Consider the following 72,089-nt stretch of genomic DNA (forward strand, 5'->3'; position numbering starts at 1 on the left):
AAATAAACAAATTAAATTATATAGAGCTTTGTGTAAGCCCGTCTGGTTAGGTACCAACCACCCCTAGTATTGTTATGTTTGAAAGGTGAGTGAGCCAGCGTAACTACAGGCACAAGGAACATAACATCATAGTTACCAAGGTTGGTGGCATATAGGCGATGTAAGGAATAGTTTTTTTTTTTTTGTCTATGGATTGTCTATCGATTGTCTATGGGCGCTGTGACCTAGAGAATAAAAATAATATATATTTATGTTACTTGAATAATAAGTAAAAACTTTTCGATAAAAATGATGATGTTCTCTTGACTTGGATTCCAGCCACGACAGCCAAATCAGGGAGATCAGACAAGTAAGCTGGACATATTATTACTAATATAACACATAACTCTAAGCTCAAACAGAAGTGTACATTCTATTCTCTCGCGAATCCAATAGGACGCCAAAAGTAAACTGTCGCAAAAGAAAAACAAATGAGTTTACATCCTTTCCGAAAAAAAGGAATGTAAGAATTACCAATTTACAGACTCCGAGCTGTTTCTGGAAAATTTATAAAGAAAACGCTAATAACTTTTTACTGCTTCAAATAACTAAAATATAATTATCATTGTACATAATAATGGTTAAAAAAAAAAAATATATATATCCCGCTGAATTTCTTTCGCCGGTTCTTCTCAGGTCCGAGGTGCTAAATTCCGAACCGGTGGTAAATTTTTGACAATCAATAAGCAAGTGTAAACACTTCTATATTGAATAAAGATTTTTGACTTTGACTTTGACTGATCCGAGTGGGGGCTCAAAAGGTCGTAAAATAATAATAAATCTAAGTTAAATTTTCCATTCCGCTTACGCCTGTATCTTATGGACGAAATAACTTACCCCGGCACTTTTATCGCAGCGCAATGGCGAAAAATACAGCCACAGTGCAAGCAATGTTTACGTTAATAAAAATCATTTACTTCGTCTTTGATGTTTTATTTACAGAGCGGAGTAATGTTGCATGTGTGAAGAACAACTTATCGTTACATAAATTCATTAATTGTTATTAGTATTCTATGAAATATTTTGATATATTGCAATAGATTTTATTGATCTCTCTGCTGCATTCTGCTTCAATTATTTATTGAAGTGATAACTCCTTATGGGAGGTTACACCGCTTCGTTACAGACAGTCAGTCTGGCTGATACTAATAATGTACAGTCAGAATAAGAAAACCTTCGTCAGTACCTTTTGAAACTAAAGCACTAAACAGACAATTGCATATAAAATTACACTAACATAGTATGATGACTTGGTTCAAAATAGTGTAACATCTTTGGACTACGTCTAGTGTCATATCGACATGAAACCTTTTTAATGGCCTAATTAGTCATTACAAGATTTAAATTAGATATGATATCTTCTACTGAATTGTCAAAATCTGTCAGTGTCATATATTTTCTTGCAATATCTTGCAATTTTACAACAGTTAGAATAAAAACTTTATGTTATTTTGAGTGACGGTTAATGTAATCATGTGACGTGTGATGAGTGGTTCCATCGGCACCGGGAAGTGGTTCCTTGGGCTGCAAAAGCGGCGGATAAAAACCCTATCGAAAATCTATGGGGTTTGATGGTGCAGCGGTGGATAAATAATAACGATAGAATCAAAGCAGCTGTCTTAGAACATTGCCGAAGTGTTTGGGAGAGCTTCAGAGGAACCGACATATGCTCTCGCCTTGTTGGATCAATGCGACAGCGACTGCAAGCTGTGATTGATACGAATGGCGGATATACTCGTTTTTAATAAAATAAATAAGATTTGTTTAAATTCATAAATTTTATATAAGATTTTAAATTAACATGGTTATTTTTATTACGAGACTCAGTCTCGTGAACAAGACATTCGTAGATAATGTCAAAATATCGAGCTCCACCAAATAAAAATAAAAAACATGGTAAATATCCCGTTTTAAATACTGTTAGTTCATAAATTTTACCATAATTACTATTTATTTTTACTATTTTATTTACTACTTCCGTCCTGCGGTTACACCCGCGTTCCCGATAGATTTTATGTTTTCCCGGGATAAAAGGTATCCATTATGTTATTTCAGTACATATTCTATCTGTGTGCAAAATTTTATCCAAATCCGTTCAGTATTTTTTACGTGAAAGAGTAACAAACATCCATCCATACCTCAGAGAAATCAGCCAGATCCATATACACAAACTTTCGCGTTTATAATATTAGGATTAGAAAGGAGGATTACTACTATGCACTCTCTTTTATAAGAGACAAGGCAATTTTCTAATTTCCGATGATACACGAGCATTCACGACGGGCTATGAGGTTTCGTGAAAAGTTGGTAATTGTCATCCCGATTGACGGCTTCTTCTTATTATTATTATAGCTTTTAAACGCTATTATACTCTTTGCTAGATACGACTTATAATGATAATGATACTAGATATATGTCATACTCAATCGGTAAAGCAGGTTATCACTCATACCGAGCACACGAAAATAGATCTTAAGGTGACGAACCTTTTCTTACCGCGATTGTACATACATAAAATTGTAATGTATTAAAGAATTGTAACAAAGAATATTTAATTTTTTTTTTATGTTAGAGGTGGCAAACGAGTAGGAGGCTCACCTGATGGAAAGTGACTACCACCGCCCATGGACATCTGCAACACCAGCTGGCCTTTCAGGAAAGAGTACGCTCTTTTCTTGAAGGTTCCCAAGTCGTATCGGTTCGGAAAACCGCCGGCGAAAGCTGATTCCATAGAGTGGTTGTGCGAAGCAGAAAATGTCTTAAAAATCGCGCTGTTGTGGATTTAATATTTACGAAATTTAAGATTTCTTCAAGTTAAACAATTTCAATATTAAATAGATTAACTTAGATTATTTTAAGTTATCACTTCCGTCAAGCGTCCCGAGACGCTCATGTAGTTTTTATATTTTATTTAAATTGCCATTTATACATATCAGTTAATTACATTTTTTAAATAAATGACAATTCCAACATTCTATTGACTTCGAAAAGGTAGATTGACTAAAATACAGAGATTAAGTTAATAATAATGAATACATTAGAATTATGAATGTCAAATACTACATCATATAATTTTAAATCAGTGTAAGGGTATCCAACACTGACCCTACTCAAAGCCTTCTAGCGTACTGTCAAATAATACAGAACGAATTAAAACACTAAACAATGTGTAGCTTATTCCGACCACAAGAAGTCTTGACCGCGTTTAATTTACGCGATACTATTGGCCTTGAATCAGCTCTGATATTGATCATAGACTAGTCGGTCTTCGCGCGAAACATCGTGTTTATTCAAAAGATTTTTTAGGAATTTCCAAACTTATAACAGGTTTTGTTTTAATTTCATTTCATTGTATACTGCAAGTTGCTCACATTTGGCGCCAAAATGACTAGTAATAATATTAGTATACATTAGTTCAGTTAGATTTTGAGTTTGTCGAAAACAATATTCTTTAATTTGGTTTACGTTTTTTTTTTTTTCTTAGTCAGCTGTAGGACCGCTCCGCAATACCGCAAGTCAGTAACATTTACCGGTCTCTAAAATTACTTCTCTGATAAATCGTAACAATTTAGTAAATTTCAATCAACAAACCTCTATAATTTTTTGCACATCTACGGCTGTAGCTCTTCAAAATGAGACCATAACCGATTTTTTATGTACAACGATCGTCCCGTAATCACCGGGACAACAATCGGCTTACGCTATTAATAAATACAATTTGTTAAAAAATGGCGATTTGAATCGGCGAAGTTGCAGTCGAAAATTTGGAAGTAAAATTAAAGATGGATATATAAAGTAGTTAAGTATAATACATTAGCAGCCTGTAAATCTCCCACTGCTGGGCTAAAGGCCTCCTCTCCCTTTGAGGAGAAGGTTTGGAGCATATTCCACCACGCTGCTCCAATGCGGGTTGGTGGAATACACATGTAGCAGAATTTCGTTGAAATTAGACACATGCAGGTTTCCTCACGATGTTTTCCTTCACCGCCGAGCATGAGATGAATTATAAACCCAAATTAAGCACATGAAAATTCAGTGGTGCTTGCCTGGGTTTGAACCTGAAATCATCGGTTAAGATGCACGGGTTCTAACCACTGGGCCATCTCGGCTAAACTAAGTATAATAGTGTTATGTTATTAATAAAGTTATACTAATCAAGAGCTGTTTGTACTGCATATTAGCAAACTATTAGAAAATCGCATGCAATATGAAAATCTTAGGTTTAATTATATCTGCTTCTTTGATGTTCCAACAGTAATATGCATAAAAAAATATATCGGACAATAACTGCTATTTATTAATATCTATTTAAACATATTTTAAGAAATCTAACTAACAATAACTGATATTGTTTGAAGTTTTGTTTCATTCATATTCATATTAATATTATTTGTAGTAAATCAGTATATTAAGATATAAGTTTAAGAGGATTTATATATTTTTCAAATTTTTTATATCGTCTGAAAAAAAAATTGTACGAAGATTCCGTCCGCGATAGGACAAAAGAGTTTACGATAGCACTTAAAACCTTTTTTTCAAAATTAAATAATTATGATTTTGATTGATTATGATTGAATAACTCTTGTGCCAACATACCAAGTTTTCGCCCTGACCAAGAACAGCTAACATTTTGGCAAAAAGGCAATCGTTTCGTACTTCAATCCCAATCAAAAACCTTGTGAGTGCGTAAAGAAAAATATATGAATCTTAATAAATAGCACAGCTCTATTTTAAGTTATTTATTTATTGGTTTTATTAAGTACGTTTTAAATATCAAATAAACAAATCAAGAGATTTTGTGAGATGTAATCACATTAACCATTAACAATGGAAATTTAAACTATCACTGACTGTAACGTAACAAGCCCCAATGGCAATTGCCTGATTCCCAATAAGAAGGCTTATTCCAGTACGTCCTTTAAATCCAGGCCAGTTTCACTGTGGGATAACGTTCACATGCGTCATAGAATATCCGCTTTCAGGGATTGTCATTCACTGCTCTGCACGAGATTAATTATGAAACAATACGAATTTATTCTATTTTTTAATGTTTTGTTTTATGATATAGTTGGACGGGCTAATAGGGCACCTGATGGTAAGTGGTCACCACCACCCTAGTAGAAATATTAAACATTCCTCACGCGAATGCGCCACCAACCTTGGTAACTAAGATGTTAGTCCCTTTTACCTGTAGTTACACTGGCTCACTCGTCCTTCAAACCGGAACCCAACATTTATTGCTGTTTGGCGGTAGAATATCTGATGGATGGGTGATACCTACCCAGACGGTGGTTGCAAATAGCCCTACCACCTGTGTATATGGTAGAATACCTGATGTTCTACCCACGAACCCAACTGGAGGAATAAACAACGAACTGTATTTTTTAATTCTTTAAATTTATTTCTATTTGCATATTAAAGCTACCACAACTTGCGTTCTAAATTCACAAACAAACACATAAATTTCAGTAGATATCTTAAAAGATTTTGCATATAAATACCGCTATCCACTAAAGCATAACCGAATTAGTAATCTTTTAATGAAAAACATATTATGTAAGTGACACTGTTTTAAGATTTTAAATTAACATTGTTATTTTTATTACTGTAAGTATTTGAAACGGGATATTTACCGTGTAATATGGTAAGTATCCCGTTTCAAATACTTATAGTAAACTGTTTTAAGGCTGAGAATAATACTTCAAGGTCAATTTTGTATCCAACGCTGCTGAATGTTACCTTTCAATTTTGTAACACGTACTACGTTGCGCACTTTTTTTATTTTCCAATTAGGTAAGTAAGAAATAGTTATGGCTCATGAAGTTTTTAGTTAAATTCGAAGCTTCATATATAGATACTGGCGTGCCTAAGCCTTTGGTTCTGATCTTTTCTTCTGATTGAATACGAGAAAGCAGATAGGAAAATAAGCCCTCTGATCTGAGCTGCAAGTCCTTAACAATTGCTAGAATTTTAATAGTGTTATCATACCATATGTCTAAGAACCCGCTGTGGAACATTTGTAGGTCATTTCTTTATAGATACCATCGAAACAAACAGAGCTATATGATTTCAATGACTAAGATATATTTTGCTCCCAGAAGGGGGAAAATACACTGTCTTTAATTATAAAAGGGGCAATTCGTTTTCAAGATGAAACTAACATATAAACACCACTATATAATAGTACTTTGACCTCACTGGATTGAGTATCTTATGTTATAATATTATATAAACTAAATTCGGCTTACTCCAACGCGAACTTCGCTCAAATTGATGGATTCGTTCTATTTCCTCAAATGCTTATAGAAATCTAAATCAATGCTATAAGGAAGGAGTAGTTTGTAATGTTCGTACAGAATCTTAACTAAATATTTAGATAGCTCCGATATCATTTTAGTATTGATTCATAAATTCATTCTTAATGTATTATTTGTATAAAGTTCGAGAAAGTCAATTATAATTTCGCTTTGAATTAAAATTTTGTTTCTTACAATTTACTTTATTTTAAGTTATAACACTGATGAACTCGAGGTTTTTATAAGACAAATTAAATTAAATTCATTGCAATTTCTTCTTATTTTCTTTTACAAGCAGTTATTCGTTATGACATGATATCGCATTCTACGAGTCTAAGAGTATATTGACCAAACTTCCTACGCAAGTGCCGAAAAGTACCGCTTAAAATACGGATAAAAAACGCGTTTTTTTTTTAAACAGTTATCAAATGTAATTGTCTTCGTAATCAATTATAACATGTTTCTTGTTCCATTTCTTTGCATGCATAGTTGAATGTATCCAAGTACTGACGTCGACAGCTGATACCAGGGTCACAAAGGACGGCCCACCTTCCACATCACAGTCTTCTGATTTCCACGAAGATATGATTCCCCATAGTATACCGTTTAAGACAACTGGCGCGCCAATTTCCCTCTGAAATTTCAAAATTATTTCTGCATAAGTTATAGAATCATCAAAGTTTTTTGGTGTAAATTACTGTAATTTTTTCACAATTAATTTCCAAAATCGACGAAGCGTTGGCTATGTTATGTGTGTTCTTATTTCTTAGAGTGCCAATGTCTATTGACATCTTACCATTAGGTGCTCCATTTGCAAGTCTGCCTTCCTAATTAAGCAAAAAAAAAAGATTACCATACTATTGTTCCTTTCTCCTGTACCTGACAAGGATCACTTCCAATAAATGGGTCCAAGCACATTATGGCTCTCGTGTTATTATGGTCGGGTACCAACATATCTAGTTCCTCCATACACTGCTCAGGGTCCGTCGGATGTAAGTGAGACACTGTTAGAATCCGATGCTTGTTTAGATGTATTGGATCTCGGTGTATGGTAGTTTGATTCCGGTTCTGAAAAAAATAGCCTAAGGTTCTGAATAGGATAAAGATGAAAGAAATTTATTCTTGTTCTTATACTAAAAGTGTGATTTGTATAGAACTAGGGATTGGTTTACCATAAGATTTATTTCTAAGTACAAAAATCTAAATTTCTATTTGGGTGATGCAATATCAACATAGTCTTTAAATAAGAGAAATTTACTAAATACCAAATTTATTTCTAGAATATTCTTAGTTTTAGCTTCAGAAGAAACTGGAAACGAGATATAATCTTTTAGAGTTGTATTCGTGTTTATCACAGAATAATTTTCTTTCCATAATATAGAATTAGCAGGATTAGTTTGTTTTTATTTTGACGTTCAATAGAAATGAATGTTTTTCTTCGAAAATACTTCCAAGCTTTCGGCTATACAATTGACGAATCTTAAATATGGGATACATTTTGTCAATAGCAGACTATTTGGATGTCCATAAGTCCTAAGAAATATTTTGTTATAAATTCCAACTCGGATAAATCTGAAGTCAAATATAAATATTGTAAGGTAGAATAATAATAAACGTCAATAATATAAAAACTAAAACTTAAAGAAATAGAAACATTATGTCAAAATCGGTCCAGCCGTTTAGTAGTAGTTGACATATATACACACGTACGCATTTATTAGGTATAAAAGATTTTCAATTTTAGTCAATTTAATTAAAGTACTGGAAATTTAAAGTCCGCCTGCATCGGAGCTTAATTAGATTTTTTATAGTAAAAATAACATATGCAAATTAAATATAATTATTTTACATTTTTACATACATTAACAGCCTCTAAATTTCCCACAGCTGGGCTAAGGCCTCCTCTCCCTTTGAGGAGAAGGTTTGGAGCATATTCCACCACGCTGCTCCAATGCGGGTTGGTGGAATACACATGTGGCAGAATTTCGTTGAAATTAAACACATACAGGTTTCCTTACGATGTTTTCCTTCGCCGCCGAGCACGAGATGAATTATAAACACAGATTGAACGATTGAAAATTCAGTGGTGCTTGCCTGGATTTGAACCTGAAATCATCGGTTAAGATGTACGCGTTCTAGCCACTGGGCCATCTCGGCTTTTAAGTTATTTTACTTTTCTCTTATTTTACAGGAAGTCATTCTTAATTTGAAGTTACCATCATAATTGGCCATGACGTAACAATGAAGTGCGTTGCAGCCACATTTCTTGGCTTCTTCTGCAGTCTGATAGGATTAATGTTGGGAGTCAATTTTACTGGATTCGGTAGTTTTATGAGAGCTACGTCGAACAATGGCTTGCTGTCATCAAAATGTGGATGAATTACGAAGAATTTAATAGCAGTCACAAATCCTCCTTTTCTGTAATTAACGCTGCCAAGTCGCACCCGAATCATTCTAGAAGATTCTCTTATTCTACAAAAAAATATATTTAGTATTATATGTCAGTACCTTTATGATTAAAGTGATATTTTTGTAAGTACAGCAAGGCGGTGTATTTACAAAAATATCACTTTAATCATAAAAACATATTACACTTCACAGCAAAATACTCGTAGCGACAAGCTCAATAAGAATTATTACAGTTTGTCTTTGAATCAATTTCCATTGACATTTGTGAAATTTCAATAGTTTTGGTTTTACGAGATGCGATCAGACATGATCCTGAGAAATATCACGATGGCACCTGTATTCTATATTAGAATTGCAAGAAAAAATGTATCTAACTTTTAATTCAAGGAATTTTATCAAACCAGTCATATATACAATAATTGCCAGCAATAAAAACAAATGTATTGTAGTGTATGTCATTTGCGAATCTAATTCAACGTAAAGTTACCAGATTGGAATGTAAATTGATCAAAGATGAACCGGCAAGTCATGAGTACACTTTTTTGTTCGGGTTATAACAGATACATGTGCACTAATTATTATAAAAATTGAATTATACCAGTCGATAATCTGAGTAGTACACTTTATCTCAATCTGTGTATACCCGTATATATATATAATGTCTAAAAATGTCCATTAATTCGATGCCATGGAATCATACCTCACCTTCAATCGATTTTTTTAAAACAAACTTCATAATATTCAGTCTATATCATTAATAAAACACTTATTCTATAAAAGATTAATTGACTTACAGGAATAGTGAGTCAGCACCCGTCAGAACCCAGCTTTCATCGATCAAAGCACCGGCACTGATGAATTTAGATTTTTTCAATATAGCAGCCATGAATGGAAATATTTTAGCATCATTAACTGTTGTGTGCTCACTCAAACCATTATTAATATTGTTATTGTTTTGAGTTGATTTAAGTACATTTTTCGAACAAATTACGACGATGGATATTAAGAGTATGAATATTTGGCTGATCATTCTTAATATATCCGTGCCAAGGCCTGAAAGTAAAGATATTTTATCTAACATACGATTTAAAATTATGTTAAAAAAAAAATGAAGAGCGAACTTTAATAATTGTACATTTATAAAACTAATAGGAAAAAAATATCTACTAATAAAATTAAATTGTCACTTCCACCAAAAGTGTCTGCAAAACTTCAGCTCAATCGGTTAAGTTGAACTTGTTTAAATTAAAACTAAAAGGAGTCACCAACACATACTAACAAACGTGTTAATTCACGCTTTTATACGCTTATAAAATGTTGGTGTACTTCAAACAGATTTTCTTGTTTTCTTTTCTAAGTATAATTAGTTTACAACACTAGATATCTTTCCCGACTTTGTACGGGTAAAATTCAACAAAGTTACACCAAGCCCCTTCCACTCTTGAAAGTGAAATTACCAAACAACCTTAGAGAGCGTATACGTGTCAAAAGAAGTAACTACGCAAAATTTCAAGTGTTATGTATAGATTTTATCATTTCTAGCTAAATAAAAAATTGATATTTTTTACGCAATACGCTCTTAAGCTAATAAACAATAATTATTTTCAATGTGTTACCATTATTATTCTTGATAAAGAGTCTTTATCCTTTTAAATCCATTAAAAGTAGTAATCCTACTCTGGGGTAATGCAGCTGACATTAATACTATTTTTGTACTGCAGAAGAGGGCTATTCGTGCAATTTATAACCTGGGCCCAAAAGATTCGTTAAGAGATAAATTTAAAGAAATTAAAATAATGACTGTCGCTTCTCAATTTGTTTTTGATAATGTTATGTATGTACGCAAAAACATAAACGATTTTCCCAGAAATTGTGACGTACATTCTATTAACACTAGGAACAAGAATAAACTTGTTACTCCAAGTACCCGATTACACAGGGTTAGTAACTCTTTTTTGGGGCAATGTATACGTTTTTACAACAGGATCCCAGAAAACGTTCAAAATTATTCAATTATAAAATTCAAAAGAATCGTTAAAGAGCGTTTGTGTGCTAAAGGATATTACAACACTAATGACTTTTTAGTTGACTGCACACCTTGGGAATGAAATGATCGCCTCCAGGCTGTTTCAAATAACTAAAATATAATAATTATTGTACATGCAAAATGAAAAAAAAAAAAAAAAAATATCCCGCTGAGTTTCTTTCGCCGGTTCTTCTCAGGTCCGAGGTGCTAAATTCCGAACCGGTGGTAGATTTTTGACAATCAATAAGCAAGTGTAAACACTTCTATATTGAATAAAGATTTTTGATTTGATTTGATTTGATTTGATTTGAATGAGAAGATTCAAAGATTTATTTAGACTACAATTTAAAACACCACCGTATAATTACTAATAAGTACTAAAAACGTACGAAAATTAAATTTGAAATATTCTCGTTAACAACATAATTATATAGAAATATTTTAAAATTAAATCTCAACGAATTTCCGTATTTCCAACGTCGCTGTCTACTGCGGTGCGGATTGAGAAATGAATTGTTCTCAGACAGACACTATCGTGGCGTAAACTTTCACAGAAACACCGTAAAATATTGCAGATTTTAAAATAAACAAAGCGGTTTTTTTTTTTCGCTTGAAAAAATTTATAATAAACTTTATCTGAACGTACTCGTAATGTTTTGGACTTACTTTGAGAAACTAGTATTTTTTTTTCTTTGGACAGTTTTTTTTTTACAGAAATATTCTGAATTCATGTAATTTCATGAATATAGAATCAGTGTTTATGCATTTACGCGTCGGATGATATTGTCGAAGTTCAACATCATAATTTTTACTCAATATATCAGAGACTGCAGAAAAGTTGAAATGTATAGTACTTGTATAATTTTACTTGGTGGTTTTGTGCAAGTCCGTCTGAGTAGGTAGCACCCACTCATCAGATATTCTACCACCAAACAACAGTACTCAGTATTGTTGTGTGCTGGTTTGAAAGGTGAATAACATCTTAGTTCCAAGGTTGGTGGCGCATTGGCGATGTAAGGAATGGTTAATATTTCTACACAAACAGCGCCATTCCGCCTTCTATGGGCGCTGGTGACCACTGACTATCAGGTGGCCTATATGCAGCAAAGACTTACCACAAAAAAACAGACACACAAACCTATTTAACCCCTTCAAATAAATTTAAACAACGTGCAACATCATCATTTATAGTCACAATATCTGAGATAAAATAAATATTCACAAACATAACACATACAACCAAAACAAACTGAAGTAAACTAAATTCTGTCCATTTAATATGTAAGATATATTATTTTCCCAATATTATAAGTTCGCATGTTTTTTGATCAATCAGGAAAAGAGAGCTGCACCGGTTTTGGATTAAACTCAGCACTGATATAGATGACCCGACTAACTGAACACATAAGTTACCTAATACTTATAACCACTGCCTCCCTCCATAAACGAGCAAAGCTGTGGGTGGAAGCTATATAATTACCAATAATACCCCATCAACTGCAGCCAATCTCACCGATATGTTTCCAATAAATCGCTAGCAACTTTGATTAGTATTGAACATTTCGTAATACATAGTTTGTAAACATGTGATACGTTAAGCACTTGATTAGAACTGCTAGCTAGGAAGTAGTGTTATTGCATATAGTAATATGCATAGTATGAATCAATGCAAACCGATTAGACTGAAGCCAGCTATGAGCTAATGACTCAGTGTTTATAGACGATTTACTTGGCGGTAGGGCTTTGTGCTAGCCCGTCTGGGTACGCATTGTATATTCTCTACCATCAGCAATATTTAATATTGTTCTGTTCCTGTCTGAAGAGTGAGTGAGCCAGGGTAACTACAGGTACAAAGAACATGACTTCTTCCCGAGATTCAGTTCAGTAGCTAAGTTACAATTAAGATATTTTGTAATTTAGCCTAGTTCTTGCTCGAAGTGACTTCCCCTATTGCGAACGCAAAGTCGCATTCTTTTTCTAATTTGTGACTTAACTACCGAACTAGTCAAATTATTCCGCATTCTATTTGAAGAGTTCATAATTGTTATTTTGATTTCTTCCGCGGATGGCACAGGCGAGACGTCATAAACTAGGGATTTCATGTGTCCCCTTCGGCCTATCCAACGATTAGGAAAATGGCTATCAAGCCATCGCCTAGTATTGATACCAAAATGTGCAGGACATCCGTCTTGCTGGTATATCATATTTTGCCTAGTAGCCAAAGGTACGTCTTTGAGGAGGCCAAACATTTTTTTTGCCAAAAAATCTTCGTAAGCTGCAGTATTTAGATTGCTTGGTAAAAAATATGGTCCGATTAAATCGTCGTCAATTATTGCCATCCAGACATTGACCGAAAAACGGCGTTGTGACCCTTTTGGCCTCTTTTTATTAGGATTTTTGTCCACTTTTTCACTCCAATAATGTTTATTGTGGTAGCTAGTAATACCATCTTGATCAAATTTGAATTCGTCGGTCCAGAGGATTTTTTTCAAAAAAGATGCATCTTCTAAATCCTCATTAAGCATGAATCTACAGAAAGCAACTCTTCTCTCAGCATCCTCTTCCTAAATAACGTGCATAGGATTAAAATGATAATACAAAATATTTTAATTGCAACTTAGCTACTGAACTGTTTATGTATCTAAATTTTAATTTTAATTTGTATTAAGTAAGTAAGTTAAGTAAATAAGTAAGTTTTTTTACATTCGTTATTATTTTAAATCAATTTTGTGAGAATTTTAAAGAGCGACCTTTAGTACGAATTCGGTCATGTTCGAATACGAATTTCCACCAGCGTCCTTTCTGATCATTTTATTTCGGTTGCTTTGAAATAAATTCCTAGTTTTTATACATTTTCGGAAAGCTAAATAAACGATTATGTTTTTTAAAATAATCTGCAGAACAAGTTTCATAATGTTTTTTTTTTGTTTTTCAGACATATTTGATGGAAAAAAATAAAAAATATATTGAAATAATATCGTTTTCCGTCTCGCATTTTTAAATTTGGACCGATAATTATTGTTTAAATATTGAAAAATATCCAGTGTTTAATCGTTTTTATAAATCAGAAGATAAAAGTAGATTTTAATTGATACTTTTTTTTAAATAAATTTTTGAAGTTGCATTTTTGACTTATTTTGAAAAAATCTAAAAAACGCGATAACTTAAAAATGGTTCACTTTTGCATCATGCATATGGGGGTTAAAATTATCGCAAATAGTCACCCCTATCACCTCCTAACGGGAATACGTCGAATTACCAATAACCCTGTATATGTGCCTCTTCGTATTATTAGAATAGATACAACTACCATCGGTTCGAAAGGTAAATTTGACCTCTCCAAAAAGTCCGTACTCTTTTTCATCGCTTTAATAAAAAATATTTCGTTAAATTAATAAAATTCGAAATATGTACTTAACTTTAAGATTTCATTGAAATATAACGAATAGAAGTGATAATTCTTTTACATCTTAAGGGTTGGCTGAACGAGATCCCGTAAAAATTAAAATCAAATTAAAATATACTTTATTCAAGTAGGCTCTTAAAAGCACTTTTTAATCGCCACGTTACAGTGTTGAATTTAATTTAAAGCTACCAGTTCGGAAAGTAGATTCTACCGAGAAGAACCGGCAAGAAACTCAGTAGTTATTCTTTTCTACGACTTTGATTAGGTACAGAATTTTTAAACTACAAAACACTTATACTAGACGTAATGACACACTCAACCAATGTAAGATGTTCAATATTAATACCATCACGGTTTTTTACCCCACTTCGTATGTCTTATACTAGTTTTCGCCCGTGGTTCGGACTGCGTTTTAGGGGGCGTATTTTTCAGGTAAAAACGCGTATGTCCTTCCTTCGCTTTCAACCAGGATACATTATATATAATCGAATTCAACTACCATAATTCAAATGTTCCAAAAGAGTAACTACAGAGTTTCTTGCCTGGTCTTCTCGGAGTAATCTAATTTCTGAACCGGCGGTAGATTGATTTTTAATATAGTTTTGTAAAATAACGATATGAAGTGCTCCTAAAAGCCTACTTGAATAAAGTATATTTTGATTTTGATATAATTATGTACTAAAATAAAAAACAATACATTCAATGATATATACAATATTATATATATTTTGACTTCGTCTTTTGCCATGGAACATATTTTTCCAATGTTCCAACCGTAGAGTATTTTTACGTAGCGGTATCTGTGGATTTTCTTAGATACAAAAAAGTTGTGGTTACAGTGAGAGCAAAAAAGTGTTCGATTTGTATTTATATATGATTTACAAAGACCAAATGATGCCTAATAGTTAGAACGCGAGCATCTTAAGGGATGATTTTGGGTTCCAACTCAGGCAAGCACTGCTGAATTTCCTTGTGATTGAATCGCCAATACTCCACCGTCATTGGGTTCTAAGATATTATGTTCCTTGTGCCTGTAGTGTACACTAGCTGACTTAACCATTACTGTTTGTTGGTAGAGTCGGTCAATGTGATAAATGGGTATTGGAGTCCTACCACAGACGTGCTTGCACAAGGCAGTACCACCAAGTGATGAAAAGATGGAAAAATTGTTTGTATTGTTTTAACTATATTGGTGTGCAACTTTATGCTAGGAGGGTTTGGCTGCTACGGTTGCGTTATATATGATACCTCTTCGATCCATGTCGAAGACGGCCTTCGTAGTGGTTTTTTTGAGTAGGAATCCCACATAACCCTGTCATCCCCTTGGGGCGGGTACTTTTCTGAAAGGAATCTGGCTATAAAAGTGTCAAAGTCTGGCTATATTCTGAAACAATATACTTAACGCAATAATTAGGACTGAGACTGTTTTCAATGTCTATTTTGAAATCTTATGTTTCACGTTTAATATATCGAGCAGGCGCCGACTCTCATGTAAAGGAAAACATCGTGAGGAAACCTACATATGTCGAAGAGCATAATGAAATAAGCTATGAGCTTCACCTTAAAATCTTGCTCCAAAAATAATTGTTGCAGCAAAATCGAGAAGGCTTTAAAAATAATGAAAAAATATGAAATTTTTGTAGGTTATATTAAATGTAAATCTGTCACCGTTTCGGAATTTAGATTGCCCTGAGAGGAACAGTCAAGATACTCAGCTCCTAGTTACGCTTTTCTATTATTTTAATTAGTAAGTTATTCAAACAAATACTGTTTAATATCCTGTCTGAAAATCAACGATTACTAACAGCACGTTTTCGTCCTTATTTATTAAATTTATGTTTAATTTATAAAAACATTTAAATTGCCAATAAATTGAATAATTAAAACAAGTAGCGAGGGTGACCCAATTAATATAACTTTTTTTTAATTTCAAAGAACGTTATTTAAAGATAATTTAAATTGAAAGGTGTACCACAAGCTTAGCTTATCTGTGGAGCAATATTTTTAAAAGCTAATGGTAAGCATAGCCCGATGTCCCCAGAGAAGTCGTGCACCAATGGGATGATTGGTGTCCACTGATCTGTGAAGTCTATATGTACACGTTTAGTATATTTATTATATGGCGTCGTATTATAACGAAATATATACGTAATTATAATTTAACTTAAAACATGTGACGTCACTGGAACCCCGGCAGATTTGAATAACTTAAAATTGGAAAATCAATTAATTTCGCGTCATCCGAATAAGTTCGTATATAACACCGTCAGCGTAGATGCATTGGGGAGACTCGTGAAGATGCTACAAATGGCAGACTCTAAGGAGGTTTTGGATTACACTATTATAATAAAGATGACCAGATTGTGGACGAACTGGCCAACTACCATCCAAACCAGATGAGGAGTCCAGAATCCTACGAAGACTAATACAACAGCACTACCCAACAAACACAAACTCCGAGTCAATGGAGAAGAAGAACCTATGTTCTTCTTCTCTATAGTTTCATTATTTAAAATCAATATATATTTTTAGTTATAATAATAATATGTAGCAACGAAGTATAATATACGTCCCACGCAATACAAGGAAGTAAAGAAGAAAAAGAGGGGACGGACGGCCTTAAGAGAGCGTCATGCTGTTTAGCACGGTTTAGTCAGTCTTGTCAGTCATCATGTCAGTCCCAAGGCGCGCAAATAGATGTTTCACGTCAATAATGGCACAATGTAGAACCTACCGTTCCATTTCATATATATTCCATTTGACGACCTCAGTGGTCGAGTAGTGTGTACACCGGTTTTCATGGGTACGCTACTCTCCCGGATTCGATTCCCGGCCGAGTCGATGTAGAAAATGTTCATTAATTTTCTATGTTGCCTTGGGTCTGGTATTTGTGGTACACAATTGCTTTAGCTACTTACATTGGGATCAGAGTAATGTATGTGATGTTGTCCAATAAATAAAAATAATATATATTTAATTCATAAGTTATTCTTCATATACACATAAATATTATCATGCTTAATATAAGTATTATTTATTTAACTTCGAGGTATTATCGTACGGTATTCTCGAAATAGAATAATAGGGAGTCGGACTGTAATTGTAATATCTGTTTTAATAATTTACATTAAATTGTAACTTTGAATACTAACGAAATTCATTAATCACCATACATATCCATATTCTATATTACAGTGGGTATCTACGAGACGACGTAAATTATTTTATCATTATTGCAGCCGCCGTAATTTGCCGCCTATTTTTTCTCAAAAATAATATACGAATATACATTTTTTTTTTTTTAATCAAAACATTCTACAGTAGGCAATCTGCTCGGTTTTGTAGTGTGTACAGAAATAATATACAACTCATTTGTATGAGTACAAACAGCGTTCAAATCGGAACGAATTATTAGATATTTGAAAACATGCATTTTTTAACAAATAACAGTATTTTATTTAGGATTTTTTCAATAGATTCTGTGAATAAGAGACTTAACTTTTGTACAGTACTTTTGGTTTAAGTTACTGATAAACATTTGGTTCAGAGCCCCTTTGAGTAAACTCGTGAAAACGACTAATTCGACATAAACGCTCTTAATACAAGTGAAGAGATATCTATGAATTACATCATAATCTGGATCAGTAGGTACTCCAATCTCTTGAAGGTAAACTCAATTAAGTATTCCCCGTGTAGCTGTCAACTATAAAAATACTATCAAAGTATGTAATGAGGTAAATTAAACTATTTGTATTTGTAATTACGTAAAAATAAAACAGATTTGGTATTTTACCATAATTATATATGTATAAGTATTAACATTGTTTTCGGTAAGTTTAAGTCGTATTTACGTCAACGATTTTTCGCTTTATTAACTCTTTAATATAATATGAATGTATGAATAATTTAACCATAAAATGGTTATGATCTGACGAGCAGTAATATTCTAATAAAACAAAATAATATTCGTAAGTTAGCAGTGTGGGTTCTTTCTGACTGACGCATAGACAGTCCGGTTGAGAGCATAGAGGGCCTCTTTTGATTAATTATATACCCAGATAGACTGTCAAAGCAGAGAACGTGTCGAAAAAAATAGTAGCCAACTTATGTCCCAAGTACATGCGCACTAGTAAAGCATGACTTTCGACCATCATGCCCAGCTGTCACTTAGACCAAAATAGTTAATTTGATTCGTTTAATTTAGTTATATTGTAGCGCGACAGTCTATCTACATGTATAAATAAGATGACAATCTTTACCCGGGCTCATCCTCCTCAACAAATTACCTTATCAAAGTGACATCGGCCTGAACTTCAAACCAACCGCTATTACGACCCAAGTCTAGTCTAGTCTGGAAACTGCGATACCCTAAATTGTGGTTAAGGTCATTATTTACATAACTCACACTCAACGCTACGCTCGGACGGGTATTTCTCAAACCTATACAAACGGTCCACATCCGCTAGTGATAATCATTGAAAATACCCACAGATGTCGCCTAGTGTATCAAATACTCAGCGCCCTCTGAAGAAAATATGAAGTATTAATAAAATAATTACGGAAAACGAGTTTCCTTCGGTGCCATTTCCTTTTGCTTGATACAAACATTTAGTACAATAACTTACCGACAGATGGCACTATACATAAGTAAAACTTTGAGTATTGTCATAATATTGTAACAATAACAAATTTAACAGATTTTTTGTTTATTTTACTAGGCTCTACATTCAGTCGTATGCAAGCGAAACAAATCTAAGGATTTGATTTTAAACTGCTTTTAACTAATTTGAAACTGCATGTATAACGATGACACCAATATGATATACTCATTTGGTTCCCATCGAGTCGATCTGGTGATTCAGGCGCCACCATGGCTATAAAACCAATTATTATAAATTAATAAAATAAAAAATGCATCTTAATTTTTTAAACTTGAACTTATATTAAATGGACAATTGAAAATTATTGGAACCAAAGGCTGATACACCAAAAAAACAAAGTTATATTTCTAAATGTTATTATAATTTATGTTATACAAAAAGACATTTATATATACAAGATTACCATAATGTAAAACTAAATATACTAAATAAAAAAAACAATCAGTTTACATACATTATTCTAACAGTAAAAAACATACTTCATATAATTCGACTAGATAGTTTTAATACTCAATATTAAATAACTTTTATAAAATACAATTATATTCTGAGACAAGTATACAGTAGAGATCAAAGTATAATTAAATTTTCAATCTTCAGTTGTAATTATACATAAAATATATTATCACCAAACTTTTATCTATAGTAATATTATAAAGAGATTTCGTTTGTTCGTTTATGCGTAGGGGGGTAACCTGGGCAAATGACCCATTTATAAAAATGTTTTCACTGGTAGAAAGCTACGCTGTTCCTGAGTGCATATATACATTGTATTTTCGACTATATCATATAATTTTCGTTTTTCGCGAATTGCACCCGTGCGAAGGCGGGACGGGCCTCTATATATATTGTACTAGTTTCGGGGTTAGCGGTTGTTTTGTATAAAATAGTAACCTATGTCTCGGGACTTAAGCTTGATCTATACCAATTCCATCAAAATCGGCTCAGTAGTTTGGCCGTGAAAGCTTAACAGAGAGTAACTTTTGCATATATATTAGTATAGATAAACACACACACAGTACAAATTGTTTTTGTTTTTTTTTTTTCTTAAGTATCCACAAATATTTTCACTCCTCAACTTTTACCGAGAACTTTATCAGATATATAAAAATTTTTGTTGCAATCTATCTGTATCATATTAATACACTTCGACGCTGTTTCACCGACAACCATGGAAGTTGGCAACGACTCGTCTTACAATCTACCGTCGAACAGTAATACTTAGTAGTGTTAACCGGTTTGTAGGGTAAGTGAGCTAGTGTAACTACAGCCACAAGAGTGGCATCTTAGATCCCAAGGTTGGTGGCGTATTGTTGATTTGAGAAATTTTATTGGTTTCTTATAGTTCAAATTTATATATGCAGTGATGACCACTTAATTTCACGATCAGATTCTATATAAAAACAGGGTATAATTCGTGAGTGGTACCTACCCAGATGGGTTTACATAAAGCCCTTCCACCAAATAAACAATAATGCTACACTAAAGAAGTAATTTTACTAGTAATATTTAAAAATAAATATTCTTTATTGTACACAGTACTCAAACATTAAGTCATTCACATCAAATCACTGCTTCCGGTCAGTATAATTACGACGGCTTTTTTTAAATTATATTTAACGTAATAATCGTAACGAACATTTTATTGGAATTTTAATTGTTTTTAATCATATTTATTTTAATTTATTTATACCAATAATGTAACTGTTAACATATTCTATTCGGACAGATTCTTACTATATTATGTTCTAGAACAATTATTATTATAAGTACAAACATTCTTGTATCGTCTTTGACCGTTGTTCATTAAATTGCATTTATTGTTGTGAAACATGTGATCACAGTTCTGACATTTTAAGTTTATGTGGTCAAATTTGTGACAGTTTGAGAACATGTGGTCACAAGTTTTATCTATTTTTGTGTCGCATTTAAGGCATTGTAGCGACATGTGACCACAATGACCACTAAATTTATTATGGTCATATCCTTGTTCTTTTAACGATGTGTGGTTATAGTTATGTCTCGATATGGGAAGGTGACTTGGTATTTGATGTTTTAATGACATGTGGTCGCAACGTTGAAGTTTTTCTGGTGCTTGGTCGTATTTCTTCTTGGATGTTGTTAAGCGAGTCATCGTTGTCAGCGTATCGTGTGTAAGTCTCGTCGAACAGCAGAATGCTCGGTGAAATTCTCTTCGATATTTACCTGTAAAATTTTATAATCCATTTATTAAATATTAACGATCTTATTTCTTTTCCTATAATTTTTTTTAAATATTTACATAAGAATCGAAAGCAGATTGTATATTTCTTGGTTGAATTAATTTCTGGTAAGTTTGATTTGGAATGTTTGAATCCACTCATTCGAATCGGATTTAAAGTCAGACCATAAAAATATGTTTTATGTCAAGAACTTTCAATAGTCTGGAATCTGGAAATTGTCAATGCTTACTCGTCCTGAAAAGCGAGTAAAACAGAACTCCTGCGCCTGAACATTTATTAAACTCAAATCCCAAACTCAATCAAAACTCAAATTAAGGTCCCCCACCTTAATTTGAGTTTTGATTGAGTTTGCATGTGGGGCGTATTTTTTATTATTATTGTTTTTATATCTTCATTACGTAATTTATTTCTGTGCATGGGTATTTTTATTACCAGGCAGCATCACAATTTAAGTTTGCGGATTGATTATTATGATTTTTAATGGTTGTATGGTATTCATGAGCAATATAAACATCTGGGTGTATTATAAATGGCTGTCAAGGCTAAAACTGATAATGATAATTATTTAAATTAGTTATATAGTGAAACTTACCGCTCATAAAGTTGTAAATCAATGGATTGATAGCTGAATTTGCGTAGCAGAGAACATGAGATATCAGAGCGAGGAACGTGATGAGATCGTTTTGTTTCATATCAAGCACATATCTGAAATGAGAAAAGTAACATTTTATCATCTTACCCAGAAACACACGATGAACATATGAAATAATTTTCCAACTAGAAAAAATACCCGGTTTCACTCAGGTATTTTTTTATGATATAGGATGACGGAAGCCAATGGGCCTCCTGATTGTAAGTGATCACCGCCACCTATAGACAATGATGATGTAAGAAATATTAACCATTCCTTACATCGCCAACGCGCTACCAACTTGGGAACCAAGATGATATGTCCCTTGTGCCTGTAGTCACACTGGCTCAGTCACCTTTCAAATCGGAACACAACAATACTGAGTACTGATGTTTGGCGGTAGAATACCTGATGAGTGGGTGGTACCTAGGTAGGTAGACGGACTTGCACAAAGCCCTACCACCATGTGGTAAAATAAATAAAACTAAACAAACGGTTCTTCATTTACTTTTTATATAACACTTAACTTTTTCATAAACCTTGTGATTATCATTACGTAATCAAACATCTATATTTCATATTTAGGTTTTGGCATTCCAATTAACATAACGCCGCACCTGTGTGCAAATTCAATGACATGACAGTTATGTCATGTCATTGAATTTCATGGATTTAATATTGAAATATCTCGATTATACTAATTTTGCTACGAATTATGCTATCGATATATGTTATCGAATAATAATATTTAATTTAATTATAATTGTATTAGGATTCGATCGAATCTATCGTAGATTTGCACGAAACTATTAATATACTTAGATTTAGAATCACATAAAAAATATTCCCATGGACTCTAACAAATAATTCAAAATCTTCGCTAAAATTTCTTAACAAACAATAAATAAAGTAAAATAACAGCAGTAAATATACCACTGTTGGGCTAACGCCTCCTTTCCTAAGACCCTATAAGTCCTAGTGCACAGTCAGAACACGTGAACTTTAACTAATTCAAAAATTGTCACGTAGGTTACAAGAAAAAACAGCCTAGGAATGGAAACTCATGACGGTAGGAAGAGTAGATACTATTTTAAATTACAAAACATATTATGTCCAGCGGTGGGGCTATTACAATACGACACAATTTATATGCGGCATCAACAAATTAAAAAAAAATCAATCATTCGACAATTTGACGAATTTATTTAGATTTATAAAGTAAATAACATTTGTGTAAAGATTAGTTTCATTTGCGCACTTAATACGGGTGTCATTTTAATAATTAATGATCGGTCATTCGATTCGGTTCGGAATATTAACGATCGGTTTAACGAATTTTGCCGATGCTGCATATAAATTGTGTGATACTATACCATATTTTTAAATAACGTAATTAACGCAAATTATTTATTATAAAATAACAACAAAGGATTACTTTTAAACACATTTAATATTATCTTGTATAAAATAATATCTTTTCTCTATCTATGAAATTTAACATAATGTTTTAATGAATCTCCAATTTCATAAACGCTCATTAAAGTTTACGAAACAATCTCGATAAGTTAAGATTATAAAAATAACTTCAGAATTGAACATTAATATCGTGTTATATATATTACAATGTGTTAAATTTAAGAAGTATAAAACGACTACTATCGTATGCAATACAGTGGAATCCGTTTATAATGATATCGAAGGGAATTGACAAACACGTCACAATAACCGCACGACATAAAATGCTTGTGTTTTTTCTACTATTGCGTTTTTTACTTGATGGTAGGGCTTTGTGCAAGCCCGTCTGGGTAGGTACCACCCACTCATCAGATATTCTACCGCCAAACAGCAGTACTCAGTACTGTTGTGTTCCGGTTTGAAGGGTGAGTGAGCCAGTGTAACTACAGGGACATAACATCTTTGTTCCCAAGGTTGATGGCGCATTGGTGATGTATGGAATGGTTAATATTTTTTACAACACTATAAATTGTTATCGACAAACTTCAATTCTAACTGAATTAATGTATACTATTTGACATTAAAAATTTAAATAAGGTTTCAGCATTTTGTCGCCAAATGTAGATGAGTGACTTCCAGTATACAATGAAATGAAACCAAAACAAAACCTGTCATAAGTTTCGAGATTCCTAAAAGATGTTTTGAATAAACGCGAAGTTTCGCGGGCACACTAGTTCTAACAATAACTAAATAACAATCCGATAAAGTTGAAACACTTAAAACTTGAAGTAGCAGTGCAAAAACTTCAATTAAGACATCTCGCTTTATTGCCTCCACTCAAAATCAAAATATACTTTATTCGAGTAGGTTTTTACAAGCACTTTTGAATCGTCATTTAACAAACTATTTAAAGTAAAGCTACCACCGGTTCGGAATGTAGATTCTACCGAGAAGAACCGGGAAGAAACTCAGTAGTTACTCTTTTTCAACATCTAAAAATACAGTCATGTTAGTTAAATACAAATATATATGTATATTATGTCACCTGCCTGGAAGTCAACGAGCATTAATTCCACGCTTTTTATCATCAATACAATCTTGTATCGAATAATATAAGGCATATTATTTTTACCAATGTCTTTTTTACAATTTACTTGAAACTATGAAACGGCAAAGTCAAAAATGTCTGCGGAATTATATTATAGAAGTGGATACCTTGCCCCAAGAATGATTTATTGACTTTGCGGAGTCATGTCGGACTGGTGAGATGGCTGGTTAATTTTTTGCCCAGAGGTTAGGAATTGCGATTCACATTGCATTACACGCTGTCATGTTTTGTGCAGCAACTATTTTTAATTCTTATTTGTACATAGTTAAGGCTTTAATATTAATAATTATTATGTAAATATACTTAGCTTTATATAAATTAAATTACGAACCTGAGCACGGACAGTAGATGAACGGGAAAATAGCAAACGGCGAACATTATGACGACCGCTACCAACATCTTCGCGGCCTTCCGACGTGAGCTTAGTTGCGCTGAAATAATATCATTTTATTTATAAAAAGATACATTTTTTTATTATATAGGTAGGCCGGAAGAGCAAATGTGCCACCTGATTTGATATAAATATTAATAACTAGCGACCCGCCCAGGCTTCGCACGGGTGCAATGCTGATACTAAATATACTACAGAAAGTCTTACAAGGTTTAAAGCTTTTTTGTCATTAGACAATACAAACCGCTATGTCCCTGCATTTTAAATCTGTAATATCATCGAAAATATTCATTTAAATTACATGCTGTAAAAGGCCATATTGATCTATATTAAATGCACAAAGTATTTAAGGTACTTAATTAGCTAAGGATTTATGGCGTATTGCTTAAAATCGCTTCGAAAATAGCCATTATTTATCGTAAAAAAAGGATAACAATTTGTTGTTGTGGGTTACTCTGAGAGATAGACTATATAGAGATGTGTAGAGATATATTGCCGAGTTTTTTTAAGACCTTTTTGAGGTGTACAATACTGTAGTACATTATTTTGATCTATCTTGTAGGGTTCAGCCAGCGTTTGCAATGTAAACGCAAAAATGTGTTTATTTACGACATCACTTTAGAAACCTCTAAAACAATCAGTTTTTCTCTACTATATTGTGCATGTATTATACATATAAACCTTCATCTTAAATCAATATATCTATTGGAAAAAACCGCATTAAAATATGTTGTATAATTTTAGAGATCTAAGTATACACAGGGACAGACACATATGTAATGATTCCTTACATCGCCAATTCGCCTCCAATCTTGGGAACTAAGATGTTACGTCCCTTGTGTCTGTAGTTACACTGGTTCACTCACCCTTCAAGCCGGAACACAACAATACTGAGTACTACTATTTGGTGGTAGAATATCTGATAAGGTACCGTAACCCAATAGTACAGTGGCTGTTACCTATCCGGACGTGATTGTCCAAAGCCCTACCACCAAGCAACATACATACACACATTATATACCCCTAATATTGGTCCAGTAGCTGGGCTTTACTGCGGTTCCCAAAACGCCAAACCCAAAACTCATAACCCCTTGTCCGGTTCGCGATTATCGACTAACACACATTTTATAAACAACTCTTACATCAATACTTGTAAAGTAATTTTAAAATATTGTTACTTTAAAGCAATCAGATAGATACTGAGGCGATAGAGACCTGGAAGGTAAAATGCCCTAATGATGATATTCCTAAGGAAGTTACAAAACGAAAACTTTGGGATTCCCCATAGGTCCATATGTCCATGTAGGTCACACCTATGGTCCATAGGGCCATAGGTGTGCTCAGAGCACAGATGCCCGTGTGGAAAGGAGGTGGACTCGGTTTACATGGTCTCTCTAGCCCAAGGAGTTTGTGGCTTTTCCGCCACGGTTCTCTTAATGACACAATAAAAAGGCTCTTGCCAACATCGACGTTCCTGCTCTTACTGAGCCTCGTGGAATTAGTCGTGATGATGGTAAGAGACCTGATGGATTAACATTGGTTCCCTGGGAACGAGGACGGGCCCTTTTGTGAGACGCTACTTACGTTGACACGTTGGCCCCGTCTCATATCCGAGAAACAATGTTAAGAGCCGGTGCCGCTGCGGAAAATGCTGAAGCAAAAAAAAGATCTAAATATTCTATGTCAAATTACTTTTTTGTCCCATTTGCTGTCGAAACACTTGGCCCTTGAAGTAGTGGTGCAAAAAGCTTTATCAAAAGTATAACACCTCGCCTTATTGCCTCCACTGGTGACAGGAGGGCTGGTTCGTTTTTAGCACCAGAGGATCGGAATTGCGATTCAACGGGAAAATGCTGCTAGCATTCTTGCCACCATTCCACGCAGTCAAGATTTATTCAGTAACTATTTCTATATATTTAAGCACTTGTATGTTTTTATTAAGCAAATGTATAATTTGATACTATTTCATAGTTCTACTGATTTTGGTCACGACAGCCATTGTAATTATCAGATACGAATCATGTTATTTATTACATAACCTTTGAGTTACTTTTGTTATATAATAAGCATAGATACTATATAGTGATTGGCACGTAAATATTTTTTTATATTTATTCACGCGAAATTATATTTTCTCTTACAAAATCAAATATTTAACCTAATTCAACGTCAATTATGTAGTTTATTAAAGAAAAAGATAAATATCTGCCTCATTACTCTCTATTATAAATGAAATGAATAAAATGTTGTTAAGTAGGTAGCACTTTCCATCTCTTGTTTATGATCATAATAATGAAATACAATACATCGAAATATTTCGGATACCGGCGCGCCGTATATCAATCGCAATTTTATCGTTCGCTCAATTCTTTCATTCGTTAACTTTATTGTAATGTAGTTTTTTGGTACAAGACTAGAACTTTCCGGGTTATAAATTAAAAGTTACGCTATTCATTTTTTTTTTTATTTAAAGAGGCAAAGGTATGCTAATAATAATATTAAGTCAGTATGTTTCCAAATATGAAATCTAGGCTCTTGTGCCTGTAATTATATTGAACAGTCACCAAAACTGGAAGACAACAATAAGGTATGCCATTAGAGTAAAAGGTGAATGGTACCTAAAGAGCCCAACGTTCAACCACCGATGGTTGAAAAGCTAAATAATAAATCATAATTAAAACTAGATACTGTTTATGATGTTTTGTCACGGCAAATGTGCTGTCTGATAGTAAAATATTACTCACCACCGCTTCCAGACGAGTATGGCAAGGTCTACAACTCTAACAGATTCTATGAAATATATGTAATAACTCTATATGTGTCCCACGGATTAGCTCGCGTTTTAGGGCTTGATTGCCAGATGTTAAGCATACAAAGTAGCATATGTCCATCTTTAGAGTTCAAGCTTCCTTTATACCCAATTTCATCAAATTTGGTTCAGTGGTTGTCTTTAAAAGAGCAGACGGACAGAGATATTTTCGCGTTTATAATATTAGTATAGAAGTTCAGATTATACTTAATCTAATTATGAAATAACACATAGTAAATATAGATCAGCCTATCATAACAGTCACGCTTCAGCTTGTGTCTTAAGCCGAACGAAAACACGCTATAATATGCTCAGTAAAACAATCAATAACCATAAAATTTTATTTGTGATCAAAAGCTCTATATTTATTGAGAGCGCTGTACGTGCTACGTTGACTTAAAATACGCGGAAACGATTTTTACTGTGTTTTGGTGAAAGGAGCTTTGTGGTATACAATACGTGGATCTTATTCAACTATAATAACTAATTAAAATCAATAACTAAATGCAACCGTTCAAAGTTGGACTTCGAAATAAAATATTGTGAGAACAGTTCGGAAAGCTTCATAACTTTTCGCTTATATCATAAGGGAAAAATATTATATTGCCCTTGATTTTCTATTGGTTTACTAAGTATGTTATAATCTCCCTGGGGAGGTTGACAGCTAGAATGGGCACACGCCGCTGTAAGCACTAATGAGTCCCTGAGGAAAACTCTAGCGAGCTACGAGCGTTGCAAAGGAGTGGCATCTACAATCCGTGCCATAAACAGCCATCGTAGCGTTTTCAGGTAGAAATAATTCCACAGACTTGGTGGTAGGCTTTGTTCAATCCCAGGATCCACCCACTTCTCATATATTCTACTGCTTGGCAGTAGAATAAATAACTAATAAATTGTGTTCCGGTTTAAAGGGTGAGTGAGCCAGCGCAACTACAGGCACATGGGACATGATATTTTAGTTGCCAAGGTTAGTGACAAATTGACAATGTAAGGAATGGTTGAACTTTCTTATTGGTTGTGGTGTGTATTAGGCCATTTGTCCGTCCACCTACCTATAGTAAAAAAACACCCAGGACCCGGATATATTTCTGAAATCTATTCCAGCGTAAAACAATGATATCATAATTTCTTTTATGGACAATTTTGCAATCGATATAGAAAACATTTTTCTCATATTGTTGAATTGCAAGGTGGATTGACTTTCGTTGATTATCTTAACAAAATAGATGACATTGGCCCAACAATTGGAGCAGCATGGTAGAGTAGGCCAAACTTTTTCCTCACAAACAAAAGAAGAACTAAGCCCAGCTGTGGGAATTTTCCTGGATGTTACTGTTACTATACCGTATTATAATTTATGAATTAATATTTAAAGAGAAGTGGTAGGCACTACCATTTTAAAGTTGTATAATTATATTAAATTGAATTCACAAAACACTAATGTCATTACGATGTAATGTATTGGAGTTTTAAATAAAATAATATGTACAAATTAATAAGTACACAGCCATACTAACTTTGTTCAGCTGGAGCCAGCTTCGTAGTTTCCGCGTGTCCTGGGATCTTCTCAGAACTCCAAAGAATCCTAACGATCTGGTGATACGCCATCGTCATCAAAATTAGAGGTATTCTGAAAGAGAACATTCACATACATAAATAAAATGAATTATTGAATATAGATTGTTATAAAAAGATTTTAAAATAATTTATAATCAATGATACCGCTTAAGAAAATTAAAAATTTTATATTGTTTTATTTTTAGTGCAAATAGTGAGAATTAAAATAAATTATATATTTAAATTATGTTATGATAGAACCTTTTAAAACTGCGATAAGTGAAATAAATTAAGTAATGTCGGAAAAACAGTCAGGGAAATTTAATAAGTGAATTTATTTTACTAATTATGTTTAAAAAAATATTCGTTTAAAATAAGCTTCCAAGTTAAAACAAGGTTAAAATTAATACTGAATGTGACGTCCAACTTATTTACTAAAACGGTAAATTGGAATAATTTACCGATTTAACCTTGAACATTTTTTATATCTCGTTTTATATTTCTACAAAATTTAATAAAAGATGGAACTGTAGTAATTCGTAGCGAAATTATAAACAGGTTTAATTCATCTTTTTAGTAAATAACATTGAAGACTACGATTATACTACTAAGATAAATATATTAACATACTTTGCTCTATTTTAAAAGGTTCTATAGTAACATAATTTGTAACATATTCTCAATACAGAAAATAATTTGAATACTATGAATTAATTATAACAAACCGTCTCGATTTTTCAGTAAATTCTAAATTTGAAATTTTGTCTTGTGATTTTTATTTGTCAATTGGTTGTTGAAATCCCACCAATAATGTTGTATGTAAACTTACGTGTATATAAAAACAACTTTAATGATATGCCACACAAGGTCGCTAGTTGATGACCATATCGCTGTGCATTGGACGAGATATTCCAACTCAAAGCGGAGAGGGACTGTCTTCACTGTTGTCAGTACTACCAATTCAGGAGTATCTAAAAAGTAAATAACATTCACAGATCATTCTCTTTTATATAAATTCCGTATAGGCAAATGACTCCACTCCATCTGATGGTAATAGTGGTCCAAACTCAAAGACGGCCAGTACAGTCAGAAAAATGAGCTGCACTAACCGCCTCGCCATGTGGCCCTTAAGAGGCTTCTTCAAGTCTCTTTTAAAGGTGCCCAAATTATATGAGGAGAACACGTGTATTGGTAGAGAATTTCATTTGGGCGGTGCGACAAAGAAAAGATTACCCAAATTTCTTCGTGGAATTGATGATTCGTTTATAGAGTTAGTTTAATGTACGTTTGTTTTGTCGGCGTAATAAATTAAAATTCCTTATAGAAGATAATGTTGCAGCCAAATCCATAGATTATTTATAGACAGATAGTAAGACGGGCTAACAAAAGGAAAGAATGGTAAGCATGACATCGCCAATAGACCATTGCGCCAAATATCAAATATTGGCTATCCAATAGACTTTTGGAACAATTCTGGGTGGTATCTACCCAGGAGTGAAGTTATTTAATTCGTTTCACGTGACACATACATTTATCAAATTTAACAATGACACTTACTGAACAATAAAGATACAGCCCATATGACAAAAATGGCAGTCTTCGCGCGGTTGATCGTCGATTTGAACTTGAGTGGATAGCAAATGGCATACCAGCGGTCGACTGAGATGAACGCCAGAGTCAACACTGATACCGTCACCGATACTGACTGCAATAAAAAAATAGTATTTTATTATGTTAGTATGTTATTCAATGTATGTTATTCAAATACCAAGATTAACTTCGTTCTTTTTTTTTCATGATTGATGAAGAAAATTATTGTACAATATTGAAAATATACAGCCACGAAATATTACAATAAATTAATATGAATAAGCTAGTTTGGCATTGGAAGGAAATAAAAATATAAATACAGAACAATGTTAGCTACAAAGTATCCACGACATTAGAATACTGTTTAGGTGTACGGGTGTGTGCGTGTCTGTACTAAATAGAGGTCTCGTGTGTGTATGTGTGTGTGTGAACGTAGACTGGCTTAGTTGGTTTTTGCTTTTGTTAAAATCATTAAATTCAGTGAGATATTAAAAATAAAATTTAAGATATATATATTACAATAATTTAAAAATCTAAATATTCTTTATCCAAGTATATAAGCTCATAAAAGCACTTCAAAGTCTTCTTATCGCTTGGAATGAAACATAAACATACCACTGGCTTAAAATGTAGAATATTTATACAATTAAATAAAATTTAACTTGTTATTTATCCTGCATGAAATTCAACGAATACGTCGCATAAAACGCACTTGGAATCGCAAGTCGAGCAAATCTAATAAATTAAAGGCGACTCGGATCGGAACGGTAACGAAACTTATACTTATACTTGTATTTGGTTTATGTTGCACTTGATTATATACTCACTAATTACATTTCAATAGATAGATACATATTATTTTACACGACACGTTAAAAAAACTAAAGCACGTGTCATAATGAACGCGGTTGTACAATAAGACGGCTTTATCGCTTAGCGCTTTAAGCGTTAATTTGTAGAGTTATCTTTCAGTAAACCACACGATTAGAACTTCGTATATTTTTTTGTATTAAAAATCAAGATATATTTCTGGTGGGAGGGCTTTGTGCAAGCCCGTCTGGGAGGTATCACCCACCCATATTGTTGTGTTTTAGTTTGAAGGGTGAGTGAGCCAGCCAGGCACAAGGGACATAACACCTTAGATCCTAAGGTCGATGGCGCATTGGTGATGTAAGGAATGCCTAATATTTCTTACAGCGCCATTGTCTATGGGCGGTGGTGACCAGTTACCATCAGGTGGCCCATTTGCTCGACTGCCTACCTGTATCATAAAAAGTCAATAAAACTGCTTAACAAAATGTTTTATAATAAAACATCCTAATATTATCATTATACGAGTCATATTATTATATTTATTAAAATTATATTATCATAACCGTGTAATAATGAAATTATTTATGTATAAATAATATTAACGAAATCCTCTCTTACATACTGATTTCTAGCATACTAATATAAGGTATGATCAAAGATATTTGAAAACGGGTTTCCATACCGGAAGTAATTTAGGACTTGGGTTGTCTGGAAGAGATGGCTAATTTGCCATAAGGCCGCCCATTGTACAACACATTAAATTTATACTATTTTAAGATTTTGTAATTTGTGTTTATGGTGTACAATAAAGAATTAATAAAATAAAATAAATAATTTAAATTATACGTCACGATATAACTTACGTTATACGGTAGTACTTATTGAAGGAAGGAGGAAATTGAATAGTATTTTATATGTAAAACTAAAAATTAATATATACTGTAAAGCTACCCGTTATGTCTCAATACAAAAGCCTCTTATGGAAATATCTAAATCTTCGGTCAATATCGAACACGAAGAACTACAAACGCAAATTAAGTACAGGAATACTCAAAGGTAATGCTTTGTGATTGGACCCGCGTTAAGGTCCACGTTTCTATTGACTACCGTACGCTACTCCTTTAATGTCAAAATCAAAATATACTTTATTCAAGTTGATTTTGCAAGCACTTTTGAATCGCCATTTTACAAACTATATTAAGTGAAGCTACCATGCGTTCGGAATGTAGATGCTACCGAGAAGAATTACCAAGGAAACTCAGTAGTTACTCATTTCCAACATTTAAGATACAAAGTTATGATTTATATAGGAAGTCAACCCTGAGTATTAGCTCCACACTTTTTTATCATCTTTATAATCTTGTATTGAATAATATGCATTATTTACTCCTTTTTTTTAACAAACAATTTGAATTTATGAATCGGCAAAGTTAAAAATAGAAACGAATACTTTGTCCCAAAAAGGTTTAATATCCTCCTTCACTTTCACGTGTTCATACAATGATAATAATCACTGTATCACTGTTTATGTCAAAGTGATCAAGATTGTTGTAAAAATATTGTAAATATATTATCAAATAAATAGATACCAATCATATCAAAATCTAAACATATTTTATTCAAGTAGGCTCTTAAAAGGAATCATTTAAAAACAACAAACTTGAAACTAAGTACTTTAAAATAAGATAACCAAGACAGAATATTATTCAAATACCAATACTTTTTAGGGTTCCGTAGCCTAATGGCAAAAAACGGAACCATTATAGATTCGTCATGTCTGTCTGTCTGTCCGACCGTATGTCGCAGCCACTTTTTTCCGAAACTATAAGAGCTATACTGTTAAAACTTGGTAAGTTAACATAATAATAAATAATAATAGATGTATTCTATGTACCGCATTAAGATTTTCACACAAAAATAGAAAAAAAAAACAAGTATGTATCTATGGATTGGTCTTCAAAAATGATATTGAGATTTCTCATATAATTTTTTTCGAAAATGAATAGTTTGCGCTAGAGACACTCACGAAATTTACCAAAATGGTAAAATGTAAGTTACAGGGGGGGGGGGGGCTGTAACTTCTAAAGTAAGAGAATGATAAAACTAAAAAAAATATGCAATGTATATCACCATGCAAACTTCCACCCAAAATTGGTTTAAACGCGATCTAGTAAGTAGTTTTTTTTTAATACGTCATAAATCAAAAATGGCAATTTACCTTCCCTTTAATCAACTCAAATATAAAAACATATTATTTCATAAACATAAACCGTGCACCATGAACCATTATTTTCTAATAATAAATCTGTAATAGGTGTCTAATTAATTAATAATTAAAATTCGCGCGGGGCGCGGGGCGCGGGTCGTAGCGGGTGTGGAGCGCGGGGGGCAGCCTCAAACCAACTTGATTTAATAAAACTAAAAATATATCATTTAATTAAATGAAGTTGATTTGAAACGTGAACTCCAAGGAAGGACATGGGCTACTTTTCTTACCTGACAGATGACAACCAACCCCTAAAACGCGAGCGAAGCCGCGGACGACAACTAGTATCATATAATATTAACTGATTAATGAATCGATTGATTAAATAAATTTATAACAATTTACCTAAACAAGTAAAAACTAACAATTTTTTCTATGTTTAAATCTCGACTTTATAACTATATTCTGTGTAACGATTCTCTGTTAAAATAATTAATTGAAACTGTTATCTCATCTGCTTTGCTGATCCGAACGAATTGTTATATTTATAAGTTAGATATAAGTTCTCATGTAAATGACGTTGTCGTAATGAGAATAAAGTTCTTAAACTGAAATATTGGTATCATATAGTTTTAATATCAACGATCAGATATATTAATATTACGCAATAATATACCTTTATTTATATGAGAACTTTAAAAATTGTTACTGTACAAAAATTCATGACCGCGTGGGAGCAAGAATGCTAGCAGCATTTCACCATTGAATCGCAATTCCGTGGTGGTGTTCAATCGCTCGCGTGCGTGGTGTTCAATCAATGATTTTTAAGAATAGTTTATTAAACAAAAATAATACCTAGTAATCAAAAGTGAATCATTACGAATAACACAACATACCTGCCCTATATTTTCTATTACATAATTCGTATTAACTATCGGAGTTATGGAACACATATAATGATTTAATGTTATCGAATATTATTCAATAATATCGTAGGCGCGGAATTTCAGATAATAAAATAACTTGAGTGTTTGTAAATATTATTTCAACTATCGCAAATATTCTTACCCGATGGATCACGTGGATACAAATCGAAGGTCACGCATCAAGAGCAGACATCACTAATCATTTCTAATTCCAAACTTAATATATTACAAATACATTCTACGCCTTTGAAAATTATAATTAATTTATGTAGAATGCCAACCTGGGGTTTAGAAATCTTTATATAAACAAAAGTGTGTTACAAGGGAAGGGTACTCTCGTGATCAAGTAACCGCGATAATCCACTACGAGGTAATTGCAGTAGAACAAAAAGTTCTAAAAATTTCAATATTATATATTTACAGTCAAGACCCTATATGTATTGGAACGAACCAAACGTTAGCGCGATTCAGAAATCAGACCCTTTCATACAAACTTTCAGTAGAAACATTTTTTTTTACGGTTTAAAAAATGTGAATAAGCAAACGGTACATGTATCGGTATGTCACTTTTTTGATTCAAAATAATCAAACAAATAGATTATTTGACTGGTTTTACACCACCGCACAAATACATCAGCACTGAAGATTTTTTGATTTCGCTTTTGTTTTAAATGGGTACGCTGACTGGTAAATTCGCCACCTACCTGTAATGTATGTTATTATTGCCGACACTCGTGAGTTATTGCTCATAGTTTTTTAGTGTATTGACGTACAAATGTAATATTTTTGGTAATAAATTGGTAGTTGCGAATATAATTATATTATTCTGAATGTTGCTATCTTGCGATTGTTTCGATGTTATGTGCCTTGTCTGTAGTTACGCTGGCTTACTCACCCTTCAAGCTGGAATACAATGATATTAAATAGTTCTGCTTAGCGGTAGAATTAATGATGTGACGGTGGTATTTACCCAGATCTCATATTCGTTAAATTCATCCATTTTGATCAACAAATACGAGACCGATATTTAAAAGAAAAGGCGGTTATAAACAACAAAATCGAATTCAAATTCCGAGCAGTGCGAGCCACGAGTCTTTTTTCTAATGCGTTTTTAATGATATATGTAGGCAAACGGGCAAACGGACCACGTGAGGGTAAGTGGTCACCATCACCACCATAAACATTGGCGCCAAAAGAAATTTAAATTTTAACATCTCCAATTCGCCAACAAACTTGGGAACTAAGTTATTATGTCCCTTGTGCCTGTAGTTACTGGGTCACCCTTAAAACCCGACCACAACAATACAAAGTATTGCTGTTTGGCGGTAAAATAGATGATATCCACCCAGACGGGCTTACACGAAGCCCTACCATCAATTAAATGCGTCAACAGTGTTGTTACTTCAGTATTGTTAGTTAGCATTCGCTTTTGACCCGCACAATTTGAGAGATGTGCAAATGTTCCTGCCCAACATGTTCGCGAACGTTCGAAGGGAACCAAAGACAACCCTATACCACCGCTTCACAACAGCCATAGGCACGCATAACATAGAGGTTGTGTTCAATTCAGTCAAAGACAATTCTTAATCGCAATCTGAAATCTCTAATGTTGCAGTGACGTGGTAGACACTAAGAACATTTTGAATTGTGATAAATTATAAAAAAAATACTGAATTCCTTTGTCCGACTCCCCTAAATGTTTTTAACGTTCTGCTTTTGTGGCTTCACTACAAAGTGCTCTGCGCGCTCCATCTACCTCTTTCTTATAAACTGAGCTCTCAATGCTGAATCCTTGCAAATTAGAAGCCTTTTAGTAAAATTGCTTTTGAGTAAATGTGCTTTTATAAACTTTCCAATTTACAGTGGATATGGTTCATTTGTTAATTCTCATCACTTCAGACTCAAAACAACCTCGAAATAAATAAAATGATAAAGTATTCGAACCTTTTAAAAAACTTGGCTCGTGATTTATATTCTTGCGATACGATTCTCAATTCGTTGGAAAAGGTATTATAATACACATAGCAAAGAAAATATATTTTTTTGTATACAATGTGGAATTTGGGCCATTCATACAGGTAAGTTCGCTAACCCCTTCTAAAATGTCAGTTAAACCACAAAAAAAATGTATTATTAATATTAAGGTCACATTTTCACATCGTATAAAATCGTAAAATCGTATCGCTTAACAGTATAAATATATTACCTCTAAATTTATTTATAATAACAGTATTAGTGTATGTTCTATTCTTAAATTGCAATATTTAGTATTTTTATGTTCTGGTTTGAAGGAAGTGTCGGCTAATCTAACTACAGGCACAAAAGATGTAGCATCTTAGGTTCCACTGTTAGCAGAACATTGACATTGTAATCATTAATATTTCCTACAGTCAATGGCTATGGGAGGTGATGACCACTTTCCATTAGGTAGCCTATTTACAGGGCTAATTGATATAAAAAAAAATCACTATCTCATAAAAATATATTAAAGAAAATATACAGCTGAGTTTAAGCCTCCTCATTTAGGCTTACGTCTTGTAATCAAAAATTAATAAAAAACATGCAATACTTTGAACATACCTGAAAATAAAGCAATATCTTGCACAGAACGTCTCCTAAGAACCATGTCTCCGTGACATCCCATAAAACAGTCGCCGGTAAACAGAATAGCAACACCATAAAATCGGCAACCGCTAAATTCACAAGGAAATAATTCGTCACAGTTCGCATTGAATGATTTCTATAAACAGCTACACAGACAAGCGTATTTCCAACAAGACCGATGACGAAGACAGCTGTGTGAGTGCCTATAAGTATCCATTCATAAGTCTGTGGATATATGTAATCATTTAACATCGCTACGTAGTCCTCTTTAGTCATGTTACAGTATTCAGCGTCACCAACGCATTTTTCTGTTACGTTTTCTTTATCGACAACTTTGCCTGTATTCTTAATTTCATCGAGATTTTCAATTTTTTCATCTGCATTTCTGAGACTTCTTTTAGATCTAATACTTAGATTATCTTTTATAAAACTATTAATAATGAGATCATTTTTGTTTGTGATAAATTTGTGTTCAATTATATTTATACCATTTGCGTCTCTTGCGTTATTATACTTAACGTTCACAATAATTATTACAACGAAGAATATTATTCTGAACATTTTTGCTGTAGACGATTCTTCTCGACGGTGTTTCTTCTTGTTTAAATCATTTTTATCTGTAACGAAAGAAAGATAACGTTATTTCTTGTTGAATTATTAACAAGTGATAATTTTAAAATTATTTTTATTTTATATAAATTATCTCATAACTTCAATGGTATTGCAAATTAAAATTGAAACAACAGACGTGGAGTCTGATTTATTTATACAACGTTTACACATTAGGGTCTAATAATCCTCCTATTGTGGATAAATTACAACTTAATTCGGTATTTAAATTAATAAAAATTGTAATGCGACTTCATTATTTATTTAAATAAAAAATATTCTAATACTATGATTAAAGTCAGTTACTAACTATTCTAAATATATTAGGAATGATGGAAGATTTTAAGTACAAATAAGTACAGTTCAAATCTTCTTTTCTCGTTGTGTTTTTTTTATTCATAGTTCAATTTGAATTAAAATCGTTACATCTAAACCAATGTATATCAGCATTTCAAGAAACTTAAGCAATGAGAACTAAGATGCTGAATAGTTTGTGCTTTTAAAATTGGTTTACGCGTCTTTAAAACTCTTATTTCAATTTTTCTCAACGTATTTTATATATTACTACATGTTGCCATTCCTTGCACTTTATCTTAAACTATTTATAAAGTTTCGTGTTTGTTCTTTTATATACTATACCTATGGTTGTAAATATACCATGGAAAATGACCATTTATATTTAATTATAAAAAAAATATAATATATTTTTCTGCTATGAAATTTTGCCTATTTGAAAAAATATGTCTTTTTTATGATATCGATAGGCAGACGAGCAAATTCCTGCACAATGCCAAATGCACAAAGCCCTACCACCAAGTAAAAGCTTCATCCATTTTATGCAAAATTTGAAACTAGGGCGATAGTTTGTATAGTGACCAGGGGCGGCACTAATAATCCCGTGGGCACGTTAATATACACCTCTTACTTTCCAGTGCCTCTTTATAAATAGCATCTCCGCTATCGATCTCCCCCCCCCCCCCCTCCTAAACCAAACACCTAAGAGTAAAACAAACCGTAATCACTGCAATAACAGGTTAACATGTACATGAAACACGATTCTTTTCTAATTCAGTTCATGAAAGAGACAGAAATACGACCTATAGTGTAATAGAAAGAGACGGATAATGTTTACAGCGAACGCATTGGATACGAAAAATATTATTTATGGGGTTGTGGAAATGACGATTTGTTTTCACGCGAACGGTTGTTTACAATTCAACAGGCGTTAATAGATGTGTGACATTTGTTTGGATTGAGCCGTAATGTGGTGGCTTGATTTACGATAATACAACGCAAAGAAAGGTTATCGATGTGTTTACTGAAAACCGTAATTGATATTGTATACATTATTAACAGTCAAGGAATTCTTTGTATGGAAACAATGGGCACGTACGTCATAATTTCACTGGAGACAGGACTCGAGAAACAGACTACCTATTTTGTACAGACACGCCGATCGGCTTTTCTATCTTGATAGAACGCGAGTCAACGAACCACCTACTTACTTACTTACTTACTTACTTACACAAGGGTCATAACATCTTAGTTCTGAAGGGTGGTGACGTATTGGGATTTGTTTTTTTCGGGAAACACATCATAATAATAATAATAGTAAATCATTTATTTCAGACTATATGTCCATGTTGTTAGTAACAATTAACTTATCTTAGTGTGTGTACAATAAATAAGACTAAAGAAGAAAAAAGAAACTGTTAATAATCACTGCTACGCCATGCCGTTAGAGATTGCACAACTGTTGACATACAAGCATTCGAGTCTGCTGGCGATCATGCTAAGAATCCTGTTGGTGCTGCCACTGATTTGCGCACTAGAGATGCACATCTTTTACGCATCATGGCATAAAAACAATCGACCCAATATTCCGAACATTCCCGATACACTACAGAATCGCGGAAGCCCCATTAACACTCTGAACAGCATAGTATATATACACAAACATTTGATACCAAAATAAATATCACATAAGCCAACAAAGTTTCCACTGCTACATTAAAACATGCACAATCTAATAAGAACAAGTATTTAACAGATAATCAAAGTACATAGAATTAAAAAAGTAATGTAAAGTGTAATAAAACAAAAAAACAAACGAAAACAATAAGGTTATTAATGACAAATAGATTTATTTAAGACTACTGAGAACTTAAACAGATTAACGTTAAAGATCTGATACTGTAACGTGTATTACGATTGTCATATGCCCTTACCAAAAGGCGATTTTTGGCATAGTTCGAAACTACTAATGTATTTTTACAGTACTCATGTCTATGAAAAGTGGTCAACTCACCATCAGGTACACGATATGACAAAGTAAACATACTCCCATTCTTGGGTTCTAACATGTTGTGACTGTTATTATTTTTATTTTTTATTTGAGCCCAGATGGCCCAGTGGTTAGAACGCGTGCATCTTAACCGATGATTTCGGGTTCAAACCCAGGCAGGCACCACTGAATTTTCATGTGCTTAATTTGTGTTTATAATTCATCTCGTGCTCGGCGGTGAAGGAAAACATCGTGAGGAAACCTGCATGTGCCTAATTTCAACGAAATTCTGCCACATGTGTATTCCACCAACCCGCATTGGAGCAGCGTGGTGGAATATGCTCCATACCTTCTCCTCAACGGGAGAGGAGGCCTTAGCCCAGCAGTGGGAAATTTACAGGCTGATTATGTATGCTATGTTTATGTCAATTTATAAAAACGGAAGTATACATCGATTAATTTAAAAAACAAACCAGTGCAAACTGCGCCAGTGATAAGTCTAATATTGTCAAGAAAAATATTTGAGTTGACTCCAACTCGCTGTTCTACTGCGGGAAGGCGAAAATAAATAATGTCTCCGAATTCGACGAGCAAGAAAAATATTGTTCGTGATATACGAATTTATTGATATCAATGACAATCACACTTTTTAACTAATATGTCGGTTTGGAGAGGAAACCAAATAACTATAGCCATAGTTCCACATAACATAACAAAGAAAAAACATCATCAAAAAAAACTATCTGTTTAATTAAATATTGATCTTCTCAAAGTGGAGTTCACTGTTAAAGGAAATTATATCACATAAAATAAACTTCTAAGACTTATAATTTGAAATATTATTAACGACGTTTGATGTTATAAAATTAATTACTTTATTAATAAATATAAGTCTATCAATATAGACTAAGGAAAAAACATACGATATGAATTTTTTGTGGCGGTTTTGTGGCGTCTAGGGTACCACCAACTCATCAGATATTCTACCGGCAACAGCAATAGTATTGTTGTGTGCATGGTGAGTGAGCTAGTGTAACTGCAAGCCCAAAGGACATAACATCTTAGCTCCCCAGGTTGGTGGCGAATTTGTTATGTAAAGAATGGTTAATATTTCTTACAGCGTCAATCATATCAGGTGGCCCATATCCTCGTCCGCCAATCGAATACATTAAAAAAATATCTTATTTCATTTGTAATTACTTCGTGAATCTGAGACGTAGAAAACAAAATGAAATGAGAAGAAATTTGTTTTTTATACTTCACAAAAAAGGGCAACATACCTAATAGGTACTTGAGCGTTGACTCAATAAATAACCTTGAACCGTAAAGGCGTTAAAAAGCCATACAAATACGTAGCTAAGAAATCATTTATAAATGTGAATTTATATGTGTAAACAGGAAGGTTCAAAGTCCTTGATGAACTGTAATACATAACCTTATCTATTCAAACAATCAGTGCGATATAAAATGTGCCCTAATATACCCTACCGCACCTACCCTACCCTATTATAACTTTAATAGGATTATTTTGTGGTAGAGCTTTGTGCAAACCCATCTGGGTAGGTACCACCCACTCATCAAACAGCAGTACTCAGTATTGTTGTGTTCCAGTTTGAAGGAGCCAGTGTTACTACAGACATATAGGACATAACATCTGGTGATGTCAAGAATGGTAAATAGTTCTTACAGCGCCATTGTCTATGGGCGGTGGTGACCACTTACCATCAGGTGGCCCATTTGCTCGTCCGCCTACTAAAATAATTAAAAAGAAGTAAGGCGATAGGATAAAGTAACGGCCGGTAAATGATTTAGCACTGGACTAAGGTCATATCATATCATCTCTTGAAAACAAGGTTTTTGGAGCTTATTTTATAACAATGATACAACGCTTGTTTGATTTGACGTGTTTGAATTAATATTTTCAAATACTTGCAAACTCAGCAATGTATGCCTGGGTTTTCATTCGCACCGTTCGGTTAAAATTCATGCGTTAACATTTAGACGATCACGATTCGGCAAAGATATGCTTACCATAATATGAACTATTTGGTGATAGGAATTTGTTCAAGCCCATCTGAGTGTTTACCCAAACGACTAGACTAGTTAGTAGCCAACACTAAGTAATCAAAGATTTAAAGTTTTAACTCTGCTTGTATAACTTGTAATCCTATGGGCTTAATTGTAAATTATTATTTTTCAATAAATATAGTTAGTCTTATAAATAAATAAATTATATTCACATTTTGTATTTATATACTAATAAAAATCTTTCGATTTTTTTTTACATAATTTTTTTGTAAATACGTATATATGTTTCATTTAACGAATGGAAACGAATTCATGCGATATAATACGAATGAAAGACCGATAAAGTGAACGACCGATTACGAATTATGAGCGTTCACTCGCTATATATAAAGTGTTTAACACACCATTTATACATAATAAATCTTACCTATATTTACAAAAGGCAATGCCCGTCTTTACATTGAGCATGTAAATGAACGGAATGTGATCTGATTTTTATCATTCTTGTAATATATATAAGCACATATAATAAAATTGGAGTGTCTGTTTGTAATATTAAAATAACCCATGTATGTATGTATACACGGTACATATACCAAAATATATTTTTTTTACAATTTTTGTCTCTGTTTGTTCCGGCTAATCTCTGGAACGGCTGAACCGATTTCGACGGGACTTTCACTGGCAGATAGCGGATGTAATAAGGAGTAACTTAGGCTTTTATTTTAGAACTATATATAGAATAAAAATAAAATCACGCTACAATATCCAAATACCTTAAATTCAAACAGCGCGCACGAAGTCGCGGGCACAGCTAGTGTATTATATGAACGTATATAAAGGCGGACTTAATATCTGGTACTAGCTGTGCCCGCGACTTCGTTCGCGTAGTTGTCGGAAACACTATCATGATTATCGTTTGATTGCTCACGTTGGTTTTGTTATTATAATCGTCAATAAGATTTAATAATATGTTTTACAGTACTTCAGCGTAGATTATATTTTTAGTTTTATTTTCTTGTGGTAGAAGAACATACTGATTTTGCCCGCAACCCGATCTTGACAACGCGACATATAGTTGGCCGTGTGAAAAGCAGTCTTGACTTAAATCGATTCCTACGTGTTTAAATATTTGGCCCTGTGTTTTATTAATGGTTACGGCAAAAGATAACCTAATGGGAAATTGAATTCTTTTAAAATTAAAAGGTAAATCATTTGGAATCATTGGGATGCGAGGTATAAGCACTGTTTGACCAACTGCCGGACCAGTCAAAACTGTTGCAACGATCACGTTATTGCGAAGGAATTTTACTTGAAGGCGGGTCCCGTTACATAAATTTGGTGGTTTAAGATTTCTGAGTAAAATTATCGCAGCACCTATTTTTAACTTCAGGGAATGTGGTGGAAGGCCGCTCGGGTTTAAAGAATTGAGAAACTCTTGTGGTTAATGGACAGCATCTTCTTGATCCATTACATTATCAATAGATGGGTAGGTAGTTATATCGCCTGGAAGTTTGGTTAAAATTAGGTCGTTAATTTCGTCAACGCTACTATTTCTCGCCGCCAATATTGCCCTTTGACACATCCATTGGTAATCTTTATTTTCTATTTCGACGATATTAGGGTAAACTTTTGATATTAAATCCTCTATGCTAGTCACTTTTTCTCCTAAATCACGATCAATTTCAATTTTATTTTCAGAATGAGGTACTTTTCCATCTCCTATTAAAAGTAACTTTGAAGGAAAATTTGTACTTCCTCCCCCCAAATGTGCTCTCATATTCGTAGATAATTTTAAGGTATGGACAAATTTCCATAACGGTGAACTTTTAAGGCAAGACATTACAATGTCTGCTCTAGTTCCTCTTAAAATTACCGGTAAAGTTTGTCTAAATAAATTACCAACATCTGTGTTTTTATTGATTATTGTTATACGGTCAATTATGACAACCCTTTTCTTAAACATAAAAGAAATATTGTACAATAGTGTACGATTGCGAATATTTTTTTTGTTAACAATTCGATGCAGGTGTATCGACATCTGGATGTAAGACAAAAGAAAAAGTCAATTGTAAATAAATAAATCACAAACAAAATTCATACTCTGCCTAAACAAACAAAACGTTCAACAGGAAATGTAATAGTAAATCTGAATGACTTTTCTTTGTCTTGGATTAGGAGAAAAGTTCATGAATTGTAATACCTGACGGTAGACATGTTTGCTTAAACACTCAATTTTGATTCCAATTTTCTGTCATTATATAGGACCACTATGTACGTATAGGGTTTAAAAAACATCAAGAAGAAGTGTATTTATCGATAGACCAGATTTACAAATTTGGAGTATATCATATATTTACAAACCTACCTTGGCTGACACCGCCTCCGAAAATAACAATAATTTTAACTATAATATATTATCGTAATAACTTTGCTGACTTTTAAATAGTCTAAATATTTTTAATTTCATTTTACATAGTATAAATCTAAAAAATATTGTGATCATTGTTTGTTATTCATAGGTTTGTGTTAAGTTAGATTTAAAGTGGGTAGGTACATACTTATCTCCTTGCGTGGAAACACAGAACGTACCTACATATTGGTAAGTAGAATAAGTTACTTGATTATTAAGTTGTAGAATAATAAGCAATTATTTTTTACTTTTTAGAGCATATTACTTTTTTTCTCTTTTGAAGTCGGTTTTTTTTTTTGTCAAAATTTTTGTTTCTAAAAGATTCGGCCGAGTATCGCTAACGTGCTCCTTAGAATTGTTCCGTTCCCTTCCGTACCGTTACTTTGTCAAGGATCCTATGCTCAGAACCTTACCAAACTTTCACCATAGTACCCTTGAAGTATATCCTTTATAATAAAAAAAGAATCATTAAAATTGGTTGGCACAATTTTGAGTTATTCACCTATTTATCGTGCACATACATAATGCACATTTAGGACTTATATCGTTTTCATAGGGATACCATCATCGTAACAGGATAAAATTAAAATGTGGCCCCACGGGAAGCACTACCTTTCAAACAAAAAAAAATTATCAAAATCCAGTGAAAAGTTATGAGGTAACAAACATATAAAAAAAAAAAATACAGACGAATTGATAACCTCCTCCTTTTTGAAGTCGGTTGAAAACAAATAATATTAACTTAAACGTAATAAGATAAACAAACCGAACAATAAGAAGTTTAGATTGTTTCTCCTTTGGTGTTATTATTTCATAAGGTGATTATAGTACAACCGTGTTGAATATGCTTGAACGTAATAGAAATTACTTGAAATATTGAACTACTAATTTATTTGTGTAGTCATTTTAAACGATATTCACCTATTTGCTTATTTGCATAATTTATTTTCTCAGTGATGATTAATCTGCATCGGTGAAAGTATCGCTCGCCATTTTGAACTTTTTTACGTGTGTAATGTTATTTTTATACCTTATTTATACCGTGAAACGTTTGAATTGTTTACTTGCAAAGTACGAAGGAATGTTCATTGAAATTTTATCTTATATCGTAAGTTAAAACTACAGCAGATTATGATTTAAATGTAATCGATTTTAAACGATAAAAAATAATGAGCATATAAGCTGATAACAAAACCTAATTTTGATAAATAATTTAACTATTAAGAATGTTAATTTTTTTAAGTCGTTATGTGCATTGCTACTTCGCAGAACTACACCGCGGGTGAGAGTGGCGAGCGCGGCGGCGGGGCTGACCCGCCTCCCCCTCAGCCGCCGCCGCGCCCCGCCTGCTAGCACACTCTTAACAAATAGACATATAGTGTCACGGACTTTTTTTTTATTATTGAAAGAGGAATATATCTTTCATACACATTTTTTGAGTAACTTAAAACGTTTATGCTGCGCACGCATCGAAAGTCCATAAATGTGAATAATTTTAATCGTTTTTGCAACATTTCTCACTGTCGCTGCGCTCCTATTGGTCGCAGCGTAATGTTATATAGCCTAAAGCCTTTCTCTATAAATGGACTATTCAACAAAAAAAGAATTTTTCAAATCGGACCAGTAGTTCCTGAGATTAGCGCGTTTAAACAAACAAACAAACAAACTCTTCCGCTTTATATATTAGTATAGATGACTGTTATGTACATTATACTGACGACGTGTTTGCCCGTTATATGTAACATATTTTGACTTTGCGAACAAAAAAAATCGAAATTTGAATTTTTTAATTCTTTGTTATAATATATTTTAGAGATTTGGCTCATTGCGGGTTCAAACCCAGACAAACACCACTGACAATTTCATGTGACTAATTTGTGTTTATAATTCTTCTCGAGCTGAGCAATGAAGGAAAACATTATAAGGAAACCTGCATGCGCCTAATTTCAACGAATTTCTGCCACATGTGTATCAACCAATCCACATTGGAGCAGCGTGATGGAGGCCTTAGCCCAACAGTGGGACAATTATAGGCTGTTACTTTAATATATTTTTAAGAGTTTTTTACTAACCCGTACAATATATATATGTCACCGCGAATATTATTTAGCTGATAAGGTTAATTATATTTATAATTATACTCTTAAAAATTATTGTAAATGTTAAAATGATTGCGTGGGTAAAATATGCCCGGTATTGATTTTATAAAAATTTATTAATCGTGTAATTACTATTAATTAGATAATGCTACTGCAATTCGGTTTAAATTACTTTTAATTATTTTCATTTAAAATTATTAATTGTTTTCTAAAAAGAATTGTCAAAACCATTTTCTAATACAGTGATTTTACAACATCTGTTTATTTAATAATGAAGTGTTTTTGTGGTTGATGTCCGCCTCGGTGGGGCGGGCGATTTAATAAAAAAGGGTTGATTTAAGTACGGGGGACACTTTATTACCGACTTTGGAAGAGAAAACATTGTAAGTAAAATCTATGTTGATTAAATAAGAAAAAGATCTGTTGATTAAATAAAACTAACTATTTTGAACTATTGCTTGTTTTTGTCAATACTCACCTTTTTATTTTTAAATCATATAAATGCCGTCGATATCTTAAAGTTGCTTTTCAGTATAAACATAAAATTATTATAACTATAGCAGAGCCGATGACCAGAACAAGGCCAGCGGTTCTGAGTATTTTTTTTTAAATAACTGTCTATCATAAATTCGATATATATTAATTCATAAATTATTATTGTATAATAATTTTTTAATTAACTTAGCTATTCGTCCTGACTTCGTACAGGTGAAATAAGTTTTTTTTATTACATATTATTTTATTAAAATATCCTTGCACCCGAATGCAATGCCACCTACCGGGTCCAATCTTAAACACCCAGGAACTCAAACACACTAAAAAATCAGCAAAATCAGTCTAGCAGTTTAGCAAGAGTTCTGTGAGATTCACTTGGTGGTAGGGCTTTGTGCGAGCCCGTCTAGGTAGGTACCATCCACACATCAGATATTCTACCACCAAACAGCAATGCTTAGTATGGTTGTTTGAAGGGTTTGAAAGTTGAGTGAGCCAGTGTAACTACAGGCACAAGGAATATAACATCTTAGCTCCCAAGGTTGATGGCGCTTTGGTGTAATGTAGAAAATGGCTATTATTTCTTACAGCATCAATGTCTATTGGCTGTGGTGACCACTTACCATCAGGTGGCCCATTTGCCTTGTAAAAAATGAATTCAAATTAGTAATATCGAATACTATTAAATAATTTAACGTTCAAATATTTACAAAGCAGTTTCAATAACGATGTTCAGTAATTCGTTAGTTTGTTTGCATAAGCCCACGTTTCTTTAAAAGTATGTTTAAAAATTCCTGTATACTTTTCAGCCTTGTGTGGGTTGAATATTGAGATTTAATTTTAATGGCGCGAATGAGTGATGTTTAAAATGAAACTGTTAATTAATATATATCGAATTTGTTAATATTAACTTTCAATTAGACATGGCATATTTTTCTTAGGTTGGATTTTTTTTTTTATTTATTTGGGAAGCCAACGTGATATACAAAGTGTCTAATTCTACATATATATCCAGTCTTAAAAAATATTACCATGTACATCTTACAGGCTAACTCATCATGTGAACAAATAATTTACAAAAACAATAATAAAAAAAGTAATTAATATTATAAAGTAAACATCTAAATAAAAAATAATACATTATAGGAAAAAACAAAGAAAAAATATTAATAACTCTTATAGCAAATACAACAGTGACATGAAAACAGTGTTATGGTAAAAAATATTTCCTTGATTTATTTTTAAAATTAAATTCAGTGTTACCAAATACATATATCGATAACGACTTGATTTAAAAGTGGAATTATAGGTTTGTGTAGCCCTGTACAAAGGAGCAGATTTACCTAAATTAGTTTTAGTATTATCCATCTAATATAATACCTCACAATATCTCACAAATCTTAATAAACCTCAAAAATACTTCTATTTCGATCGGATTTACAACATATTGACTTCCATAAATACACATTTGAACACAAATAAAGGGCACAGAACTTCAAAAATCGTGGAAAGGCTATTTTAAGGTGAACCCTTACTGTGAATATTTATCTATATTGTAACAGTTCAGATACAAGTATTACACGAATGAGTTAGAAGAACTGAGAATTATAGTACGCAAATTGTAATGATACAATTAATATTATATTAATGAGAGAGAATAATTAAGTATTACTGCCCAAATCTTAGATTTATATACCTGTTTGTAGTGTAAATATGTAAAACCTTAATCGTAAGGGCGGTCCCCCACTGGCACACATTGGCAATGCAGGACCGACCTTAAGTAACGTAGCAAAGTAGGAACGTCATCATCCCATTACTGCCAATTAAGTATATGAAAACTCTGATAACGATGATGCTTACACGTAGAACCATTTTTACCATACGGACAAGCGGAACCCGTGCCCAGGACCTCCATTCTCAAGGGGGTCTTGTAATTTAGATTAATAGAACAAACATTTTTAGAGATAACTTATTCGTACATTATATTAAAAACTAACGGGATATCAGCACCAAGAAAACACGCCACCGAACACTGAACATGGCTCATGAATGATTTTGCATGAATTTGAAAACGTGTGCTTCCATTTTTGTAGGACCGTAGAGTAATTTGCGTGGGGTCCTTGTGTCAAAATACAAGCAAATAATAAAAAATATTAATTTTAATGTCAAATATTATCAAACCATCATCGGGGCCGACCAAGCAAAATACAAGTATGACATCAGAAAACCTCTTCCATAACACAGCGAAATAAACATTTCATAAATGGTCTTAGTAATATTATAGTACATAATAACTTTTAGGCCTTTCTGTAGCTAATAAACTTCTTCAATAAACGAAGTGATACCATCAACTGCCTGATAGCTTTTAAGATTGATTAAAAATTTAATGATTTATAAAATATGGCAACACATTTCAGAATTAATTCAAACAAGATCAAATCGTAATAATTACATGTTTATTTGAATCACGTAGATAAATAAATGTATTTTGTATATAATTTGTATGTAAAATCGTTTTACTCGATCGTAAAATCTTCAATGATGATTTTCTTCACGCGTCGTTGAACGACCCCAAAGTGAACTGTAAAATTTGATGGCTGAATTTACTCCGTAAAGCATCGGTTACATCCGTAATAATATTTAATTTAATTATATTTATTTTTTTCATTTATGTATTCATGGCTTAGGCTGTTACCTATTTGCGCGTTCACTTGCAAGCTTATAATATGTAATTTGTAATTGGGACAAATGCAAAATATTATTGAGTTTTTCTGTAAATAAATCCTCAATAGAAGACTTAAGTCTAAATGTTACTGTAACGTTACATTATTTGAATTTGGATTTTGTGTCCCATCTGATTATGAAAGTAAGGAGTTCTCTATGAGTGTACTAGTGTTTGTGAAAACAATTGAGCACGATTTTATTTCCTGCGCAGTTTATTTATCTTCCCTGAGAAGTAAAGCTGTGGTCGGTCAGGAGGACAACTTTGATCCTTGCGGAGTTTGTATATAGTTCTATCCACGGCCTAATACGAGTATATTACAACAATAATCTGAGTAAAAACGAATCATAGTCGTAAAATGTAATGGCCTAATGAAATAATGTCGCAGCGAGGTCAAAGCTTAATGTTTTTATTAAGGAATTTTCCAGGTGCTTTATTATGGAAAATTTGAGATACGCCCGAAGCATATTACTTATGAAAATAAAACAAAGGATGTCGGAAGTACTATTTCGGGCAAAAGGACAAATCTTATAGATTTCCGGGAGTTTTATCGTCATCGGTAATTTGAGATGGTCCGTAGCATTATTTTAGTATCACATTTGGTTTATTTTTGAACGACGTTGACAAGGATCGAGTGGTGGTGGTTCGTTTATTTTGCCTGCTATGTTTCTAGTGTATACATAAATTGTTTCATACTTAGTAAGTCTTAACATTTTAACAACGAAAATTTTAACAGTCGAAAGTAATGAAAAAGCTAAGAAAATTAATAATTTTCATACAACTCCGTATACACAATAGAAATATAATCTTATTACATCAGAAAATACGTCTTAAACGTAACGTAACGTAATGCCACCGAGAAATGTTGTCTCATGGCATTTAAACAATTTTCACTTGCGAAATTTCAAGTGACTTTGAACAGGTCTGTGACGCATGAATACCGATAATAAGAAACCGTAAATACTCAATGATTAAGCCCACAAATTGCGGAGCACCCACATTTCAACCCATTCCGTTCGAAAATAACTAATCTATTTACAATCCCATCGCTTGACTCATGGTGTTTTAAATCTGTCAGGTTTGACATAAATATGCGATACTTTGGCTTTTCTTTGCATTGTTACTAATGGCTTTGCGCTGGTATTTTATTAGGCGAAAACTAACAAATAAATAACATGTAATAAATCAAGAGAGCCGAAATGGCTCAGAGGTTGGATTACGTGCATCTTAACCGATGATAGCGGGTTCAATCCCAGGCAAATACCAAATAATATTTTTTTTAGGTTGTAGGTAAATAAAAAATCTTCAAAATTAAAGACCTCGATATCCCAATCATGTCTTTTCCATCGCACGTGATATTGGTGAAATATTGGTACAACTAAAAGCCATAAAAACAAAATAACAGACCAGTACATGTGCCTTATTAGTAAACATAAATTCATTCACCTCAACATCTTGATTAAATTTGTGTCGGTAGAATAAACAGCTACCGGTATATCCATCAACCCGCATTCAAACTTTTGAATTGACTGGTGGAACAAGCTCCAAACTTCCTAAAAAGGAGATTCTTATAGTAGGGAAGCCCAATCGGGGATTTCGCGAGTTACTCAAGCGCGTCAAAAAATCATATGTGGTAAAACCTTGCAGTCCGTAATGTTAATCTACTATTTACCCTTAATATACTGGCGTGAGGCCCGTCAGAGTAGTAAAAATAAATCATTCCTCAGAAAAACTTGAGCACGTCAGATTAAGACAAGGTAAGTTAAGGACAGCCAGAAAAGTGTCTATTTCAATAATCTGTCTGTAAATTTGAGTTTGACGTAAGGAAATGGGCGAGTCACAAAGTTGTAAAAAAAACGTCACCTCGAGATACTCGAGCGCGTTTGACTTTTTTTTTAATTTGAACGAAATCCTGTAATAAAAAGAAATCCAGAAGTAAAAAGAAAAACGAGTTTCTTTTTTTTCTTTAAAATATGTTAGATTATACTCACTTAGATATCAAGGTTATCCCTCTTTATAGAAATCTGACGCGCTCGAGTATCTCGAGGTCACTTTTTTTACAATTTCGTTTTAGAACCTAATCTTAACAATCCATTAGGTCCCCATGACGCTTTAGTTCCTGCAAATTTCAAGCTCCCCCTACTATTTTTGACTTTATAACTTGTTACTTAAATGTTTGTTAAACTCAAGAAAATAGTTACTTGACTATTAATTAATTTATAGATATTTTTATTTTATTTGAAGATAGCTACTACCAAACAGCAATATATAGTGCTGTTAACGGTCTGAAAGGTGAGTGAGCCGAGCTACACAGGCACAAGGGACAACATCTTAGTTCCCAAGTGAAGGGAGTGAAAAACAAGGGGAGAGGTGAAGGTTCTATTAGTAATGTCAGGAATGATTAATATTACTGAATGTACCGATGTCTATTGGCAAACATATAAAGTCACCACTAACAATACAGTTTTTCAAATTTATATATTTATATATATAATGGGGCGATATTACTTTGATTGTTGATTTGGATAATTAATGAATAGTTGGCAATACTGTTTGATGGCTGATTTACTTTTAAGAGCGGGTCACCCCAAATGGAGTTGTAAGTGTCATGGCAACGCCAGTCGTTATGTTTTGACAAACGACTCGAGAACGACGGTTGCTTGCAAACCCATTTGCTCTTAATCGTGATGAATTATTGTAATCCTTTGATATTAATGTGGTGTACGATTATTGAATCAATTAATACAGTGATTAGACGATATTAAATACGTTGTATTTTATGAACATCTCCATTGCACGCCCATATAGTCTTCCAAATGTCGGATCAATCCCCGAACCCAACTGTTCGGCATCCTGCTCCTCCGACATATATATATATATATATATCAGAAACGTACATATATATATATATATATATTCTTTTACTTGATATGATTCTTGTAATGGAATTAGCTTTACTTATAATACAACTACCACTATGAAAGCTTCAGTGTTCAATGAAATCTTAATGAAACTAAACGTGTACTATTTATGTCTTATCCAAGAAAATACACTTGATAGCAAAAATATCGTTTCAATTGTGACTGTATTTTTCCGTTTAAATTGTACTTTCCACATTCAGTCTGAGTTCATATTAAAATACCAATAAACGACACTACCAGTAGAATTTTTACAATGTATGTACACTACGGGATGTTCACAGTTTATTTCCTTTAACAGCCTTTGTTTTTTCCTACAATGCTCATATATGAACGTGTTATGCTCTTATATACTACAATAAAGTAAAATCAAAGGGTCTATCTGTCTATCTCCCACCCACTTATCATATGTTCTACCGCAAATCAGCAATACTTGGGTTCCGGTTTGAGGAGTGAGTGAGCCGGTGTAACTACAGGCACAAGAGACATAATAAATTTTATTCCCAATCGCGATGGTGATCAATATCACCAGGTAGTATATTTGCCAGCCTGCATTTCTTAAATAAAAATACACAAATGTTTTATGTGCCTATATATTTGTGTTTTCTAAACACGTTTTGATATGATTTTATTTATATCTACCAGGATGTAAATTTTAATTCAACTGTAGATTGTGTGACAGATCATCTTGTAGAATTTGGCTGGATTAAGGCTTAGCTTAACGTCTTCTGTTTTTTTACACGAACGTTATGTCCCAAAAGTTCAGCTAGGTTTTTTCATCACGATTTTTTAATTTTATAAAAATACCTCTTACCCTCCTTGATCCAGCACTTTGCTTGAAAGCGCTTTGGGGTAATTTGTAATTATGGCAAACATCCTGCTATCGGGTGATTGACACTGGTTTCCTAGAAACGGGTCGGGTCCTATTACAAGTACATTACATTTCCGGCCCAGGCGTTAGAAATTGGGAATCAATGTGATTATACTTCTAGATATAATAGATAATATATATAATATATTAGATATATATATCTAAATGCACAGTTTCGTTTGATTTTGCTTAAACAACGTAGAGATATCCCTTTGTATAACACATCTAGATAGCACACCGGAAGTTAATATTCAAAATTGTATAACTAATTTCGTAAACAATGAAGTCGAATAAACAGCAATGTATCCTTTGTGAAATTACGTGACGTTGTCATATAAACACAATGTTCTAAATGACAAACTCGCTTGAATTGAAATTGGATTTGTACCATTAAACATGATCGCGTGGAATAATAACAATAGAGGAGCATTTTCTTGTTAAAGTGTTTATTTCCTTGTATCTTATAATACACAAAGAATCTTGCCAGTTTTTTTTAGTGAAATTTATGTCAAAAACCACCGGTACTTAACGTTTAGTTTATGTTTAAAAGTATCGTTCAAAGGGACCTATTTTGATAGAGTATATTTTTGATTACAACTTGGATATCTAATAATTGATACGATCGATGCTTAAATTTAAAACATTACTTATTAATTAAAGCTAAATTCTGATAGGAATCTTCATATTAACAAGATATTAGTTTCTATTATAAAAATCGGCAGATATTTTTAACTTTACCAAGGCAATATTGTTTGTTAAAAAACATTGATAAATAAGTTACATTACTCAACGCAAGATTATATAGACGATAAAAAGCGTGTAGCTTACATTTGTTGACTTTCAAATTGGATATCTCCTACGTGATATAAAACAAAGTCGCTTCCCACCTTACGTACACTTGGATCTTTTAAAAATCACGGTTTTCATCAATAAACAAAGTGGATCAAGAAGGAGTAGTTGATAGGTAATTCATGCATATTTTAGTAGATAAAAGCCGGGAATTTAACATGTTTAACCGGAAAAGAAACAAGCATTTTCTTTTTATGTTTGTTCATCAATCTAAAAGATTTGTTTTTATGTGATAGGCGGCAAACGAGCGGGAGGCTCACCTGATGGAAAGTGACTACCACCGTCCATGGACATCTGCAACACTGGGGGGCTTGCAGATACATTGCCGGCTTTTAAGGAAGGAGTACGCTCTCTTCTTGAAGGTTCCCAAGTCGTATCGGTTCGGAAAAATCTACGAAAGCTGGTTCCACAGAGTGGTTGTGCGAGGCAGAAAATGTCTTAAAAACTTTTTTGTGTATTTTCGGACATTTAGGTGGTGGTGCAACTTGGAATTTTGACGAGATTTCCGAAGGTGAAATTCAACAGCTGGTATATACAGACCCCTATTGTACGCCTGTGATTTCGGGTCAGGTAGTATTATACATATTTAATCGTATTTTATTATCATAAATTTGTATTTCAGTTTCAATTTTCAACTTTTGTACAAGAGTGACTAGTGAGTTTACTGCCGGTTCATCTCGGGATAATTTACATTTCAAATCGGCGCTAGCTGAACATTAAATACAATTATGTTAAATGACAATACAATTGCTTAAATGCCTACTTGATTACAGTATTTTTGATTTCAATTTAATTTTATAATTTTAGATGTAATAGATTATCTATATTTATACGACAGTTATTAGTATATAATACATACATACGTACATAATAAGTAAATTAGTAGGATATGATTGTAAATTTATGTGAGCATATTCAACAAATCTCATAAATATTTTATATATTAATAGAGTAAATCGCTGGGACAAACCCAGTGATATTGGGACGATAGCTGCACGTAGAAGATCGGTTATGGTCTTATTTTGAAGAGCTCCAGCCATAGATATGCAGAAAATTAAAGAGGATTCTTGATTGCAATTTACAAAATGTTTTAACGATTTAACGAGTAATTAATTTAAGAGAGCGGAAAAAAGTTACTGGTCCGGTAGGCAGCGATGTTACGGCTGTATAAAAAAACAAATGTTCGAACAGATGTTGTCAGTTTAGAATGAAATTAAAACGAAACAAAACCTGTCATAAGTTTCGAAATTCATGAAAAATGTTTTGAATAAACGCGAATTTTCGCGGGCGACCCACAAGTATAAGTTTAATACTGGATAATTATTGATTTTCATTACGAATAAATTAAACGTATTAAACTTTAATTGCCATACATGTCTTTATTCTGATTCTAGCTGCAAAAATAAATCCATTTTGGAGCTATCTTGCTGTACATAACCGGTGTTTGTTTTATAATAAAAACCGGTTTTAACCGGTATTAAGCGAATGTTTGTCATATATTAACACTTTTTGAACAGGCGGTCCAAATAATGATTTACTCTAAACTTTTCTTCTTAAGTAAATATTTTATGACGTGCAACATTATTTAACAGCCAAACCTTTCGCGTTTATTATTACTTTATTCATTCATCTTAACTATGCAATGATTATATATATTCCAACAGGATTTCCGTTCTATATAAGCCGTAAAGTGATCAGATCAAAGGAAAGCTTAATCTTTGTAAGAATGTTTTTGTTCGAACGTAAATTTATCATAACTAACATTATTCAGGCGAACAGAGATACGGTACGAAGTACTTAGTCAAATAATATTCTCATATTTATCTTATATCATAAAGTTGGAGGTGATTGAACGTACTAGCCTGAGCTAAGCAGATTTGAAAATAAAAAAGTTATTTTTTTTTTTTTGATTGTTTTTATATAATCGACTACACATCTATACAAAGTTTAGGCATTAGATGTGCTTCTCTACGAGTTTACCTATTTGTATCTGGGGAAGGGGGGGATTTGTAGCGCCGCCATAGTGCAAACATGCTCGTAAATACCTATTTAATAAGATATTATAAGCGTGTCCGACCGAATTGCGTAGTTATTACAGTCCCTTGCTAAGGAGAATGTTTTGAAACCAAACATTGCTCCAAGCATATACCGATGTGCGACCCTTTCAATGTTAACATTTGACATCGAATAAAAAAGAAATTTTAAATACAGATTAATCAAATAAACAGCCAGAAACGCTTATCGGATCCGAATCAGTGATTAAAGGGGTACAAACAAACGTGACTAGTTAGGAATTTGCGGATAGGGCTTTTAAGATTATATGATTATATTTGCCAATATCATGGGTATATTACTAATTTGTTTAATCATGATATTTGGAACGTCACTTTAAGGTAGATACGTGCACTCAGAGGGACGGCAACCAGGTTTGTATCGAGCTGCCGAACGTACTAGTTAGGAGTGCGGCAAGCCAAGATCAGGGCCGGATCTACCGTATGGCTTCAGCCCAGGGCCCCGTGGATTCAAGGGGCCCAGCTAAGTCAAGTCAAAGTCAAAAATAGACGATAATGCGAAAGAATCCATAACTTTATTAAATTAAACGGATCGTATGGTTTGCAGACCTGCGAGTCCTGTAATTTATCAAACTCATTAAATTAATTTAATTCAAGTCTACGTTCAGGTGTGTCTTAAGTGGGGCCTCTGAGTAGTATTAGCCCAGGCACCCTAAACTCACAGTCCGGCCCTGGCCAAGATCTAAGAGCTGCAAATGGAGCACAGCACGGGAGGGACACATGGGGAATGATGGAATCCCACATAGCCGTTTCCAACCCAAAGACACCCAAGTACCTTTCCGTAGATTACCAACACAAGGTAGAAAAAAGATCCAAATGAAGTTGACGAAAGCTTTATATAAATGTTGTAAATGACTATTGCATGGAGATTTTTTGTTTGACGGAAAGTAACTACTGAATTACTTAATGGTATAATCTCTTAATGGTCATCTTGGTATAATCCATTCCGAACAAATTTTAGCTTTGAATTCAAATTGACCTTGTAATTACTTTTTGTGATGTTTTTGACCTATTTAAACTAAGCAAGCCTCTGGGAAAATGTTATAATGTAAAAGTTGATGCGTTAACAGGCGTAATTCAAAGGAAATCGCAAATCCTACAGATTTACACGTGTTCTTCTTCTTTTGACGGTAATTCAGTAACTTTCATATTTACCTCGATGGTATACAGCCGTATAGTGACGTAATAATCGCAAGTTCTTTCCCTTCTTCTGATCTCTCCTAACACTTAGAGCCGAGATGGCCTAGTGGTTAGAACGCGTGCATCTTGACCGATGATTGCGGGTTCAAACCCAGGCAAGCACCAGTAAAATTTTCATGTGCTTAATTTGTATTTATAATTCATCTCGTGCTCGGCGGTGAAGGAAAACATCGTGAGGAAACCTGCATGTGTCTAATTTCAACGAAATTCTGCCACATGTGTATCCACCAACCCGCATTGGAGCAGCGTGGTGGAATTTGCTCCAAAAACCTTCTACTCAAAGGGAGAGGAGGCCTTAGCCCAGCAGTGAGAAATTTACATAATTTATTCAAGCAGGTTTTACAAGCACTTTTGAATCGTCATTTAACAAACTATATTAAGTGAAGCTACCACGGGTTCGGAATGCAGATTCTACCGAGAAGAACTGGTAAGAATCTTAGTAGTTACTCTTTTTCAACATTCAAAATTACTAAGCCTAAGTCGTGTTAGTTAAATACAACTAAATATGTATATAATACATACAGCCTGGAAGACAACAAGTATTAGCTGCACGCCAAAAGACTAACGAATCATATCTTTAGAATCAGTCATAATGCATAATTTTGATTATAAGAATTTTTCTCATATATTAGTTTTATCTATCTATATTGATTGATGTCGTTGATAAGACAGAGGTTAGACGCCTCGATGGAGGTAAACTCCCACTCGCTATGAATTATATCACAAGTATGAGTTATTAGAAAGCATTTACGAAATTAGTTTTTTTTTTGTAATGTATTGACGGACAATGTAATATGTTATATATTTGTATGGTACAATAGCAAATATGTCCGGTATTAGATTATTTTTAGACTACCCCAAAAAAGAAAACTTTACATTTCGACTGACCGGCAGTAATACTTTATTATTTTTAGTATTGCGTTTTACTATTTGTCAAACTTTCACATGGTGTTAGGGCTTTATAAAAAGAGCCTGGATAGGTACGACCCACTCATCAGATATTCTACCGCCAAACAGTAATACTTAAAATATACATGGGGGTGTACATTGCTTTCAATTTTTAACAGTCCCAATGTCTATGGGGGTGGTGACCACTTACTACCAGATGGCTCATTTGGCAGTCTGCCCGCCTATAATGTAAAAAATACTTTGTGATCCCAAAAATTGCAATTATATAATAAAATTCATTTTAGTAAAATAAAGTCATAAAAATACCACTATCGCAATGGATCTACAATCAAATTACGTACAACGGGAACATCACGGGAACGGATTTAGCTTGTTCTTTCAGGAACAGAATCACAACCTTGACCTAAAATCTCTACTCGAAAATCTCACTGAGAGCAAAAACGACGACGAAGATAATAAAAATTCCTTAGAATCGCGATCATAAATGGCAAATTTGCCGTATTAATATATGTAAGGCTTTACAATTCTTGTTATTCAAACATGCCATCAAAATACGACTCGACATTAATGTAGTCCTTTCTCGTCTGTATTTAGGAAAGCGCGTAAAGTAAGAAAACCCGTCAGTCACTTTTAAAAAATTAGGTCCGAGCTGAATGTTTCTTCTGTTAACATAATCCATGACGTCATCAGAAATTTAACATGACGTTGAATGTGTGTATTTTGTTTGTCTGTGTGGGTACGTTTGTTTGTTTATGTTTTAGGTTTATTGAAATTATACTTTTGTAGGCACGTTCAAGGTAAAATTTCAGACGGAAATTATGCCAAAAAATAAGAGAGCTATATCTATATATACATATCTGGAGAAACAGATCTGGACTGGTAATACTATATTTATGGTATTTTATAGTATATATTAACATTGTATGTAGATTTCAATTTCTTAGAAAGTAATTTTTTGAGCCTATCCAGCCTTGCTGGAAATAGAATCTGAACAAAATTCAAAACATTTATATCTGTCTGTTTGTTTGACAATGATGTATGTTCGAACTAAAAATTAGTTTTATTTACGAGGTTTATTTATAGTGGTTCTGTCTTTGTGGCTTAGTATATGTCCAACGTTACGTCAAAATATACTGTTATGTTAGGCCTTACTATCAACTATTTAAAAGTAATGCTTGGTGCATTCGTGCAGCGGCGACAATGACCGCATAAGAGAGGGCTAATTCATTTACCGTCACAGCATACGTTTACATCTAAGGAATGCAAAATATTTCCCATAAACAAAGATTTGCATCTGAACCTTATCAATTCTCCCCTGGATTTTTCTTAGCTGTGCGATATTTATAGGATTTTCCTTTCTGTGACATCGGCGACAGCGACTTAATCTGTTTTCAAAACGAAATTGATTATAAACCGGGTCCCGCGCCCGGCTTATGATCTCATATGATATTCAACTCATTTCGAGGATAAAGTTCGGAACTTATTCCAACAGTTGACTCATATGTGGCAGATTTTCATCCCACATATACGAGAAACTATGATTCATGATGTTTGTCATCATCGCCGAGCACGCGATGATTAAATTATAAACATAAATTTGTGTTAATATTCTCTAATTATAAATAATTAATTGTTAGCAGATTACAGTACAGTAATTGTTAGTGTTAATCATAAGGCCTAACAGGACCCAATAATATCTAAGCACAATATAAAACGACCTTAATGGGTAGCTTGAGAACAGCGAGCTAAAAACATAGAAACTCGACAGCCATTACTACTTTAAAGGGATTTTATTTTAGAAAATAATAATATTTAATAAAGCCTATTCAAGCAAATGATAACTTTTTTTTATGATATCGGTAGGCGGACGAGCAAATGGGCCACCTGATGGTAAGCGGTCAGCACCGCCCATAGACAATGGCGTTGTAAGAAATATTAACCATTCCTTACATCACCAATGCGCCACCAACCTTGGGAACTAAGATGTTACGTCCCTTGTGCCTGTAGTTACAATGGCTCACTCACCCTTCAAACCGGAACACAACAATACTGAGTACTGCTGTTTGGCGGTAGAATATCTGATGAGTGGGTGGTACGTACTCAGACGAACTATCTAAAAAGCCGAGGCCAAGTGAAAAAACACTATTTGTCCAAAAAACTCTACTATGCCTTATTCGTAGCCTTTTTATCCAAATTTGGCCGAAGTTGTTCCCAGATAAAATCTATAACAATTTAAATTTTTTATTGGAATTAAGGATGCAAAGTTAAAGTTGGTGTAAAAGGTCAAGAGCAATAGCTTTGTATCTATACCAATAATGATGATGAAAAAGTAAAATTAGTGTTTGTTTGTAAGCTGTAATCTCGGGAACTATGCTGCATTATTGTATATCCCATTCGTTCATCAGTACAAGTTTGTTTTACATGCGATATTTATAGTAGACATTAAATTACTTGGTGGTAGAGCTTTGTGCCTCTCTGGGTAGGTACCGATTTTAAGGGTGTATGAACTAGTGTAACTAAGGAACAAAGAACATAACATCTTAGTTCCCAAAGTTAGTGCATTAGCGGTGTAATTATTAATATTTCTTACCTAGATATAGGTAGTCGTGATCATTTATCATCAGGAGGGGTGAAAAAAAAGCAGTGTTATGGTTCGCTTTCTGAATAAATGTATGAACTTTAAGAAGCTACTATATGTGAAGTGGCGGAAAAACAATTAAATTACAATTAAACCTTACTGCTATAATTATCACGATAGCTAACAGGCAAGGGAGCGTTCACCAGTAATTACTCCAAGAACATGCGCAAAGATGAACGACAGCTAGTGTCAAAAAGGATAAAAAAAATTATCTTAACCATTAATTGTATTTCCAATACTAATTCTGATTTAACCGTGTTGAGAGGTAACCTTTCAATCAGGACAATTTATTACGCCATTTTGTTTTAGCGTCCACTTTGAGCTCTTGAGGCGTTAGATTGATAGCTCAGTGTTCATTATAGGGCCCGTGCGTATCCCGATGCGCCTACTGTTGCGCCATCTAGCGGAACAGTGGTGACAATACGTAGATGCTCAGCTGAGCGCTTTCCCAAGTAGTATATAATTCATACGCACTTCGAGGTCATTATTAATCGAAAATAATTAACGTTATGACCTCGACGATAATCCAATGTGGTTTTCAATCAATCTATTTACATTTTTTTCGTGCAAAATCGATATCAAAAGGTAAGTAATGTACCAAAAAAAAATTAGAAATCCAACCCTTACGAGTGAATGTGTTGCCGCTTATTATTGAATTGAATTTTAGGTAAAAAACTATTCGAAAGCAGGCATGTCTCCAACGTGAGATAAATTATCGATCGGTAAACGTATCATCGAGGGAAAAGTTTTACCACAAACTAGGGTAACAAACCCTCCGTACGATGTTACGTTGAAGGTATATGAAAAAATTTTTTTTATTGTAAATTGTATTATTAAGATCTGATGCAAACGACACTTAATCATGAATTTTTACAGTTACTTGTATAAGGATAACAACTCGTTGAAGCAAATATGCAGGATCGTACAGTCAAACTAAATAAGTATTTTTAGAGTAAGATTTTAGTTTCATAGCACTAATAAATTAATGCTTTGCTCTTTCGTTTTCCTCAAGGCATTATGTATGGCACTGGTGCTGTGGTCCTTGTGTGATTAAAAACATAATTTTTGTGTTGTTTTGTTCATAACTATAAATTAATGAGCCATTCGATATTTTTTTGTATCCAGTGAACACTGAATATTTCATAGGATCAATTTCTTTGTTGCTTGGGTTTTTAACTCCTACACTATTTTATTGTTAAAATAACAAGAATGCATTTTTATAGTTGAATGGGGACCGCACAATATCCACGACGCAGTGTGGCTGCAAGGCCGGCTTACTAACCTACGGCCACACGGGCATCCACTAACTTTCCGATTGAGCCGCGAGGGCGGCGCCACATGCGATGCGCACGGGGCCTATAACAAAGGTATTTCATAGAAGTTAATGTGACACCAACATCATTTATAGAAACGATAGTAACTATTATTATGATGCTTTTTTTTAAATTGGGACACGTAAAATTGATTTTACCAAAAACAATGTTTTAATCAACATAGCTATAAATACAGTTTCGTCAGAATATATTGATAACAAAAAAAAATCAAAGGCAACGTATACTAAACAAAATAATAACGCTTCATTCATTTGCCGCTGTATGGCGTCAAATAACACTGAAAGGTTGCTTTTAGAAATAAGATCGTGTTCGTAGACGTCAAATAGCGATGCCGCCATTTTGTAGATGGGACTGTGTATATAAAATGCCCGTATTTTTTACATCTGTCAAATTATAGCGGCCATTTTGTGATATAAGTATTTGCATATTTAGATATACATAATCATTAATCTATCTATCACCTATATATTCAAAATAACGTGGTTCATATTAATCATCATCATGGTCAATTTGTGATGATTACTGTATACGCGAGAATCAAAGGTAACCGACTTCGCAAAGTTAATACATTCGTCCTAGTATCGTATCGGTTTTCTTTAATTATAAATTATTTTTATGAACATCAATCTCGACATTTATTGGCAAATACACAATTTACATACAATATAATTTTTTACGAAGATTATAAATAGAAGTGATTTCAAATTTTACGAATCTCGTTTCGATTAATAAGATTATCTGATTCGAATAAGCTAATAAATAAACACCAGACATTTACTATTGACGGTTTTAGGTTTACGACTAATTAAGCTTAATTATTTACGACACCAAAACGAATAGTCTTTGTTATAAGTCTATAGTTCTTGAAGGTTATATTTAATTAAATATTTCATACTTTAAGGTTGATTTTTTTAAAGAATAATATGTCCCAAATTAATTAATGAATTACTAATATGACTATTTACCGCTCCTTCTATAGATATTACTTGTGTTAAGAGCGGGGACGACAATAGCCGAAGGGATCAAGATCGACCCTGCGACATTTTACATCGCAAGGCAGACCTTAAACCATTGCGCTATTGAGACTTCAAATTTCAATTAGGCATTAAGGAAAAAACATCTTCTGAACGAATTATATAGATAAGACATCTTTAGAATACCGTCGGTTACTGTGTCTTTTTCTTTCGTATATGAAATCAATAATTGCAGAAAAAGAGGAAGTAATGTATTGTTAAAATTTCGCTAAACAACGCTATATATCTAAAATAGATGTTTGCCTCTGACATCGTAGCTGCCAAAGAGTATATAAAATTTCCTTTTCAAATAAAATTAATCACTTTTTCAATTAATTTATATTTCGCTTTATTTTTGATTATATTATTGGGGTGGCTTGGTAAGGCTGGTTGTTAAAAATAATTGATAAAAATATACCCATGCAGCTATTTAAAATATAAACTAAAAAAAAAAATTACTGCATCCTTATATCCGGCGATTACCCTCTACATACAAACTACATACAATTTTACCTCTTTATAATATTAGTATAGATTCAGGTAGGCTCATTGATAACATGATACAAGATTAAGAATTTCAGGAACAGTACACTATACTAACCATAAGTAACAAATTTTAACCAATGAGCGGCCACTAGTTTTATTTAAATAAATGCACGTATATTATATAATATATTAAAAGAAAAGGCACTGTCTTTTCATTGTCAATAAACATAAGTTAGTTACATGGTTCATTGAACAGGAATTGCGATACGATTCATTGGGGAAACACTGTTAGATTTATTGCTACCTTAACGTACGGTAAATGAAAATTGTTAATACAATTTGCACAGTGATTACAGAAATAAACATTAATGAACATAGTGAAAATAAAATCGTTTCATTCACTCATTCGTTCATTCAAACAATCATTTTCATGATCATTTAAATAACCAACAATGTTGAAATTAAGTTTAATAAGTTCAGCTAATAACTTTATTGGCCGATTCTTTTTTCTCAGCGTCTTTAGTAAAAAAATCAATACAAAGGTGATGATCAGGAATTAAAAGCCTGTAAGAAGATATAATACAAAATAAGACAATTATACAACTTATGTGAAAACTTTTGTTATTTCAGTGTAAAGTATTAGCTCAGGTAAGAAATATCTAAATATCCATTCAAAACTGACATACATTACGATAACAACGTCATAAATACTCACTACACATTAGTGTACACAGGAAACGTGGAATATTTATTTTACAATTAGATATCTTAACGGCTCTTAAAATACCTGCATCATTCGAATTGTTTCCAGAAACTTTTAAATATTCATCTAAATCATCCAATAGTCCATCACCAATTCACATTCTCTTAAAAATATGATTTTGGTAAAAAAAATTTTATGTCTTTGGTGGCAAACGAGCAGGATGCTCACCTGATGGAAAGTGACTATAATACAATACTTTCATTAAGGTTCATTTTCATTAAGGCTAAAATGATGTGTGGCACAAATGTCATACATAATCGTCATCATCATCATTGATTAACCACCAATCCACTGTTAGATACAGGCCTCCCCCATTGTGCGCCAATTGTCCCTCATCTCCCCTTTCCGCATCTAGTCTGGTTCCGTCACCTGCTTCATGTCAATTATGTCTTACTTAAGGACGTATCTGCTCCAACGGTCCGCCCAGACCACGGCTACTTCAGTCCGATAATTTTGGATTAATTAAGACCAGATAATATTTACTCGATGATTCGCAATTTTACAAACTACCAAAATTCTAAAGATATCTTTATAATTCATTTAATGAAATTCTCTGATCATAACATAATAATTTGTTGTTGGGTCTTGAATTAGATCTCCAAATTTTATGGAAATTAATGAAAGAAGACCCAAATAAGAAGGACCTGCAAGATCAGTTTAAAATAGAAAGCAAGCAAGTTCGTATATTGATAAAAAAAAACAAACGAGATTATTACAGTAAATTATTTAATTCCTGTAACAATGACCCAAAAAGATTTTTGAATTCATTTACAAATTAGCTAATAACAAAATTAAATCTAATCCACAACCTCCTAGACTCGTAATAAATTCGATAGCTTTAACGAAAATGAAATTTGTGAAGCATTTAATAGTACTTTTGCTGAACTCGCTAGTAAAATACAACGTAATCACCCAAACGAAATATATAACATTTTAACTTATGTAGACCAAGAACCTCAATATAAACTTGCTAATTTTGATTTATGCTCAGAACAAGAAATTACACCATAATAAAGTGTTTTGATGTAGACTGTAGTACAGGCATTGATGGCATTAATGTTAAAACTATTATATGTTTAAAATATCTCATTGCTAATAACCTTACACAGTGTATAAATAAATGTATGGCGCTGGGCACATTTCCTGATAGCTTAAAATAGCCAAATTAACACCAATTTACACGTCTGGTTCTAAAACAGATCCTGAAAACTATCGTCCAATTTCAGTATTACCGGTACTGTCAAAAATATTCGAAAAGGTTACCTACAAGCGACTAAACCAACACTTACACAAGTTGCAATTTTTAGACGAACGACAATATGGCTTTCGTGAAAAATCTAGTACCTTATCTGCTGTAATTGACCTTGTTACTAAAATAAGCACAGAAATAGAAAAACATATGCTTAGGAATATTTATAGACTTGAAAAAAGCATTTAACACGATAAGCCACTCACTACTCCTTGCTAAATTATAGAACATAGGAATATCTGGGCCAGACCTTAGTTTATTTAATTCATATCTTAGCAATAGATCACAAATAGTAAAAATAGGAAAATTTTCAAGTACAAATAAAAGTGTTACCTGCGGAATACCGCAGGGGTCAGTGTTGGGTCCCTTGTTATTTTTAATTTATATTAATAATCTTAATAAAATTGTCTTATCAGGCCATATCACCTTGTGTGCTGACGATACTTGCCTTTTTTATTTTGGTCGAAATATAAAAGAATTAGTAGAAATTGCTCAACGAGATCTAAATAAATATAACACCAGGTGCCAGTGCAACTTATTAACTATTAACACCAAAAAAACAACACATATGATATTCAGAGCTAATAACAAGAAAATTTCCGACTATCCACCTCTAACTATAAACAACGACATACTCTCTAAATCTGAACAGGCGAAATACTTAGGTTTAATTCTAGACGAGAAATTATCATGGAAACCTCAAATTACCAAAATTAAAAACAAATTAATATCGCTAATTAGCTCATTACGCACAATGGCCTCCTGTGTACCATACAAAACGCGATTAACGGTGTACAATGCACTTGTTAAATCCAACCTTGACTATCCAATAGAAGTCTGGGGTTGCGCTCCAAAAACTAGTCTTAAGCCTCTCCAAATAGCACAAGACAAAGTTATCAAAGTACTTTTTAACTACGATAGACTGACACACACGCCCATACTACACAAAGAAACAAAAAAAATAATTTAAAACAGACATACACAAACAACATTTGTACATTTATAAAAAAACTCAGCTTCATCAAACTCATACGGAATTACTACTAACTAATAAAACTTATACACACAGCTTGAGAAATAAACACAAAATACATCTTTATAATCCTAGACCTAAATACGGTAGTAGATGCGTTCTATATAACGGGGTAAAGTTATATAATAGTTTGCCGAATAGTACAAAAGCGTGTGCAAGTATATCTAACTAATTTTAAAAAGAAACTAAAAAAATGTATAAGCGAAAATATATGTTAATAAAATTAGTAAATATCATTCACATATTTAAAACACAAATTTAATGTTGTTGAAATTTAAATTTTTACATTATTTTTTTATTTATTTTTATTTTTTCTTTTCTTTTTTGGGTCAATGTGAATACTGCCACAGATTCTACCACTAAAACAAACTTTATTTATAAGTTATACGTATTGCTCGTTGTAAAGTGAACTGTAAGGTTCTTTATGAGTAATATAGTTCTTTAACCTGAAATTTCATCGGAATTTATAAGTAATATTGAAGTTGATATCGAACTTCACCATAAAATTCAGAAGTACATAATATTTATTTAGTAAATCGTTATGAAACACACAATTAATACTTAGATGAAATTGATAATTTCAACAGAATTGAGAAGTTAAACAGAAATATCAAATGGTTGGAAACGGGATTACCGAAAGGGGACTGAAGGTACGAGTATATTGATAAAATTCGGATTGGCGCTCGGAGATTAAGCTGTCAAAAAGAGGGTACTTACAAATAATACGACACAACTTAGATGTAACATGGGCAAAATGCTTAAAACCGATCACGTCCGAATTAAATGCATCTTCAAAATCAACAAACTATTTATTTCTTATGTAACGTGAAAATAATCTTTACGCAAACGTGATAATTTGTGATGTCAAATAACCAAATACGTTCGCCAAGTTGACGACTGATTGACATATACTTTTTTAAATTGTTCCATGCTACATTTAAATTGTGTCGTACTATACAATCTCCCGAAATTATCACGTTTTTTAAGTTATATTGTAATTAATTGAAATTTGATTTGAAAAACTTTATTTGTTACATACATTGCTAAAGAGAAATATATTAAAAAACTGATATACTGTATTATATAAATGAGATGTCTGCACATCAGCTTACCGACACAAAAAGGAAGGATAATCAGCTTACGTTAAAACTCGGGTAGGCTTAAAATAACCCCAAACTTCAACACATTTTAGAGGATACCATACGAACAACAGTTCAACAAATAAATCAATATAATCTATACATTTAATAAAATTGGTGTGTCAAATAACATTTTTTTCTGTCTGTTTGTTCCGGTTAATCTCTGAAAAGGCTGGACCGATTTTGACGGGACTTTCACTGGCAGATAGCTGATGTAATAAGGAGTAACTTAGGCTACTTTTATAATAAAGTCACGCTGCAATGTCCAAATACTGTCCAGTACCGCGCGCAGCCCTCATGCCGCCGTCACGACTTAATATCACAAAAGCTGCCTAATACAAAATTAATAAGTAAATAAAATTACTATAAATAAAATTATATATAAAATCGGCGAAATGAACAATAACTTTTTTGTTAAATTCAAACGCGTACGAATTCGCCGGCACGGCTAATATAAAATAAACACTTCACACTTACATTATTATATAAAATATTACAATAAATACTTATTAATAACAATAAACAGTTAAATAACACAACTAAAACAATTCCCCTAAAAAATATGGAAAAAGGAAATTCCAATTTCAAAAAAAAGGAACTTTAAATTTACCTTCCTCTCACTCGTACGTCCGTATTTACGTCAAAACTAGCCATTTCACGACTCGTCTAGTCTATTAATCAAGTGATGTTTCAATCGCGCGTCTGTCATTGGAGAATTTGATAACACATTTATTAATAATATAACTATCAAATATGAAGCCTTCATATTCGTTCCGCTAATAAGTGCGTATCTTATCTAATTAATTTCAGAAAGCATAAGCTGATTCCTTTGTCGGTAAACTCGTTCATAGATAAATGTTATCTGTGAGTTTAGAAGTCATATTTATTTTTGATGTGAAACATCTACTGGTTTGAGGCTACGATCAACTCATATGCCGTAACGGCAAACGGCATCACTGTGATCGTATATGCCGTCATGATCTATCTCCACCTCCACTCTCTATCTCTTGTGTGTTCATGGCGCGTATATTTTAACCTTTGTCACCAATTGTAGTATATATTGTTGGAATAAACATCTTAGCCGAGCGACATCTGCGTGACGTCACAAAAATTCCCTTAAAAAAAGGAGGCGGTAGTTGTGCGGTGTCCCCACCGACTACGTTCTGAGCCGAGGTGCGTTCTCATAGGAGACACCCTGAGGACGAACGTCACTCTCGAGCCCAAAAGGGTTCACCTCAAGGCAGAGTCTTAACACTCGCCCCAACGTTCGGTGACGCTGTAAAGGCCAGTAGAGCCAACAGCAATACTCAATCAAGATACAAAAAATTGTGCGGCGGACACGTTCGATCGCCACCGCTAGCAGGATTAGGACGTAACGTACTTTTGTTATTATCGTTATTACTGTGTAGTGTTATTATTGATGGTTATTTGTGTTGTAGATAAATTAAAGATCATTGTTGTAGGGGTTAGCCTATTTGTTTTCTTTTTAAGTAATTCCTACTTCTTGTTCTAAAAAAATATATAACAATCTTCAATATAATGAATTACAATGATATCTTTGTTACATTAATGATGTTTTCATTAATACTATGCCGTATTTATTCATCGTATTCCTTTAATTATACACTAATTCGATAAAAACCATTTAAGACAACATTTAATTTGTGTTTTGAGATTTTTTTGTAACATCTTTTAATTTTAGTATAATCAATAGTCTAGTCTATATAGACGGATTTTTCTTTTGAAATAACATTTCATAAGATGAAATATGAACACAAGAAAAAATTACCGACTTCAACTTTTTTCCAATTAAAATGTAGCCACAACTAAGTTGTACTATGTAGATATATAATGTACGCACGTGTAAGAGAAAACAGATCGGTTCAACCAAGAATAAAAGTTTACTTGTGAGATGTGATTATTGGATTTTTGGTGAATATTATGATTGTTGGCGAAAGAATGTCGAAACATATGGTATCGAAGGTATTTTATAAATTAGATGTAATTGATATTAAGCCACAAAAAAAGTAAAAAAATGTTTAACAAAAAAAGTTAAGTGATCTGTTTTCCTTCCGACGTCGAGAGCGTCCTAATCAGAGGCAGAAGGCATCCTCAGGACGCGCGTTCTTTGAGCCCATAAGTGGGCTCGCATCAGCTGGATTGATTATTTCAGCTCGCCCTCCCATCAGTACCAATAATAATACTGAGTTCGAAAAACAATTATCGATGCTGAAAAAGTCGTCCACGGAAAACAAACTAACAGAGCACTGTTAGATATGAATTATAATTTGATACAAGTAATTGAGGATTCATTTGTTGTATTTATCTAAAAGAACTTAGTTTAAAAAATATCATTTAATTGTAAAATCAGTTTCCGTTAAGCATAAAAGTTTGACGATAATATTTTTTGTCATAATATGTACTTCTCAAAAATAAATCCTTTACCAGATTTCATACCTACATTAGTTAACAGATGAATAAATAAAAATTAACAGTTAACATTATCTTAGCTCAGTACCTGATATTTGAGTACATTAGCCGTACACGTTGGGTTAATGGCATTTGAGTACCTACTCGTGAGATAATCGCGGCGAGTAGATTGGAAAGTAGCCACTGTGAAACACTTCACTAAAATGTTTGACAATTTTTAGCTGACTACCGAACGAAGTAATGTTTAAGTTGACTGCGAAAATTATGATTCAATTATTATTAATTTTTAAAGATCCTGACATTAAGTTGACTTGGTGGTAGGGCTTTGTACAAGCCCGTCTGAGTAGGTACCACCCAGTATTGTTGTGTTCTGGTTTGAAGTGTGAGTGAGCCAGTGTAACTACAGGCACAAGGGATATAACATCTTAGTTACCAGGGTTGGTGGCGCATTGGCGATGTAAGGAATTGTTAATATTTCTTCCATTGTTAAGTTCCACCAATATCTGCTATCAGTAAGGTATTTCCGGGAGAGATTATCTATCCGCGAACAATACTCAGTATTACTAACAATATCTAAAACGGGATATTTACCATGTTTTTTATTTTTATTTGGTGGAGCTCGATATTTCGTGAACAAGACATTCGTAGATAATGTCGAAATATCGAGCTCCACCAAATAAAAATAAAAAACATGGTAAATATCCCGTTTTAGATATTGTTAGTAATAAAAATAACCATGTTAATTTAAAATCTAATACTCAGTATTATTGTGAACCAGTGTCAACAAGGGACATAATATCTTAGTTCCAAAGTTAAAGTTCCTTATGGTGCCAATGTCTACGAGCAATGATGACCCCTAACTAAAAAGTCTAATATAATTAGTATGTTATTTTTACCATACATAATATCTTCTTCTTTGAGCCACTGAAAAATTAGTTAACGTTAAACAATATAATAATAATCAACGTGATAACAAAATAGTTTGGGTACATTAGTAGTTTGTTCAGGTTCTTAAATTACGATGAGTCCTTACATGGGTGACCGGTCACGGTTTTCCTATAGAATACCTTCGTAAGATCTGATGCGAAGCGAATACGCTGCGTCACCAATGTTGCGTGGACCGGGACAGGCCCAGCAATCGCTGTATTTCAATTCAGACCCATTAATCTCCAAATAAATGAGATGAAGAAATTCATGATTAGTCCGTTTTCCGAATAGATATAATTAAAAATTTCAATGCGTTTTCAGAGTCTGTTTTAAATATAAAAATTAAAACGATAATATCCCTAAATTTAACGTAATGATGTCTTTCCATACCCAGAAACAAAGGCCTCAGAATCGAGCGTTAACGAGGCAGTAAATAAGGCTTATTATTCCGAACGAGATTAT

General features: G+C 33.2%; 2 protein-coding genes across 2 annotated transcripts; both read right to left on the minus strand.

The window, feature by feature from the left end:
• Positions 1 to 6,759: 6,759 nt before the first annotated feature.
• On the minus strand, positions 6,760 to 9,674 carry LOC113401808 (trypsin V-A-like). Its single transcript, XM_026641866.2, has 4 exons — positions 9,539 to 9,674; positions 8,552 to 8,807; positions 7,215 to 7,403; positions 6,760 to 6,969 (listed from the first exon to the last, which is right to left on the minus strand). The coding sequence occupies exons 1-4, from the start codon at positions 9,628 to 9,630 to the stop codon at positions 6,760 to 6,762; spliced, it is 747 nt and encodes a 248-aa protein (XP_026497651.2). The 5' UTR covers positions 9,631 to 9,674.
• Positions 9,675 to 20,279: 10,605 nt separating this feature from the next.
• LOC113401806 (orexin/Hypocretin receptor type 1-like) lies at positions 20,280 to 37,736 on the minus strand. Its single transcript, XM_026641862.2, has 7 exons — positions 37,126 to 37,736; positions 30,568 to 30,715; positions 29,840 to 29,981; positions 28,971 to 29,083; positions 24,585 to 24,684; positions 21,652 to 21,764; positions 20,280 to 21,042 (listed from the first exon to the last, which is right to left on the minus strand). Exons 1-7 carry the CDS (start codon positions 37,708 to 37,710, stop codon positions 20,579 to 20,581), a joined length of 1,665 nt encoding a protein of 554 aa, XP_026497647.2. The 5' UTR covers positions 37,711 to 37,736; the 3' UTR covers positions 20,280 to 20,578.
• Positions 37,737 to 72,089: the final 34,353 nt, after the last annotated feature.

This window comes from Vanessa tameamea, chromosome 25 (genome assembly GCF_037043105.1).
Source record: "Vanessa tameamea isolate UH-Manoa-2023 chromosome 25, ilVanTame1 primary haplotype, whole genome shotgun sequence".
Lineage (NCBI taxonomy): Eukaryota > Metazoa > Arthropoda > Insecta > Lepidoptera > Nymphalidae > Vanessa > Vanessa tameamea.

Coding starts and splice junctions, on each gene's coding strand:
- LOC113401806 (XM_026641862.2), bottom strand. CDS start 37,710: ATGTTCAGAATAATATTCTTCGTTGTAATAATTATTGTGAACGTTAAG. Junction 29,982..30,567: donor GGCTGTATCTTTATTGTTCA/GTAAGTGTCATT, acceptor TTTACTTTTTAG/ATACTCCTGAATTGGTAGTA. Junction 24,685..28,970: donor GCTGGCTCCAGCTGAACAAA/GTTAGTATGGCT, acceptor ATATTATTTCAG/CGCAACTAAGCTCACGTCGG.
- LOC113401808 (XM_026641866.2), bottom strand. CDS start 9,630: ATGGCTGCTATATTGAAAAAATCTAAATTCATCAGTGCCGGTGCTTTG. Junction 8,808..9,538: donor GGTGCTGACTCACTATTCCT/GTAAGTCAATTA, acceptor ATTTTTTTGTAG/AATAAGAGAATCTTCTAGAA. Junction 7,404..8,551: donor CGTCATGGCCAATTATGATG/GTAACTTCAAAT, acceptor TATTTTTTTCAG/AACCGGAATCAAACTACCAT.